The sequence below is a fragment of the Leptidea sinapis genome, chromosome 33 (genome assembly GCF_905404315.1).
Source record: "Leptidea sinapis chromosome 33, ilLepSina1.1, whole genome shotgun sequence".
Lineage (NCBI taxonomy): Eukaryota > Metazoa > Arthropoda > Insecta > Lepidoptera > Pieridae > Leptidea > Leptidea sinapis.
The window spans coordinates 10,353,636-10,425,724 of NC_066297.1; the positions used below are offsets into that span (position 1 = coordinate 10,353,636).

General features: G+C 35.2%; 1 protein-coding gene across 2 annotated transcripts; it reads left to right on the forward strand.

Annotated features, from left to right (window-relative positions):
* The first annotated feature begins 3,018 nt into the window (after positions 1–3,018).
* Positions 3,019–59,209, forward strand: LOC126974631 (venom dipeptidyl peptidase 4-like). 2 transcript variants are annotated; one of them, XM_050822139.1, is made up of 18 exons: positions 3,019–3,095; positions 25,455–25,521; positions 31,756–32,092; positions 34,608–34,702; positions 35,251–35,328; positions 38,432–38,693; positions 39,398–39,567; positions 41,390–41,481; positions 43,703–43,823; positions 45,324–45,416; positions 47,040–47,179; positions 48,061–48,271; positions 50,561–50,745; positions 52,644–52,838; positions 53,576–53,733; positions 54,334–54,419; positions 56,339–56,464; positions 58,191–59,209. In XM_050822139.1, exons 2-18 carry the CDS (start codon positions 25,477–25,479, stop codon positions 58,278–58,280), a joined length of 2,484 nt encoding a protein of 827 aa, XP_050678096.1. In that variant the 5' UTR covers positions 3,019–3,095; positions 25,455–25,476; the 3' UTR covers positions 58,281–59,209. The 2 variants fall into 2 exon arrangements, with proteins under 2 accessions (XP_050678096.1, XP_050678097.1); XM_050822140.1 differs by lacking the exons at positions 3,019–3,095; positions 25,455–25,521 and adding an exon at positions 29,186–29,337.
* The last annotated feature ends 12,880 nt before the right edge of the window (positions 59,210–72,089 follow it).

Genomic DNA, 72,089 nt, shown 5'->3' on the forward strand with positions numbered 1-72,089 from the left:
ACAGCTGTAGCTCACCTAATATATTGTGTGTTAACGAGAATAACTTGTATTTAAGACTGATTCTCTATGAACTTGTCTATGGTTTGTAAGAAAAAAATATAAACTGTCAGAAAATTTATTGAAGTAGGCGTTACTTTGCGAAAATCCATAATAATTATCCAAATGTTTTGAGTTTTCTTTAGTGTTTATTCCGCCAATATTTGTCTTCAAACCATTCGACATGTGTTTCGCCTCTACACGAGGCATCCTCAGGAGATGTAGACTCCCCAAACTCTGGCACCAGACTCATGATTCTCGCGTAATAAACAAATATTGGCGGAATTAACCCTCAAGAAAAGTTACAACATTTGGATAAGAAACTGTCAGTCTTGTCGCTACAGCTTTTGCTTTATGTCTGACTGATTGTATGTTTGACTGATTGTAATCATCATCATTTCAGCCGGAACACCTCCACTTCTGGACAAAGACGTCCCCCAAGGATATACATAACGATCGATCCTGCAGATCAAATCAAATCAAAATCAGTTTATTCACGTAGGTCACGAAAATGACACTAATGAATGTAAAAAAAAGAATCTTATTGAATCTACCGCTACTTCGTAAAGGGTTGAGCTAATGAGAAGAAGTAGCAAGAAATTCATTGCCACCCTTTTATATCAAGATTTACAGATCATTTCAATTACAATATAATATGTAAAATGTAAAATGATGCAACAAACACACTCAAACGTCAAATAGTCAATGTCTTACACGAGTAAGTCAAAAAAGTAAATGTAAATTAATACAAAAGTTATTGAGTACAGTAGCTGCATCATTCACATACACCATAAATTAATAAAGGTGTTCTGTGAGCATTTTATAAGCGATTATAAATAAATCAACATGTATATATCCATACATATATATATATGTATACACAATAACTTTTAAGAATCTGAAACCGAGTCTCCAGTAAAAGGATCATCCTGCCACCACAAGCAGCGCCCGTTCACGAGAATGACGCATGAGCCAGCCATCGCCTCCCTCAACCATATTTTAGGGAAGGGGACGACCCGTACCATGTCGCCGCCACAAGCAGTGACATTTAAGCGAGCATGATGAAGCCTGTTACGAAAACCCAGCAAACAACAATAAAATACTCCTAACTTACGTATCATGCAATACTCACCAAATACCTCTACTTACAATTTGACAATTCTGCTTAAACTTGAAATTAATATTATATTTTACTAACAGTAATCAAAAGCTCAATCCTTTAGGGTAATCAAATCAAAATCACCTCATTCAGGCAGGTCAAGAAAATGACTTTTCTTTTTATATCCACCTCCTTTGAGGGTTGAGCTTTATTAATAAGTGGCAAGAAACTCTTTGTGGCAATCACTCACAAATCATTTCAGTTACGATATATGTAAAGTTATGCAGCAATAATACTCAAACTACAAATACTCAAAAAAAAAATGTAAATTAATACGTAAAAACAAGAGCTATTGAGTACATTCACGGCCGACTACTACTGTATCAACAATAATACCAGACCATGGTACAGTAGATGTATCAATACACACACCGTAAATAAATAAAGGTATTTAGCGACCATTTTATTGGCAATTATAAAAAATATAATTTTAAATTTTAAAACTATGAGGTAGAGTTTCCGGCCACAGGATCATCCTGCCACCGCAAGCAGCGCCCGTTCACGAGCATGACGCATGGGCCAGCCATCGCCTCCCTCGACCATATTTTAGGGAAGGGAACGACCTCCCACGTCGCCGCCACAAGCAGTGACAGTTAAGCGAGCAAGATGAAAACTGTCACAAGAACTCAACCAAATAACAAAAATCAAGAAAGTTCATCTAAAATATATTCAACAACACTCACTAAACACCTCTACTTAAAATTTGACCATTTTGCTTTTAGTATAAATTATTAATTATTCAAAAATGATTCATAATTATAAATATTTAATTAAGGGTAACTAAAGCTCAAATCTTTTAGAGCAATTCATACCCATGCTTTCTTATCATCTAAATAATCCTTTAAATTGTAATACGATTTTTCCATAAGTTTATGTTTAATATAGGCTTTGAACTTGTTGAGGTACATTTCCATTATGTTCTCAGAAAGCTTATTATAAAATCTAACGCAATTACCGATGAATGACTTGTCGAGTTTACTAAGCCTAGAAATGGGCATTAACAGTTTATTTTTGTTTCTAGTATTAATATAATGTTTTCATATACCCTTTGAAATTTATTGCCATTTTTATGAACATACAATAAATTTTCATATATACATATATTGGTTAGAAACAGTCATAATTTTAAAATCTTTAAATTTAGATTTAAGTGACTCTCTTGGCCCCATACCATAAATTGCCCGAACAGCTCTTTTCTGCAGCACGAAAATAGAATAAATACCAGCAGCATTACCCCATGATAATATACCATATGACATAATGCTGTGAAAGTAACTAAAATAAACCAATCTTGCAGTTTCAATGTCTGTTAAGGAACGAATCTTTTTTACTGCGTATGCAGCAGAACTTAGTCTACTTGATAAATTTTCTATATGAGGGCCCAATTGGAGTTTGGCATCTAGCGTTATTCCAAGAAAAACAGCGGTATCAACTATATCTAATTTCTCGTTTTTAAGCTGTAGATCGATTGACACTTGCTTAACATTGCTGCGCTGCCCTCATCCAACGTATTCCGTCAATCTTGACCAGATCATCGGTCCAACTTGTGGAGGGAGGGGGGAGGGGGAAGGCTACCAACACTTCGTCTTCCGAAACATCTAAGGCAACTCCGAGCATGGCCCTCTCTATAATACTGCTCTCTAACCGACCATCACCTTCTCATAAGACCTATTACGATTAGTGCGACTATGCTAACTATGGATTGTCAAATAGTTACTAAATATAATTCATAAGCAAATGAAATAGGTACATGTCATTATCATATACTTGCAGTATTAGCCACAATTTAATTTATTATCTACAATAAAGATATTATTATCTTAATCAGTTAGATCGTGCGCAACTCAGTCCGGTGGAAATTCGGCCAAAGGCCGGTTTCGTGCTACAATTCTGTGTGGTGGTAAGTTTCCTTTCCCAATGTAATGTGTTAAAATTAGAAATTATTTTCTAATGGCTGGTGTTAATATTTATGTTTATTTATATTCTTTTTCGTCTATTGTTATTTAACAGTATACCTTATGTATAAAAATAAAATATTACGATCACGACGCATAAACTTACACAGGTTTCTGTGGCATATATTGTAATTTTATTGCACATTGGTCTTAAGTTTTCACTGTACTATTTTTTTAATATGAATAAAAAAAATATAGAAAATCAAAGTGCAGGCCTTGAACGCTCATGCTATATTGTTTTTAAAATTTAAATTACGAATAAAATCGAATCACCTGCGTTTATCTTTTAAAAAAACGAGAAGGCATGCAGTAGTGATTTTCAAAAGGAACCTTCTCTGCTTAAATCCGAAAATTGTGAAAAAAAAATATGTTGTTTCGTCAAGTCGTTCTCGACATATACCACGTACCGTACCAAGCCGTTTTTTTGAACCATAGACTTATGTACGTATGTATTAGGACGTCCACGTTAATTTTTTTTTAATTAACTTCTTTTTATATTAATACGTATTCGACAACTTAAAAAAAGTATCAGGATTATTCATTAATATCCCAGCGTTATATTGATGTGCTTTTTATAATGTGTAAGAGTAATAGAAAAAAATATGCAGTTTAAAGAGCGGAAATCGTGTGACCTTGACAGGTCGGTTATAAAGCACAACCCCGCCGTTTTGCGTTCGAGGCGTGCAATATTACACATGACTTTAAGACTTGTGGACTTGTGGACTTTTACTAGGTAAAGTCCTAAACAGTTTTTTTCCACAACATCTGAGTGAATGCCAGTGTTTTAAGTTTCTTTAGTGTTAAATGTTGGTTTATGTATCTTTAAACTATTATATGTACATATTAAATACTTACCCCCTTATTCATAATGGTCCGCTAACTTTAAACAGCTGCTAAGGAGTGTTTTTTCTCATTCTGACTAAGGTCAATAGAAGAAGACAGAGTGCGAATTAGCAATGCTTTAAGTTAGCAGACTATTATGAATAATTTAAGATATAAAAGTATATAATAAGGAGATAATAATATCATTTTAGTTATTTAGAAAAAGTTACGTTGACATGATTCTCATCAAGCCACTTTCTCACTTTGAACCTAATACTATCTATCTTGATATCATTTTTATTGTCTTTATTCAAATTCAAACATTTTTATCCAAAAAAGGTTTTAAAATCACGTATGAAACGTGAACTTCATAAACTACAACCTATTCGAAATAGTGTGGCTCAGACCTGAGAAGAACGGGCGTCATACAGCGGGCTTTCTTTTTAAATTTCGTTACAATATATGCAATATCGTACAATATAATTTATAATTAAATAGCCTGAGAGTATTCTCTTCATTTCGAGTCTGTGGTATATTAAGAAAATCGTGTATGTTATAGTAACCTTTTCCACACAAATGTTTTTTAACAATTCCTGTGAATTTCGTAATATATTTGTTTTGTACAGTTTCTAGAATCATGTTATAAAAGCATATAATAACCCGCTAAAAAAACTTACTAACACGACTTTACCGAGTAGTAGGCATAACAAATTTATATTGTGTTTAGATTATGATTGTCGCAGTTTCTACCAAATTCGTTAATGTGCTGAACAAAGAGTACATATTCAAGAGTATATTGAGAGGCAACAGTAAAAATGTATATTTCTTTAAATGTTTCTCTCAATAATTCTTTAGGATCTAGGTTATAGATGGTGCGAATATCCCCTATCTGCAGGACAAACATGATAGCAGGAAGTAGCTTCTGCTTTTGAGAATTTTTTTTCTGACATTCCAGTTTCCATCTCAAACACCCTTGTCTCCTCCACCAGTGTTGCCGAGTCACTTCTTTTGGAAAATGTTAAGGAATGTAAACAAAATTTCAAATTCAGTGTTGTTAGCCCAGCAGAAATAATTAAAACTTTCAGATCCTTAGAAATGAAAAAAACTGCTGATATATTGGGCATATCTGTAAAAATAATAAGTTCTGTTATTGACGTCATAGCACCATATCTAGCACTAGTTTTTAATAGCTGTATTGAATATGGCGTGTTTCCTGACCTTCTGAAGTATAGTAAAATTACACCAATATTTAAATCGGGACTCACTTCTGACCCGAATAACTATCGCCCTGTTTCGGTGTTGCCGACCCTTAGTAAAATTTTTGAAAAAATTATTTTAAGCCAAATGCTTACTCACTTTAACACTTATAAGTTACTTCATATAAAACAATTTGGCTTTACTAGGGGACGCTCGACTACGGATGCAAGTGTTGAACTCATCAGGAATATTTTTGAGGCCTGGGAGGAATCACAGAATGCACTTGGTATCTTCTGTGATTTATCTAAGGCTTTTGATTGTGTTCAACATTCAACGCTGGTCAGGAAGCTATGCCACTATGGTATAAGAGGATCTGCACTCGATCTTCTGATCTCATATTTAAATAATAGGATTCAGAGAATCGAGGTGAATGGCAGGAGATCTCCTGGGACTCCTCTCGGTATGGGGGTACCACAAGGGTCTATTCTTGGACCCTTCCTCTTCCTAATTTATATAAATGATCTACCTAACCTTGTAGAAAAAAAACATATGGTGGTATTGTTTGCGGATGACACTTCACTTATATTCAAAGTGAAACGAAGCCAAGTTTTATATGACGAAGTAAACAATGCTCTATCTGACATCGTGTACTGGTTTAGCGCCAATAACTTATTGTTAAATAGTCATAAAACCAAATATATTAAATGCACCGCGCCAAATGTCAAAAATATAGATGCAAATACTTTATTAAATGGAGAGGTGGTAAAACCAGTGGAATCTGCTGTATTACTCTTGATTCCAAATTGCAGTGGGGCCTCCATATTGAAGGATTGGCGAATAGGCTTAGTTCTGCAGCATATGCGGTTAAGAAAATCAGACGGTTAACTGACATAGATACGGCGAGATTAGTATACTTTAGTTATTTTCATAGTGTTATGTCCTATGGTATATTATTGTGGGGCAGTGCGGCCGATATTAATACTATCTTTGTGTTGCAGAAGAGGGCTATTCGCGCGATTTATAACCTAGGTCCTAGGGAATCATTAAGAGAAAAATTTAAAGAAATAAACATTTTGACTGTTGCTTCTCAATATATTTCTGATAATGTTTTGTATGTTCATAAGCACATTGAGGAATTTTCTAGAAACTGTGACATTCATAATGTTAACACGAGGAACAAACATAAACTTGTTATGCCTACTACTCGGTTTGGTCGAGTTAGTAAGTCTTTTGTTGGGCGATGTATATGCTTCTACAATATGATCCCAGAAAATGTACAAAATAAATGTGTTACGAAATTTAAAAGAATTGTTAAAAAACGTTTGTGTGGGAAAGGTGATTATAGCATAAACGATTTTCTTAATGACACCACGGACTGGGATTAAAGCGAGCACCCTCAGGCTCTTTAATTATAAATGTTTATTGTACGATATTACATTGTTTTCCATATTTTATATTAAAAAATAAAAAAAAAGCCCGCTGAGTTTCTTGCGCCCATTCTTCTCAGGTCTGAGGCAGTCTCTTTTGAATGGGTGGTAGATTTTGACGTTGAATAAGTGATTATAAATCCTATTTGAATTTGAATTTGAATTTGATATTGGTACGACCTTTAATTAATTGATGTATGACTTACTGTCCTGTGTGGTATATAATGATAGTAAATACAATCTTTTATATATTATACCGGATACTAATCCGGTATAATATATTCAAATAATATAACATATCTTCCTATAATGTTTTAATAGGTAATAAGTAATAATAATAGGTAATAATATAAGCAAAGTTGGTTGGCGCTTGGCATCTTATCCGGCAAAGATTAAATATTAGAGGCAAATAAAACATTCTATTTTAGTTCCACACTACATTCAAATACGCCTTAAGTCGATAATGATGGGTAGATTATATCACGTTCCATTATGAAAAAATAACGATGTTACGGTATGTGACTCAAATATCCGGATAGCATAAAAGATTCGGCCGAGTAGCGTTAATTGCTCCTAAGAATTGAAGAGTTCCATTGCTTTGACATGGATACCATTATAAGAACCTAACCAAAATCTCACGTACCTTTGAAGTATGTCCTTTCGAATAAAGAAAATCATAGAAATCGGCTGCCGCGGTATTGAGTTATTTGAAAATTTGTCGCGCACATACTTACAGCTAATTTAAGACTTTTATGGTTTTCTAATGGATGCCATTGTCAGATCTGGAATAAATTGCAATCGCACCAGCTTTAAAATAAAAAAAGGATTATCAAGGTTCACCCAGTCGAAAGTTCTGAGGTAACAAAAATATAAAAAGAACACACTGACGAATTGAGAACCTCCTCCCTTTTTGAAGTCGATTATAAATGGATTATTCAGTCGAAAAATAACAGCATTGTTTGTTATTTATGGTTGATGTAACACAATGTTATTTTTGACGTTCCGAATCCTCGCACTCCCCTTATTTTCGCGCACTTCAAACGAAATTTATCAAAGTACATCAGGATAAAGGGTAGGGCTTAATAAACCATTTATTATATTTCTATCCATCACTTTTACCGCTTTTTTAGCTTGATCGTTTATATCTTTCGAGTTTGCTAATATTTTTAATTTGACACTGTGAATATTGTTTTATAAACTAGTCAACGTTGTATTTACAGCTATTCATAAAAAAAAGTGTGTTTGTACTTATGTATGCACGCAAGAAGTTATACTTTTTTGGCGTAATAAAGCAAAAACCCATAAAATTATTTATTCCTCCTGCTATTCTACGTTTGTGGAAGAATAATATTGTCAAAATCTTGCAAAGATGGCTCTGACAATTAATTATTAAATAACGAATACGGCTGTATGGGTTTGAACCATTTGCCCGTCCTAATAATGGACCAAGAAACCAAAAAAAAAAAATAACGAATGTCGCAAACGTCAGAAAATTTTAGGAACCAGCTTCACCCTGTTACTTTTGTAATACAGTGATGCGCGCGCATCTTAAAATTTTACTCTCATCATTTTTTCATAACGCGCTTAAAGAAGTATAACTTCAAAAATCTTTTATACTTTGTGTCTTTTCTCTACAGTCTATGTATGATTTGGATACTGTAAATTTCAGTATAGAACGCCACGAATGGAAACCATAACAATTATCTAAGCGAGAAATAACGAACAATACAAAAGTTGTGCATCAATGTAACGTGCCCTTCATGTATGAACCATTCATACTGAAAAAAGTTATAAGACAGATAACAGTAGCCTGATGCATTACAATGAAGCCTGAAATAAATAACATACATACACATGTGAATCAACCACAAAATGTATGTTATAGTTTATACATCATTGTATTTGTTGGATGCAATTACTAATTATGACAGTAACTACGACCATCAAGCTCACGAAGCATCCTTACACAAACAATGAGTTCAAGCTCTAAACATCCAATATACGATAATTTATATTTATACATATAATTTTTTATTACTTTTCATGAAATAATTTATATTATTTAAACACGACTCATATATTGGAAGAAGCACCTCACAAACTATTTTTTTATGTATATTACAGCCATTGTTAAATACTCTATTTCATTGAAAAGAGCGGCCCGGCCGTTGAGTTTTTTATATTATGTTCTTCTCACGAGCTCAACTTTTTATGAATATTTAGTAAATTAACAGTTCACAGTTCCATTTATTTATTTTACACATAAATTGCAGATAATTTTAATCTAGACAAAACAAGACACTGTTACGATTAGCTCTTAAATAATGTTTAAATAAATAAATAATAAATAAATTTCGTTTATTTCAAAGATAACATAATATAAATTTTTAGTGATTGAGACTTCCCAGTAAGTTGTCTTAGGACACTTGTATAAGGAATATCTCGCAACTTCCTTAGCATTAGATATATTTAGATATATTTTATTTAATAAACAATATAGAAATATACAGAAATTATTGAAAACAAATTTTACAGTTAGTTACTAGTCTCAAAACTGTGCGTGTGTGTATGTGTGTGTGTTTTTTTTCTTTTTTTTTTCTCAGGGGCAAAATACTTTTACGTATCATAAGATCGTGGTCGTATTGATCTCGTATGTCGGGCTCGGTTTGAAGACCAATACCGACTAAAAAACCGCCTCTTCTTCTATCTCCCTAGTCCCTATGGAATCGCCGCAAGGCATTTCTTCACGGGGGGAGAATTAGCTTTTGCTACCTCCAACTAAACAAACTATAAGTTTACTGCAGCGACTTTTCTTGCCCTCTCTAACCTACGCAAATCTTTTAATATTCTTTTAATCTGCAGCGTATGCACTGGTTGCATCCCAGGCTACTACAAAAGTAAGCATTACGCTGATAAAGTTATCAGTTATTATGCTTGTACCTAGTGTCTTCTCCCATTTGTCCCGACCTGTTATGTATCGATGGCATTTAAAAAATACATGATTCGCATCTTCAGGTGCGTCTGTGCAGTTTGGGCAATCTGGGGAGTCCTCGTGCTTAAATCTGTGGAGGTACTGTCTATAATATCCGTGGCCAGAGATCATCTGGGTCAGGTAGTAGTTAACCTCCCCATCTTGCGGTTAACCCATGGTGCAATTTCGGGTATGAGCCGGTAGGTCCAACGTCCCTTACTCAAAGTACTCCAGCGATCTTGCCATCGTTGCAAATTCCTCTGTTTTTGTTTGCTTTTGAGTTCAGCTGGCAACATTGAGGTTTCCGTCTTCCTTTGATAAAACATCGCTCTACGTTCTTCAGCCAGAATGTCTGGGGGTAGGGTTCCAGCTATGACAAATGCAGCTTCACCCGAGACTGTACGGAAAGCGCTCGCTACGCGGAGAGCACTCAGCCTGTAAACTGGTGTGATTTTGAGTTGTACCTCTTGTTTTGCTTGTGCTTCTGACCAGGTGGCTATTCCGTACATCAGTATTGACGTGACAACCGATGCAAGAACCGTTCTTCTTTTTTGTTTTGGACCTCCTACATTTGGCATGAGCCTGATTAGTTTTGGCACCACGGCAGACGCTTTGTCTGCAGCATACTCCGCCAGCTTCTTAAAATTTAGGCGTGTGTCTATCATCAACCCGAGGTATCGTATGAAAGGTTGAGAGGTGATCTCGTGGTTTCCTACTTTAAACGATACTGTTTCTATCCTTTTCCTACTGGTGATGAGGACGGCTTCAGTTTTGTGCTCTGCGAGTTTAAGGCCTACTTTGTCCATCCATCTACGCACTACAGCAAAGGTTTCATCAAATCTCCAATTTATTTCTTCAATGTATTTTGATACGATGACAATCGCCAAGGCATCTGCAAAGGCAACTAGTTCTGTACCGAGTGGAAGATCCTGTTTTAATAGCCCATCGTACATGATGTTCCAAAAGAGCGGGCCCAACACTGTGATCTTATATTGGAATTGGCTAGACTCGGTCTCATATTCAAGGACCCTGTTTGAGAAATAGCTGGCCACGATTCTTTGTAGATACATCGGGACATACAATTCAGCGAGACGGTTCATGATGACCTCCCAGCGGGCTGAATTAAATGCATTTTTGATGTCTAAGGTAGTATTTCTTGGTCCCTCCTTTCCACCTTGAGCCAGAGATTGCTTGTTTTGCTGTACTAACAATCCGGTTAACAGCATCGTGGGTAGATCGACCCTTACGTAAGCCGTATTGATTGTCTGCCAGTTGTGGCTCTGCAATGACATCGATTCTTTCGAGGATGATGCGTTCGAATGTCTTGCCTATACTATCCAGCATGCACAGTGGGCGGTACGAGGAAGGATCGTCTAACGGTTTGTTGCCTTTAGGGATGAGCACAAGTTTTTGGAGCGGCCATTTTGAAGGAAAAGTGCCACTTTTGAGACAGGTGTTGAAAAGGTCGATAAATAGTGCGGGTGAAGATTTGATAGCACATTTAAGGGCTACGTTAGGAATGCCATCAGGCCCAGGAGCCTTTTTATTACCTATCTTATGGCAATCACGTAATACTTCGTCCTCTGTCACTGGTGGTATAGTTGAGTCTCCTATTTGCTTGTTGGCATACTCAAACCTGTACAGTTTCTGTTCGGGAAAAAGTGTGGTTACAATGTTGCTGAGTAACTTCGGGCATTTTGGAATAAGTGACGGCTGTCTTTTCAACTGTGACATTACAATTTTATAGGGTTTTCCCCACGGGTCCGGTTCAAGCTCCATCAGTAATTCGTCCCAAGACCTTCTCTTGGTCTCCTTGATTGCCTTATTCAATAGTCTGCGTGCCTCTTTGTAATTCGTCCTCATCTGCTGGTAATGTGGCTTCTTCCGAGCGCGTTGTGCAAGCCTTCTCGTCCTGATGCATTGCTTTCTGATTGTGGAGAGTGTGTGTGTGTTTTTGTGTGATTTTTACTTTGAAAAATATTATACTTCAAACTTACTTATAGTACACATAAACATCTTTTTGTGTGCCTCGGAAACAGTTCTAATGATTTGGATCAAATTTTGTGTTTCAATTTGTAATTCAATGCCTTCTCGGCTTTGAATGATAATGAAAAAAAAAATTAATTTTATTCGAAATGAATGACATTGCTATATTTTATTACAATTTATATTCATATTATTTATATTTTCTAATGATGATGTATAAATTATTATTGTAATTATTTGACGTGAAAATGTGTATTTTGAAGTACCTACTTCAAGAAACTGTTTTGATTTGATCTGCTTTCGATCGATATGTTTTTAAATACTATACCTAGTCTCGATTGATACTTCTGCTAAATTCGTAGCAGAAATATCAACTCTTGTTTATTTATTAAGAAAACTTACATAAATATGATGACATCTATTTGTATAACAAAAAGCCATTTTATTTTTACATTTACTAGTTTTCACATATATGATTCAAATTAGTTTAAAAATTACTAGAGAGTTAGGAGATTTTAAATTCTATTACTTTGGTTCTAATTATAGTATTCGTACTTATTTAAAGATATAATATAGGTAAACTACATTTATTGTTAGTATTTTACACGTGGTTCAAGATACAGCAATAGGTTTATATTACTTATAAAATATAATTACAGTTAATAATAAATAACACAATTTATTTTTTGATACGATACTTTCATTCTCCTTTAAGCCTTTTAGTAAGTTGTGTATAAGCTGGTGCTATGTGTATCTATTTATCTTGGGCTACTCGTCCCTTATTATCATAAAATAAGTTTCTATTCTAGAAACTTTAATTGACAAAATACTCTTTCGTGACTTCATCAAGAAAATTATATTATTATATTTATTACAAGAGATGTGATTTGACTAAATTGATTGCTAGAAAATAGTTGTTATGAATCTTGAGTCGAATTCCAAATATTGTAATTAAAGAGTTCACTTTTAATTAATAGTTTATCAATTATGAAGCTATCATCAAAAGATAAAAATATTTGAATGAGATAACTTCAACGATATCATTACACTTCAATAAGTTAGTTATCGTAACACATCGTTGTGTTAAGAAACAAAATTATATTGATTTATTTCTTATCCAATAAAAATTGTGTAGAAAAATATTTTAGAGAACTTAAAGATACGAGTATTGATGAAACAAATATTATATTGAAAAAATATAATTAATGATATCTAATAAATATACATATTTTGATAGATATATTTACATACAGCACGAATTGTATCAAATAAAGATGATTTTTTTTTTAAATTTTAAATAATATAATTATATTTACCAGTGGGAGGCTGCTTTGCACAAGATGCCGGCTAGATTATGGGTACTACAACGGCGCCTATTTCTACCGTGAAGCAGTAATGTGTAAGCATTATTGTGTTTCGGTCTAAAGGGCGTCGTAGCTAGTGAAATTACTGGGCACATGAGACTTAACATCTTATGTCTCAAGGTGACAAGCGCAGTTGTAGTGCCGCTCACAATTTTTGGATTTTGCAAGAATCCTGAGCGGCACTGCAGCGTATCAGGTACCATCAGCTGAACGTCCTGCTCATCTCGTCCCAAATTATCATAAAAAATATATTTTACGTAAAATAACAGCATAAATACAGTTTAATTTTTCGCCACAATGTCTAAGTTATAATATACAGTGTAATATAATAACGATACCAAAAATATTTATGAATTTTATTGATGTAATATTTGTATTATTACATTTGTTTATCTACAGATAAGCTTTAGATAGCCGTTGATGTTGGTTGATTAGAGATATTATTGTGGGATTCTAAATGCGTCATTATTATAATATTACTAGTATTCATGTAATAAAACCGTCTGTTAACTAAATGAGCATTATCTTGTATCACGAGTTCATTTACTTTGAATTCCATAAAGGCATGTCGTCTTTCAGGTTTTGTGATAAGAACAACTAAATTTTTCAAAGACCCTGATGTGTCAAAGATACTTTTTAACAGCTACGTGCGTAGTCTTTTATTGTATTGCAGTCCGGTGTGGAATCCTCCTTACAAAGTTCATATTTATAGGTTACAGGTACAGTCAAAATTATTCTATTTTTTTGTATTTTATTAATTATTGGGGATTGGTATGAGCCAAATTCCGAAAATTTTATACGAAGAATTGTAAATTCGAATCTGATACTTTATTGTCGTTGGATCCCTCATGAACAGACTTATAATTAATAAAAACACAATAGGTATCTTTGGTTATATTTTCATTGAGAACCTAATGATATTTAAAATAATTTACTCTTTTAATACTATAATATCATAGTGAGAACCTTACTCTTTTACGGCATTTTGAAATAAAAAGAAAATATTGTATTTTCAAATTACGTGTTTGTCTTCATTGTTTTAGTCATCAATTATTATTATTATTTAATAATTACTATAACACAAATAAAATTTTATGAACGATGCGGGACTCGAACCCACGAACTCTCGCGTTCCATGCGAGTGCTACCCCAACTGAGCTAACCGTTCGAGTGACGTATTGTTATAAAATATTGTATGCTTTGTTCAACTCTCAGGTTGTGGCTTCATCTACAGGATCTAGTTTACAGTTGATAACCTGCTCAACCCCAATATTTTCATATTAGGAAATTGAGTTGAGTTGTCGCTCTTGCTAATCTAAACAATTTGCTGTCTTAAAGTGATAATCCTAATAGGATTAATACACAAATAAAAAAAAATATTAAAACCTTTAAATACGACTACGTACGCCGTGGTCTCCCGCCTTAGCCTTATGACCAATGGGCATGTATTAATAATTAAAGCCTTAAGTGGGTATGGGCCGCGGTGATCAAAAACCATCGTATGACCCATATATGGTCGTTGGTCCCCCTCGTCTATGTCTAAACTATTAAAAGTATATAGTTTCAGTCTTAGATAATTTATACGTCTATATAGACTGTGAGAGCTGTGAAAACGTTGAAAAAAATGAGGTTTACAGTTAACCTCTATTTTATCAATTCACGCACACTACCATAAAGTGAAATACAAATCACGAGTATAAGTATACGTAGTACTATACGTAGTAGTATACGTAGCTTGTCACGCACACTGAAGTAATTAACCTGGCCTGTATAGTTAATTAATTTAAGGTTTCAGTTATAAATCTACTGTGTCAGTTTTACTTCAGCAGAAAAGGATAGCCTTTGAAAAATGAAAGCCTGTCACAACTTGACATAGATCCTTGATAAAATATTTACTTTTTATTTCAAAATGCCGTAAAAGAGTAAGGTTCTCACAATGATATTATAGTATTAAAAGAATAAATTATTTTAAATATCATTGGGTTTTCAATGAAAATATAACCAAAGATATTGGGTTTTTATTTATAAGTCTGTTCATGAGGGATCCAACGACAATAAAGTATCAGATCCGAACTTACAATGCTTCGTATAAAATTTTCTGAATTTGGCTCATACAAATCCCCAATAATAAATAAAAATACAAAAAATAGAAAAATTTTGACTGTACCTGTCCTAACCTATAAATATGAACTTTGTAAGAAGGGTTCCACACCGGACTGCATTGCATTTTTTTTTGTTACAACACGTAATTTGAAAATACAAAAAGTCTCGCTCTAGTCGTTCCCTCATGACTGAGGATGGTGGTCATCAACAAGTGGTCCACACTTGGGGCGAACTATTTGTTTCCATCGCGGCTCTGACGACGGAGCTAAACCACGGGGACCTGGAGTCTTTTATACGGTCGGTCCATCTGGCAGGAGATCGGCCTCGGGCTCGTTTGCCACTTGTGTTCCCAACTACGATCAATTTCTCCAGGCTCTCATTACCCCATCGTATTATGTGGCCAAAATATGAATATCGTGGAAAGACCGGTTTTTATCTTGAGCTGTGAGAGGATCGATACATTTGTTCGCTTGGCCGTCCAAGGTATCCTCAACATACGCCTCTAGCACCACATCTCGAAGGCATCAATCCTCTGCCACTCTCGAGCTCGTATCGTCCACGACTCCACGCCATAAAGAAAGTGGGGAATATCTACACAATATATATACATGTATACAAGAAGTACTACAACTATATTATATCATAAATTATTTTTAGAACTGCTAGCTACATTAGTATATTAGTGGTAGTAGTTATTATTCATTTAAAGAAAACAGTTATAACTAAATTTTCGGCACTCAAAGTCAATTCAGGCCTTAAAATACCAGATCACAAGAGATTACCGACCGATACAAAGCGTCGCATATACGCACATGTGAATTATAAATTTATAATGTTGTGGGCGAGGATCGAACTGGGGGCTTCGTGGTTGAGTCAACGGTTCAACCAAAAACAGTTATATACTAATATTGAAGTCAAATTCAAAGTCAAATAATCTTTATTCAATTAGGCTTAAATTAAGCGCTTTTAAATCGTCACTTTAAATATTTCTTTTAAATTACTGAATCTACTATATGTACGGGAAAAGTAGAGCTCGTGAGAAGAACATATAAGAAACTCAATTGCCACTCTTTTCAATCAAATAGAGTATTTTACTATTGTAAGAGGTTATTACCTCTTGTATGTTAACGCGCCCATTACAGGACACGGTACACAGGACACAGTTTGTGGAAGGTCCTGTCACAGGACCCGCCACAGGTGCGATCACCTTGTTCAGTTTCGAGCATATTTTGACGTTCTTATAGTTCTTACTCTTTTGCCCACATGAAAAATTGTATTAGAATGAAGTGACTCTCGCTCTCATATATAATTCACGTCTATGGTACAAAAAAGTTGAAATTTGTTGTTTTAATCTGTGACAAGTTCAATCAGCGATTGTCGCGATTTCACGATTGTTTTTGTGTTGAACTTAGTAAGTTTTAGTGATTTAAACTGGAATAATCATGGAATAGTAAGTAATATTTCATTTCATTTACTCATATTGACGTATTCTTTTTATTTTAAAGTCAAAAACAGCCATAGAACCAACATACAAGTAACTGTACAAATTTGTACGTGGATTTCGTTTTGTCATATTTGGTCGAAAAATTATTAAAACCTTAACGCATCTGTGTAGTTAGGTCGAAATTATATTGAACTTCAATATAGTTATTACAAAATACGTGTAATTTAGTCGAAAATGTGTAAATTCCGAGCTCAAAGACATGAATACACTCAAAAGTCCTGTTCTAGGACTTGCCACAGATAGGAATTTTGAATAACAAAATGGCCGCCGGTTGGATTATATGGAACAGGCTATTGAAATTCATGTTCGATTTTTTATCGATTTTCTTCTGTTATTTTAATTAAAAATTATTTGTTTTTGTTTTTTCATATAGCTATATTTTAAAAAGTTATTGGATGCTGTGTCTAAGGCAGTTATTATGACGAATTAATTTAATTTAAAAATCAATTTTGATCGATTTTTAAAATGTATTTTATTGACTTCTTTCTTGCATTTTTATTGACTTGATTGCTTTTAGTACTTCTAATTTTGTTAAATTTTTTTACACTGAAAATGTTAATTTTGCACTCACAATTTGTTTTTATTGGCTTTTTTTGCATGAAATAGTACTAACAATAACAACAATGATGAAACCCGAGGGCACCTCGCAACTACCAGGTGTGGTGATACTTTGAAGCCGACTGTCGGGCAAGACTACAACATATGTATGAGCGGAGTAGATCGCAAAGATCAGCAACTCGCAATGTATCCCATTGAAAGAAGGCGGACTAGAGTGTGGTACAAAATTTTTTTAGAAAGATGTTGAACGCTAGTGTCCTGAACTCATATATTTTACTGAACAAAAATCTGCCACTGTCACATCGTAAATTCCAGATGGCGTTAATTACTGATTTGTTAGCAGCATGCAGAACGCCTGCACCCAATGCATCCATCCGAGCAGCAGTACACACTCGTGCACAATATGATTTTATTAAGCCCGGAAAGCTAGACCGAATTAGCGCCAATGCGCCGTCTGCAAGAAGAGGACCATTACATATTGTATAGCTTGCAATGTGGCAATGTGTGTATTCACTTGCTCGAGCCATACCACATTAATTTTTAATTTAATTTTAGTCCGAAAAAAATACAGGGATATTTGGAAGGTGTTGAGGGAAGCCTGAGGCTGAATAATAATAATAATAGTCCGAAAACCTTCTACTAGCACGACCAAATTACAGTGTCCTGTAATGGGATGCGTTAACATACATATATAAGTTGTATCCATACTATATAGCCTTCATAGAGCAGATATGTTCATTTTTCACTATGTTTATTAACATGGTTTTTGATATTTCTCTTCCAAACATGTTTGTTTTTTCGTTGTATTTAAGTCCTAGTTCTATGTAAATCTTGAATAATTAATAATGATAACTTTTGTATCAACATAATTCTGCAAAATCTTAGTCTTTATGAGACAGTGTTTTTTGTACCAATTATGAGTCTCATTTTTGATACTTTCATACTCAAGATATGTTGAATATTACAACGTGTCATTATTTAAACTAGCTTGACAATAAGTTAAAATTATTGTAAACAAAAAATGTTTTGTCCCTGCCGCCAGGAAAGTATTATTAACAAACGAGATATGAGACCCACTGAAGTGACTTTGGAAGAGGTGCTTTTTTGGTCCCAAGTTTAAAAACAAGTGTACTGAAAAATAAATGTATAGAACATATGCCATTTGTTTTTTAATTTTATCATATATGTTACATTGTATAAATAAAATATAATATTATATTCAGCAATCGTTTTATTTTTTATACATGAGAGAATAAAAGTTATGTTTTAGGAGACCAATATTATTGAACCTAGAACAGTTGCAATGCAATACAAAGTTAAGTGGTAGTAGTGTAAGAAATTTCAAGAATATATCTTAATTATAAAATGATCTGTAGTTTTACAAAGTTTTAACTAGATTAAGAGAACATCTAGTTTTTTTAAACCTAGGTCTCAAAATTTTGCGCTCAAACCCAGATCTGTGGAAAGTCCTGTAATGGGATCCACAGATGGGCTTGAATTGTCATTTAGACAGTTAACATACGAGAGGATAAAAATTGGTTTCTATGGTGCTGCATCCAATATATGAATCATGCTGTATCCAATAATATCAAATATTTCATAGAAAGTAATAAATATTAAACTGTATAAGTTTCGTTTATTGGATGCAGTAACCTTTAGAACTTGAATTCATTGTTTGTGTAAGGTTGCTTTGTGAACATTTTGGTCGTGATTAACGTCATAATTAGTAATCGCATCCAACAAATATATAGCAGGTCGACCTGGCACCATAAGCAGCACCCGTACACGAGTTGACGCATGCATCAGCCATATATTTAATTCGTTTTTGCTGTTTATTAATTTTCAGGCGTTATTTTTTTTTATTTATATACGGAACAAACAGTTTCATACAACTATTTTAATAACTATGAGTGAATATAAGCCTTTAGTTTCCTGTGTTATATAAATTATACATGTAAAAAGACGTGTGGCACTCGGGGACTGCCGCGGTGAAGCTATTGCATAGCATTTTTATCAACTTATGCAATTATAATTATTTATTTATTTTATATATGCAGTATTTTTTTTAATAGAATTAGTTTTAAAAAAGGCAAACGGGAACTGAGTAAAATTTAACTTGCAAGATTTGATTACAGACAGACAACGGGACAGGTGAAACTAAATAAAAATGCTTGTCATAATAATAAAAATTAAAAAAACGTGATAAAAAAAAAATAAAGAAATTAAAAAAAAAATCAAGATTTACCCCAGGCTCGAACCTGGGACCTTCTGCACATCGCGCATATGTGATAACCGCTGTTTCACGGCAACTGTAAAAGTGTGCCGAAATATCTAGATACATCTAGTAAGTAAGTGTTAGGTTATTTTCGTTACGGAATTTCTGGATTCGGTCCCCACGCTCAAGGCCCGCGATAGAAGATATGCAATAGCTTAAAATAAAAACAAAGGTACTAAATAGTACACGTGCTTGGTTTAATGGTTTCTGTTATATACATAATGAAGAATTGAGAGATTGAGAATTGAGAATTTAAACTATATGTGTGTGTGTGTGTGTGTGTGTATATATAAAAGAGGGCTACTTTTCATATCGCTTATTTTAATATCGAAAATTTTGGTTATTTTTATAGCAGTATTATATATAAATTAACAAAACAAAAAATAATACTGCATTTGTGCTATATTTAAAACACTTTGTACACAAATTATTCGAGTACAGATATTCACTGTTGTACATAGATGATAAATACCTATATGTTGCATATCAGCATGCTTGCCTTCGCCTCTTGCTGTATGAACAGTGGAAGAGGCGGTAAGTTTAGCATTGCTTCAATGGCCGCACCAGGAGTAGACGTCATGGCCCCGGTTACCAACATACAGGCAAGTTTCTGCAGGCTATTTAGTCTGTCTGCAGTTGTTTTCTGGCTGGCTTTGTTCCACCACACAATGGAGGCGTATGTGATTGTTGGTCTCACAATTACTGTGAAATGCCATAGGAGGATATTTGGGCGCATTCCCCAATGTCTCCCTACCAGACGTCGACATACACCCAAGGTTGTTTTGGCCTTTTTTACGGCTTTGTCGATGTGAGAATTCCATGTGAGTTTCTGGTCGAATGTGACTCCCAGATACTTAACCTCAGCTGAGAATTCTAAAGTAGAGCCGTTCAAGGTTCAGTTTGTTAAGTGTTCGTTTCCTCGTGAATGGCACAATAACAGTTTTTCCTGCGTTGACTGACAGTTTGTTGGCTGTACCAAACTGCACCACTGTGAGATGGTGTTTAGCGCCTTTTGCAATATAGAGCTTAGTAGGCTTTGGCAGAAACCTCTGACGGTAATAACTAGGTCGTCTGCGTACCCTAGTCCCCCACATCAATCCTGAGTTCTGCCAGCTTACTGAGTAGTTCGTCTACTGCTAGTGTCCATAGAAGTGGCAGAAGAACGCCACCTGGTGGGCAACCTCGAGTAGTGTATAGCTCCAGTGATGTCCCATTGAGGGAGATTAGAGCTTTGCAATTTGAGAGCATTGACCTTACCCATTTGACAGTGGTGGAGTCTACGTTTTTGGTAATTAGTCCCTTTACTAGCGTGTCTATCGGGGTATTGTCAAAGGCGCCCTCAATGTCTAGAAACGCACAGAGTGCAATTTGTTTGTCTTGTAATGCCTTCTCGACTCTATCCACAAGTTGTAGAAGGGCCGTTTCTGTAGACCTGCCTCTGCAATAGGCGCGTTGAGAACTATGAATGGGCTTTAGGCTTAGAACATCCTCTCTTAGGCGTATGTCCAAGACTTTCTCAATAACCTTCAGGAGAAAGGAGGTAATGCTTATGGGTTTGAAGGAGCTTGACAGTCTTGAGTAGTCCTTTTTAGTCCATTGTTCTGGAAGATAGCCCCAGGCAAAGCTTACCCGGTATATTTTGACTAGTAGCGGTACTAGGATATCCAAGCCTTTTTGAAGAAGCGCTGGAAAAATGTTGTCTACACCGCTTGACTGATAGGGTTTCAGAGTTTTGATGGCGCACCTTATATCCCGGGGTCTGATTATCTTTGCCGCACTACGCCAGTCCTCGTCAAGAGGCCGTTGTGTAGGCGTTGCTACAGATGGTTGATGGGTAGCCCCCGGAAAGTGGTGGGCCATCAGTACTCTTACGTTTTCTACCTCGTCAGCTGTAAAAGATCCATCTGGTCTCTTAAACAGACCGATTTGGCTAGGTTTGTCCTTGGCGAGCAGTTTGTGTACTCGTGCTCCTTGGGGAGTTTTAGATAAATCCTCGCAAAACCTCTTCCAAGATGCTCGTTTGGCCTTCCTAACTTCTCTGTTGTATTCTGTCAGGGCTTCTTTGTAGGGTTCCCATTCTTGGGTCTTTTTAGCCCTGTTAAATAGCCTTCTGGATTTCTTCCTTAGTTTGTTCAAGTTTGAATTCCACCAAGGCACTTTCCTGATTGAGTGTTGTAAGGAGAGAGGGCAGCTAGCCTCGTATGCGTCAGTGATGCCATCCGTGGTTACTTTCACTGCCAACTCTAGCTCATCCAGGGTTCTGATGCGCTTAGGGATGTTCTCCAAATTACTCCTGAGTTTCTCTTTGTAGACAGTCCAGTTTGTTTTCTTTGGATCCCTTAACGTATATGTTTGTTTTTCGAGGCAAGCCAAGATATCAAATGCTATGTGTCGGTGATCCGATAGCGAAATTTCATCACTGACTCGCCAGTTTGATATTCGCCTGGCAATGTTGTCGGTAGCGCAAGTAATATCTAGAACTTCCTGCCTGTTTGAGGTAACGAAGGTTGGCTTATTACCTCTGTTTAGTACCTGTAAGCTGTTAGTGTCTAAGAAATTAAGAAGTTGCTAACCTCTATGGTTAACGTCGCTGCTTCCCCAAGTTGTGTGGTGCGCATTGACGTCGGCTCCGACAATCAGTTTGGCGTTGTTGCGTCGTGCATTCTCGACCACTCTCGCCAATTCTGTTGTCGGGTCTTTTTCTTCATATGGAAGGTACGCCGAGCAAACGATCACCTTGGTATCTTCCCAACCCTTGAAATAGATGTACGCCGCAACAAGGTCGTCGGTGCAGACCTCTGTAGCAGGTAAGAAATTAGTGTTCTTGTTGAAGACTATGCAAGCTCTGGGTTTTGATCCGCTGTTATTGTAGATTAACTTACCAGCGGCGTTCAGTCCCAGTATTTTGCCGGTGTTGACCCACGGCTCTTGTAGTAGGGCAAAAAGGATCTCTCTATTCGCGAGGCATTTCTCCATTACTGCAGTAGCAGCTTTGGCGTGGCCTGAAGTATCCTCGCCCTATCACTTCGGTGCGTCATTGGATCCCACCGGAGGTGGAAGGCTTAGGTCGGTCTGTCTTCTGGTATGGGTGTTTCCACCCGCGGCCAGAATTAGCCCGACTCTGATCCTTCCCTCCCCAGGGGACCTGAGACGTTCCTAGTCATCGGCTCTTTGCCCCGGGTCGTAGTTTTGGGGGCAACCAGCCGTTGCGGGGTCCTTGAGATCCCGGATGTTCCCAGCCGCACAGGCCCGCTGGTCTGGATGGGTTGCTGTCCACTCGCGGATGCGGAACCCTCAGAGACGCCCTTGATCTTAAAATTAATCTTTCTAAAACCAAGGGCAGCTCTGCACTCGGACTCTTTCAGAGTCTCCGCGGAGGAATCGTCCAAGAAAAAAGTGACCACTTGGCCTCCCTTGTCCTCCCTCGCGTGGAGCACCTTCCAGTATTCGGTGTTCAGTTTCGCATTTTGCGCTCGGATAAGCTTCAGTGCTTCTGTAGGTCATTCCAAGGCATTTTGGCTAACGCCTTGGCTTCCTCTACAGGCATATCCGTTTGGAGAAGCTTTCTGAATCTTTTCCGGGCTGCACCGGACAGCTTATTTGGCTTCGTCTTTGTATTTCTCAGTTTCGAGTCTGTTTCCGTAGTCGTTGTGGTTTCCTTAACCGTTGCCAACTCGCCTGGGATTAGCCTCTCGACCTGAGTTAAGTTTTCGGTTCCCTTGGGGGCGTCTAGCCGCTCACCCTCGGGTTCTGAGATAGATAGGTTTGTACCTATGTTGGTCAAAATTGAATTCAATAAATTATTGTCCTCCACTTTGTTTCCACGAGAAGCTAGGGAAATAAAGGTCACGAACCAGCAGAGCCCCGCTTACTGGCCGAAGGGCATAAAATAACACTCCGAGGTGTCCAGGTATCGGAGGTACACCGTTAAAGTCTGAGCTCTCCCCCAGACACGCAGCCGCGTCACGGTACGTCTCACAACTTGGCTTGGATTCCCTCCTCCTTTATCCGGGCTTGGGACCGGTACCATACCAACCCTTTGATATAGGGCAGGATATGGAGGCGGAGTTAGGTTTATGGTAACTGAAATAAGAAACATAAGTTTCAGACTTGATATCTTCTAAATATCTGGAAAATACCGCGTCAATGGTGGTCCCATATTTTGTTGTGGATTCTTGTGGATTCATTTTCAAATTCATTCTTTTCGAAAGAAAATTTGTCAACCGCTCTGATTTTTTATCAGCGAAGTTGATGTTGAAATCGCCAGTTAATCGCTATAGTCGTTACAATTGCGGTGGAACAGCGGTTATCACTTTTGCTTTTACTGTAACGACCATGGCGAAATATCTATATTCATCTAGTGGGGGGGTATTAGGTTATTTTCGTTACGAAATTTCTGGATTCCCTCCCCACGCTCAAGGCCCGCGATAGAAGCTATGCAATTATTATAAAAGGCATTTATTTTCTCAAAATTGATTCCTTTAGAATTCTTTTTGATGTCATTTCTTATACTACTAGATACTACCACCGCTTCGGAAACAAATGGCGCTCTGAGAGAGAAGAAGCGGCGCAAGGAACTCCCCCAGCATTCTTTTTTTTTGCGCTCTTTTCAATAAAAATATACAATGTTGTACAGTCATTTCTATCGCTATAAAATAACCACAATCTAGTCCCAGGCTGTCCGATCATTTAGATATTCAGCAGTGGAGTAATAGGATTTACGACAGAGCCATTTTTTTTATAAAACATTTAAATTTATTTATAGATAATGCCTGAACAGTGGCTGGGACTTATTGTAGAAGTGTATACATTTACCCTTAAAGCTATTATGTATCTTATGAAGCCTACTAGAATTAGTTACAAGCAATCCCTTATTTCTAGTGTTATAATAATGAAAATCACTATTAAGAGCAAAAAGGTGACGATTTTATATTCTGAAATTTATGGCGAACCGTTCAGATGGAAAGATAATGGGTATTATTTTCTGGGATAGTAAAGTCTCTCAAAGAAAAATTTAAAGAAATAAATATTATGACTGTTCATTGTCAGTACATTTATAATATACGTTCACAAAAATCGTCCCCTTTTTGTTCTTAATAGTGATTTTCATTATTATAACACTAGAAATAAGGGATTGTTTGTAACTAATTCTAGTAGGCTTCATAAGGTACATAAAAGCTTAAAGGGTAAATGTATACACTTTTACAATAAAGTCCCAGCCACTGTTCAGTCATTATCTATAAATAAATTTAAATGTTTTATAAAAAAATGGATCTGTCGTTAATCCTATTACTCCACAGCTGAATATCTAAGTGATCGGACAGCCTGGTACTAGATTATGATTATTTTATAGCGATAGAAATGACTGTACAATATTGTATTTTTTATTGAAAAGAGCGCAAAAAAAAAATGCTGGGGGAGTAGTAACTAGTATATTAGAAATGACATCAAAAATAATTCTAAAGGAATCAATTTTGAGAAAATAATTTTATGCCTTTTATTGGTGATGATTTAATATTTTGACCATGGAGTTGCTGTTACTGGCTCTTTATATGCAGAATCAATAGAAAATCTGCCTAACGAAATTCATGAGAAATGGTGAGGTAAACTAGAAAACATTGTTTTGTTCCAACAAATTAATGCCCCGGCTAACAGGTCTGCCATTACTATGGCTACGATTCGAGATGCTTGCATCGAAATACGTCCTTCTTCATCAAAAAACATCTTCCATGAAGATGAAGCCGTAGTCGCTACAGTACAGGGATTTTCAGGAAAACATTAAAAGAAGAAAAGGGATAACATGAACAAAGGAATTGTAAATTCAGAAAAAAGATATTCTAATCGAAAAATAATATAAGATTTAATGAATGTTACTGGCAACATACGCCTTCTCACTTTCAAGTTTTAATTGAACACCTTTGTAATATTATGTAATATAATGATAGAAATATACTGTAGGTATATAATTAGTTAACAACAGGAGTTTTCTTTTCTTTTTTCCCAGTAGTATTAATCTTTTAATACTTTTAATATTTCATTAAACGCTTGAAGGTGTTCGTAAACTTGATTTCTCATTTCAATATTTTTCTTCTCGCAGGTGAAATATATAAGATCACAAAATGACGCAGCAGGGCTCCAACATGGAGATGGGCACCAGTGACCAGGTAGAGTTTTATTTATATTAATTTCGCCTATGCTTATCTATACATATAAATAAAATTGGAGAGTCTGTTTGTTATATTGAAATAACTGTTTTTTATATATATTAAATATATGCAGGGTGGTCCACCCAAACCGGTCAGTATGGGGAGTTCAAAATATATAAGAGATAGAAGAATATCTTCTAAGGAACCACGATATCGATTTTAGAGAAAACAAAAACTGCATTCATAGATTTTCAAAAAATATCATACACGACTCGGTAATCGAACCCGGTCATTTTAGAAAAAAAATACATTTTTGTTTTATTGCCATATTGATAGTGTAGGTTGTAAGAAGTGATTGTTGCTATGAAACCTTGTGTTTAAAATTGAAAGAAGAGCTTTTTTAAATATTTTTTTAATTATTTTAGCAAATGTTCAAAATGGCAACCATTTTCTTGAATGCAATAGTCAACTCCCGTCATTCGTTTTCTCTTTGATTGAAATTTCGTAATCCAGAAGTACACGTTCCATTTTCAAATACCAGCAATAACATATTTTTACTGGTACGCAGGCATGAAGCATTATTTTTTTTAAATTGAAATTCGGCAATCTTAGAAGTTCACATTCCATTTTCAAATAACAGCATAATAAAATATTTTTACTGGTATACGCAGACAACATGACGATTGGTTAGTACCTACATTTTTTTAACGACTAAAACCGACAACTTACATGAAACAATATCAAATAAAGTAATTTCTTTTCATTTTAGACACAAGGTTTCATAGCAACATTCACTCCTTATAACCTACACTATCAAAATGGCAATAGAATAAAAATGTCTATTTTTTCCAAAATGACCGGGTTCGATTTCCGAGTCGTGTATGATTTTTTTTGAAAATCTATGAATGCAGTTTTTGTTTTCTCTAAAATCGATATCGTGGTTCCTTAGAAGATATTCTTCTATCTCTTATATATTCTGAAATCCCCATACTGACCGGTTTGGGTGGGCCACCCTGTATACGGTACGTACATCAAATGAACATTTTAAATTTTTGTCTGTTTGTCGGTCTGTCTGTTTGTTCCGGCTAATCTCCGAAATGGCTGGACCGATTTTGACGTGACTTTGATTGACAGGTAGCTGATGTAATTAGGAATAACTTAGACTTCGTTTATTTCATAATATTCCTTTTATTTAACAATAATAATGTAATGTTGCAATTTCCAAGAAATGGTCTAACTCTAAAAATAATTTATATGGCAAAACGACGTTTGCCGGGTCAGCTAGTCATTGTATATAACGGTATCATTCAATATGGTTTCTAACCCTTTTAAGTCATCTGAATAAATTGTAAAGCATACGTAGCAAAACAACCTATAATAATATTTTAAATACTCTTGCTCGAAAGTGAGCCTTATAACATCGTTATTAGGTCCATAAACCGAACTATAATACACATGTGCATAATAATATTACACACTAATGCGTAATAAAATTATCCCTATAAAGTTAAAGTTTGTACCTAACTGCAAATTATATGATAGTAAGCAGAGCTTTTTCAATTAATCCGGGTAATACAGTTTCTTTTGTAACAGCAAAGAGGTTTTAGGCCGCTGCAAAATCTTTCACATTTTTGGAATAAATTAATGTGTCCCTAATTAAGACAAAGACACATTTATTATTATCAAATTATTTATATTATTGTTAATTATTCATATTCACAATATTTTTTTATGAAATACTTGAATTTTATCACTAAAATAAAAATTTTGAAATAGGCTATAATATGTAATGGCCTTAAATTTGGTGCGTCCAAAAAGAAACTTGTGTGCGCCATTTACAATAATTATATATTTTGTTTGAACGATTTATATTATTTTATATTTCTTTATATGTTAGAACTTCAAAGGAGTTCCTTTCATCTTCTGCTGTCAGCAATTTTATTTGATGTCTTTTGTAATTCATTAGTATTACAACTTCAATAACATTTGATTTTCATTCCTATTTACAATTTTTGCAAGACTTTTAAACAAAAAATACAAGAGAGTTCAATTTGTGAGCCATGGATCATAGAGACAAGCTTATCTTTACAAATGCCAATAATTTAAGCCCACCTATGACCCGGTTGTATTATAATAAGTAATCATATTATATTGTGCCTCAAAGTATTCTGCTGCGTCTGTCTGTCTGAACGCGTAAACTAACATTTACCACATGTAATTTTTTTTTAATTTTTGGCAATTTTTTTTACAAAATGGATTTACTTCTAGTAAATAGAGAGATGTACGAGGGTGGTTTAAAAGCGCAAAGAAATAAGATCGCGAAAGCTCAACGTAAATAGCACTGGGTAATATTCGAAATTCCTAGTTATACTCTTATTGCTACATTGAACGTCCGAATTTATTACTTCTGTAGTTTATTTATTTGGAATAGTGGGATAAGCAGGCGTACTTGTTAGTAGATGGTGCAACATCAGAAGAATCATAGGAGCGTGGCCGGCCCACTTAGGAAGGTGTAGGTATGAACTTTTATTGAAGGAATATCGTAGCGGTCTAGAAACACCGCGCAACGGTCATTCCATAGTATCATTCCATATCATACGTGGAAGAAAGTTCTTCGAAAGCCACATTGAAGAGGTACTACACATCCAAATAGTAATGAAATAAAGTTGATATTTAAGTTTCTGGGTGTTTGATATTATAACTCGGCGGCAGGGCCAAAAGATCGTTTACAGAGAACTAGACCCCACGATTTGAGCAACTCTGCATATCATACGATCAAAAGTTTCCAGCTGACACTACAGTCGGACAACGGCAGACTCGCGCGTTGCACTTCCCCGCAACATCACCCGCTACCCGCTGACATCTTAGTACCCGTCCCCGCCACCGTCTGTTACCCCGTGGGACGGTCGCGCACGAAGTTGTCGGACTATAGGGTGCATAATTTGTAACCGGATTGTGCTGAATGTTGTTATCAGGGGCAGACTACTTTGCACAGGATGCCGGCTAGATTATGGGTACCTCAACGGGCCTTATTCTGCCGTGAAGCAGTAATGTGTAAGCATTACTGTGTTTCGGTCTTAAGGGCGCCGTACCTAGTGAAATTACTGGGCAAATGAGACTTAACATCTTATTTTCTTGACATTATTTGACATTATAGTTCACGATATATGATTGCTTTTTGCTTAAACGCTCCAAACATATCTGTTGGCTAGGAATTAGATCGGCTCCTTGCCAGTACCGACTTACGTAGTAGCTACGGACCCTCCATATTATGTCTCAAGGAGACGAGCGCAATTGTAGAGCCGCTCAGAATTTTTGAGTATTTTCAAGAATCCTGAGTGGCATTGCATTGTAATGGGCAGGGCGTATCAATTACCAGTAGCTGAACGTCCAGTTCGTCTCGTCCCTTATAGTCATAAAAAAATGTGGGCTAGCTTGAAGAATTGCCTCACTTTAAAAAACTAAAAGATCCCCCAATTACTTGGAATGCAATTTGGCTTCCAGATGACATGATTGTCAATTTTGAGTCTTAGACTTATTTATAAAATGATTACAATTATTTTTATTCGGACAAAGCAAACCGTAACGGGTAAGATAGTTTTTTTATTGTTAAGCGATAACCTAAACTTGATCTTTAAAATTATATAGCGACAGTCAGTTCAAACTAATCAGAGTAAGCATTAGACTGAATGATTTATTTAGAGTTTGATAAGCTGTCAAACGGAATTTAGTGGTGATAAACCAAGAGATATCTCAAATGACGTGAGTTTCAATACCGGGAGTGACGGTGAATAATATTGTAGTATATACGAAAATATGTGGTTGTTTTAACAGGTATGTGTATTGTATTGTAATAATAATAATAAAGAATTAATAAATCATTATCGAACTACTTAGACCTACCACTTTGTCTATATACTGTTACTGAGTAGATGATATATCAACGATAATAATTATTCCGATTGTCATTTCCGTAAACGGTCTATTTCGAAAGAGCTTCGAATACTTTTTGTAAGTTGTGTTACGAAACTGTAGTGTCGCCTCTCTTTCATAATAATAATATTGATACAAAATATATTATTCCAACGAGGCAGAGCCTGTGCAATGGTTAAGATATCGATATATTTAATACGTTACACTTATTAAAATATACATAAATACAAATAAACATACATGACTCAGAAACAAACCAGGCATATTCATAATACCTTTAGCTCAGTAGGTACTAACTATTAGGTTTTATCTTCTCTGTAAATTATATTTAATCGTGTTTAATTAATGATTTAAAAAAATACTTATGAGCAAAATGACAAATGTGTTTAAGACGTTAAGACAATTAATACAGTTAGTCAACCAGATAAGGATCAATAAAAAAGGAAAGTAATCAACAATTTTAACGCCTACAAAATTATAATAGCAATAACTACTTCGCCAAATTAATATTGAAACACTTCGTAATTATATGTCCATCCATTAAAGTTAGAAAAAAGTTCAAATCGGTTCAAAGCCAACAATTATCAAATAAAAAATATATTTGAAAATATTGTACTCCGTTCACGAAATAAGTTGAAAAATAGACACTCACACAAAAAAGGACACATAGCGAATAATAAAATGAATAGGATACTAAAGTTAATGAAAGTGTACTTTAGTATTATTAATATATTATGCATAAAGTTACCGCGAGACTAAACTTTCCCTCGCTCAGTCGTTATTAAATTATGTACGATCCGAATTTCCCGTCTAAGAGCGCTCTTATGATACGGGCGCAGTGGATAATTAACTTAATTTTAAATGAGCAATCAAAGACCTATACATACAAACTTATATTCACGCCAATTTCTCAGAGGGGAGGCAGATTACGGACTTCTATTTATTACGATCTTGCTATTTCTGCCTGGCCTCTTTCACCAGCATCAATCTGTCATTACTTCTTCATCTATCTGTCAAATAACTCCATGTTCCAACTCCATATTCATTATCCAGGCATATCATCACATAAAGCTTTAGTGTTATTTTCTTAGGGCATATAGTAAAATAAAAATATGCAAAGACTGTCACTGATGCAAAAATAAACTAAAATTAAAAGGATTAGTCGGATTTGTGTAAAGAGCTTTTACATTACCGCTTTATAATTGGCAATTTCTTAAGTATTAATGTGGATATAGTGTGTTATACTTAAGAGATACATAAAAATAAAAAAGCTTTATTTAATTCTGCAATAGTTACCTAAAAGTTACATAAAATTACTTAGTTTGATATTTAATAATTATATTACTAATTAAGTTTAATAAATCTACAACTAAAGCAATTTAATCTCCTTCTTATGTGGACCCCTTAGGGTAAGAGCCTCCTCCAAAGAATTAAATTTTTCTCTATCTTGAGCAATAGTCATCCAGCCTCTCCCTGCTTTGGATACAATCTCATCTTGCCACCGGGCGCCCGGGCGGCCTTTACTTCTCACGCCTTGCGGTCCTTTCCATTTTGTGGTGTAAACTGTCCATCGATAATCATCGTATCTCCCAACATGGCCAGCCCATCTCCTTTTGAGACTTTGAGCGAAGTGTAGAGCATCCTTTACCTTGGTTATTTTCTGAATTATAATCTTTCTGACTCTATCTCTCAGCTTTATGTTTAAACCTCCCTTCCATTGCCTTCTTAACACTTAAGAGATAGACATACATAAAATACATAATTCCACCATACATCATTTTATACAGCTGTTGAAAGCTCCCCAGACGCCTTTTTTTCCGACACCTCCACAAATATCGTTAATGTATAAAAATGTATAAAAAACATAATAAATTATATAATAAAACCTTCCTCGAGAACAAGTGTCGTTTTTCGAGAACAAGTTTATCACGACCAGACAGACAGACGCGGCAGATGACTTTGTTTTATTATATGTAGTGATGTAAGACTTTCCATGGATAGCAGTGACTGTTTTGTACAATAAATAAATTGTAACGCTCAATGTAGCAGATAAAGAGTGAGGTGAGGTGAGATGGCTTGTTTCGGCCTTAATGTTCTACGAAAAAAAAATTGTAAACCTAAAATTAAAAATAAATTACGGCAGCGAGATCACAGGCGGCTGCTCGTTAAAAGAAATTCAATATGTTTTTATAAATAAAAAGTAGTTAAATGAACCTAGAAAAGAAATAAACTTAGTTTTATGCTTACATTAAGTTTTGCTCACGAATAAATTCTGAACGCCTAACGCGATGTACTCTTACTAAAAGTTCCTTACTGCAGGTCCTGGTTGTGGACGTAAGGAAGTCAAAGAAAACCATCTACATAGTGGGATTTATCGCAATGGTGGCAGCTATTGTGACAGTTGTGACCCTTGTGGTCGTTTTATCTGGTAACGAAGGTGGCGCTGTTGATCCAGACACAACAACACTAGCTCCGACAACAGTAACAACAACAACAACTACGACAACCACAACAACAACAACGACGACAACTACTGAAGCACCACCGATAGAAACGACAGAGGTACCGCCTGAAACACCACTGAATGAAATAGATTTGGCTGATATATTAGATGGCAAATTGACAGCGAATTCTCCTAATGGAACCTGGGCTTCTGGTAAGTAAATATGATATACCTACAGCATATAGGTAAGAGTATAAAATATGTTAACATTAAAAGATATATAAAGTCAAGAATCATAATTTCAGTAAGGATTTGTAATTGCGTAAGGAAGTATTAAAATTGTATAAAGAACTTAAACAGTGTAATTCAGATTTAGAATCTTGTAGGTTTAATTATGAATATGAGATACAGCAGCTTCAATCAGAACACCTTAATATGAACAAAACTCTACAGGCATTAACTTATTAATATGTGTTAGCTCAAAAGGAGATAAGTGAACATGCTTTGGCAATAGATCAAGTCAGTACAACCTTGAAACATTTGAATTGCTAGTGGCAATAAACATCTTTAGTGAAATACCTTCTCAAGTTTGCCAACAGCCAGAGCATGGGTATACCTCAAGTGCAGGACCCATTAGACACATCAACCGTTTCGCTCCCACAGCATAAAGAATAACAAACCAATATTAAACAAAACATTATTAGTAGAGTAGAGTGATGAGATTGGAAAAAACATTAGTTTACAACTGAATCTTACCTTGGTCAAAATATATTAAATACTAGCTGCCCCGACAGACGTTGTTCTGTATATAATAAATAAAATAATGTTTTTATATGAATTTTTCAATAATATATCATAACATCAAAAATTACTTCGTAAAATATGCACCCTGCTGTCGTAATGAAATTGTTTCACAGCAGAACTGTCAAACCATGCGTCAATAAATTCTCTCATAGAAATGATGTATGGACACATCAAAGGAAAAACAAATTTGTTGTTTTTATTTAATTTAGCAGCATTTTCCTATTTATTCACCTTTTAAACCTTACCTGGACTTTCACAAATAATTCAAAACCAAAATTAGCCAAATCGGTCCAGCCGTTCTCGAGTTTTAGCAAGACTAACGAACAGCAATTCATTTTTATATATATATAGATCTGTATGCCTGGGGCCACTTATTGAGATATTTATGATTGTTATATACTTCTGGTTGCTTAACAGCTTAAATTTTTTTCAAAGTGATCACTATTCTCGCCGTAATAAAGTAACGGATAACGGAGGAGTGGGAGGCTTCTTTGCACATGATGCCGGCTAGATGATTAGTACCACAGCGGCGCCTATTTCTGCTGTGAAGCAGTAATGTGTAAGCATTACTGTGTGTAAAATTACTGGGCAAATGAGACTTGACATCTTATGTCTCAAGGTGTCAAGCGCAGTTGTAGTGCCGCTCAGAATTTTTGAGTATTTCAAAAAACCTTGAGCATTGTATCAATTACCATCAGCTGAACGACTTGCTCGTCTCGTCTCTTATTTTTATAAAAAACATACAATGTTGGTATTATTAATGAATAAGAGTCAAATAAATCACAATAGGTTACATAAAATAAGTATATTCGACAAGTTGTTGCACACGGCATGCTAGGACCAAAAACAAGTGTTAGTTTAGTATATTTAATAATATATGAGTTGGACGTCTCTATTGGCATCTAATAATTCTATGTAATACATAGTAAAACGATCATGTGCTCATTTAAAGAGTGCGGTAAATTATTTGTATGTTTTTTAATAATTTTTATTTGTTTTCATGAAAAGTGTAAGCCCGCTGTGCTTTATATTTTATGATTTGAGACTAAGCCGTTCGACTCGACAAATGGACACTTGATTGAAAGAGTTCAACTTTGTTTTATGGTCTTAAGCACAAACCGTTTTTGTTTGTTTTCGATCGCATATCACGCGAAGGGCTCAGAGGAATAGTTCAGATTAATATCAGCGGCTGAATTCACCACCGTACGTCAGGTTGAAATTCAAAATGGAACTCCATAAGAGCGTGATCACTTAATCACATGAGCGTTCTTACCTCCATCAGCTTGTGGAATCCCGGTAGCAGTATTTCCAAACCGATATTATGGTCTTTCAAGCTTATAAGCTATAGACCACTCTCGCAAAGAATTAAAACATAACTTCTATGTTTTATTTATTATTTATTTATTATAAACATACAGATTCTTCTTAAAATAATACAAAGTCCTGTAAAACTGTTTACACAGTTTGTCTACAGGATCGAGCGAGTCTCATAAAATAAATCTTAAAGCGTATTTTACAAATGTTACTGCAACAATAAATATTGATTCAATAGTTTTTTAAGTTTATTTTTGTTTGGTTCCCGTCGGATGTCCTCTGGCAAACTATTAAGCAGATATGGCATTCTTTTCTTTAAAGTTCTATCGCCAAGTTGTATTGCGTGTATCGTTCGTAAACAACCTATTAAACAGCCCCTGGCCCCCTCTTATATAAAAAAAAACATTCAATATTAGTTAGTTAAGGCCAAGCATTGCAAGCTTAATTAATACTTAATAAAACTATTATTCATGTGCCAATGTGTTGCGTGCGGCCACAAGATCAATGATACGAAGGCAATAATTATAATTCTTATCTTATCTTAAATCTTATATATCGTGTCTTAATTCTTATCTTTGTAAGAATCTAATTCTTGCTGTCTTGTTTACAGGGAATGACATTCTATTCCTGAATGCTTATGGCGATCTGATTCTATACGATGTTGAGGAAAGCAGTCCTACGATTCTGGTTTCAAATACGTCACAGGTATGTTATGAGTACTCTGAGATATATATCATGGATAAGGAAATTCTTTATGAGGAATTTATCCTGCAAGTCTTTCTCTACCAACTTGGTATATCCTCATTGACGTACAATAAACAACTAGAGTCTCAATCACGCTCAAGAAATGTCTGAAACAAATCTCTGCCTACTTGTTTATTAGACAGAGTTTTCGTGCAGGTCCGTTTCGACTGCGCTTGGAATACAACGCCACGCAATGACAAACTGTTCTGTGATAAACTGTCTAAATAACAGCATATCCAAACTTAAAAAGAATGGAGTTTCTTATTTCAGTTAAGTGCCTCTTTCAATTAACAAAATATTGTAACGAACTTGAAGTTTTTCAAAAACAACATGATCTAACCTCGTGTTCGCGTTCGTCTCTTTCGCACATTTCGCACCACAATCAATGAACTTCTTATGAGCGTATAGAATAGACTTTGAACATTACTGCTTTGAAATAAAGTGTTAATTAAAATGAATGTTTTAATGTTATCTTATAAGGTTCAATTTATCACATATTCACTTTTCAGATTTTGCAACAATCCTACCAGTTCAAACAGCTGTCTTCTGATGGCGTATACGTGGCTTTGTCCTATCTTGAGACTATGGTAAGTGTTGTAGACTATGTTTATTTTGACAGTGGTAGTACCAGTTACATAAATTAGACACAACATATTCCCTAGCCCCTAAGACTATTTTCAACTTTCTTCTTTCAACGTTTTTTTGTGCTATTCAAGATACCCGATAGCCGCGACATCTATGGTCGCATTGCGTAACACACATTCTGTAACCGAACCGAAGGGTGAACGGTTTTAATCAAAAATCCAGGAAGTACTCGTATTCCTGTTGATTGGCCGCTCTGAGATCGTAGAGATTTCCTCGTTAATCGTCCCGCGAATATATAATGTGATTTGACATCACACTCAGGAACGACCTAGGATCTTGAAGAAGAGGTGAGGGAAAAGAAGGGACAGAGATTACCTTTATTCCTATGATTCCTGTTCTGTTCACCTGAGTACCCATTTATTAAATACAGTCCACTTAAAATTACCTGGCGCAACCGGATAGGATGAAAATATATAATTATTACTTATTTACTTACATCGGCATTCCACGCGACGGACGGAAGTACCTGCTATTGGGCAGTTAGCTCTTAATATAAAACACTTTCTTCTTTCAAAAATATCTTTTACAAAATTATAGTGTCATTTTAATAGGGATAATAATAATATTATAATAATGATAATATTTCAGGTTAAGATTAATAAAGTATGAATAATGGGTATTATGTAACATTTGGAAAGTTAAATAATCTTTGTGATTCACCCGTTCTAGTCCGACCCATGCTGTCCTGCACATCTTGATCAATATAAAAAAAAATAACAGGTTGCACTCCGGGAGTGAAAACTTGAACATTAAGGTTGTGCTTTTTTTGAATATTTTGGAATGGTGAGGGAATAATTTCACACTAATTACTTTATTTATATTTTATATGCTAGTACTTTTAGCATTGATGTGATTAAAAGCGTTATCGTACACAAAAATGACAATAATTTTATATCACATTTAAAATTTAACACTTCAGAACTATTACATATATTTCGCATTAAGAAGTTTATCTCTTAAAAAAATAAATATTCATCCATAATTTCAACGTTTCTTACGAATTTTCGATCAGGCCACGTGTCTTGACGTGAGTTTAACATTTTATACCCATCCCAAGGAAAGTGCTTAAGGCCGCTAAAGAAGTTTTCACTTCAAAAATATTTCCTATTCCTTTTAAAATCAAAACCCTAATCTACTGGATTTATTATCATGGTTAATACTTACATAAATTATTATATTATGAATTTACTGTTCCATGGTTGCCTACTACTTATTGTAAAGCAGAAAATTTGACTATAATAGGATACCTTTGAAAATTAAACTAAAAATTTAAAATTCGTAACAATAATAAACTCTTCAACATTCCCCTACACTACCATTATATTTCGTTAACGAAAGATTGAATAATATAACGGAGAATGGAACATTTTGCTGGGAGAGTTATGTAAAATGGAACGTGACCATAAATAATGTAGAATTTTTCAGACGATCGCCTAATATTGTTAGTGGATTTCTATCCATTTTAATAATACCTTTACAAGGACGATGTAAAATTTTTATGCAATTATTTTCCAACAACTAGCTGAAGTAAAATAAAAGGGCTTAAGTGTAATTAATTTTAAGTAAAGTCTTAAGAAAATTAATAAACTAAACATCGAATTTTATGAGGAGGATTTTCAATGATGTTTCTAATAAGAAATAAAAAAAAACAGAAATCACTAAATCGCCGTTTGCTTACGACCAGAGAAGTGAAACTACATCAGAGTGCTTATAATACCGAAGTATAACATTTTTTAAAGTAATATTTACTGTAATCATATATTATAATAATGATTGTTTATAAGTTACTTAAGACCTTAGATGCTAAGCTGCCACAAAGCGCGTGGCGCTTTAATTTTGTTATGACTGTTCGTGCTCCCTTTATTAAATATTAATTTATTTAAAAGTATAATAATTTTTTTCTTCTTTTTTTTTACAAACCCGTTTTGTATTTTTGTGAATCGAAGAATTCGTTGCTTTAATTTGAAATACTATGTCATGTTGATTCCAATTTATTTTCGTCCAACGTTTGAGACTTTTACAAACTTTACAAACAGCCAGCCTAGCGAAACTCTCTAAGAAAAAAGCGATTCACTTGATTGTATGAAACGTGCAGTCATTGAGTCATTGATAGATTGACAGATGACGGCTATGATCTTGTAAAAAACGGAGATAGCCGAAGTCCACTACATTAAAAGCAACTTTTCGCTTTTAAACTTAGCCGGGTCATTCATCGTCGCCAATCGTCATGCTGTTATTACTACTGTTTCAAACTTATGTCAAATCACTGCAGGTTTCATACTAAACTAAACTTAGGCAGTTCCGCCTCTTACTACATAGTATCTACATCCTCTTTGCAAACAGCGACCAAGTTTCACTCTAAATGTTCTGATAGAAGCAAACGTTTGTGGCTAGTTAGGTAGAACCAATAACTCTTACCATGGTTCGATTCTCGCCCGCCAAATACCAAGTAATAATATAATGATGAGTACTTCATCATCATTCATATATATGAACACATATAGGTTTAAGGCTAATATAATTAAATTGTTAAAACTTTCGTGAGACATAATTGGACGTAATTCCAGAAAAACGTTCGAAACCACAATCATATCGAAATTGAGTTAAGCACACAAAACTGGTCACGTGATTAATATTAACGGACTGACAAAAAATGGCAGCCCTACTGTCATTCTTCAAATGACATCATGACTAAAGTAGTAGCTCGACCCACATGTATGGAATATACGAATACTTATTAAACTTTAAATACGAATTCCTTAAAATGTGATGTTTGTGGCTTGGAACGTTTTTCAGAAACTACGTCCAATTATTCTATAATTAACTTCATTTATTTACAAAGTACTTACTATTATCGGCGTAGTACCGACTAGTTTCAGACCATTCGGAGGTCGTTCATCAGGTTGGGTCTAGTGAGTTCGCGGTCCGTCTCTCACTACAGATTTGCGCTCGAATGTGCAGCTTGACAGGGTAATGGGCGCCGGGTACACCGATTAATCCGAATAAAGCAGATTTCAATAAATAAAAAGTATTTAATTGTTTCAGATTTATAGATACAGTTTTGAAGCCCGCTACTCCGCCATTGACACTCGGACAGGAGCGGTGACGAACATTGCGCCACCAGGGATCGAGGCCAATGATGCCTATCTACAAAACTTTGTATGGTCCCCCATTGGTACCGCATGTGCGTTTGTCTACGCCAACGATATATACTACCAAGCAAGTATAGACAGCGCGGCAGAGCGAGTTACCTCCACTGGATTGAGAAATGTTATCTATAATGGAATACCTGATTGGGTATACGAAGGTACATTTTACATTAATAAAGTTGAAACGTAATGGATAAAGCAGATGCCATATGAAAGAATATCTCACTAACACAATGTGTCAAAGATATCGCAAGTATTATATGTAACTTGCCACGCATACTAAAGTAATAAATCTGCCCTGTTTTCATCGGTTCTCTATCAGAAAGAGGCTCTGTCTAGACGTGTAGACTTTTTCATAAAAACGTGACAAATTAACTATTTTGTAGATTTTTTATATAAAATTTTATTTTTCTCTTCTACTTTTATCTGTTATTTATACAGCCACAATCAGTAATATAAGTACATATTTTATTGAGACTTCGAAAAAAGTCAATACTCTATGGCCTATACATGCATTGTTTACTATACTATAATGTCGCCAAAAAAGCATAGTTGTTTTGTTGCCACAGACAACTAAATATAGGTTAGGTATGATAGGTTCATAGAAATATTAGATAATACATACTATATTACATACAAAATATTTTCATGTTTAAGTCATTAGACTTTTAATGTCAACATAATAAAACAACTTGTTAATATAATTTGCCAAGATGCTGCTAGGTATATTATGTAATTTAAAAATATCCCGCGTTGGTTCTATGGATGTACTTTTGCCATTCTTAGAAGTAAAAAAGAAACCACTCATATGAGATAAGTATGTACAATACATTTTGTATTTACGGTTTTGTATTTTTTTCAGAGGAAGTATTCGCGTCGAACAATGCTTTGTGGTTCTCCAGTGACGGTAGTAAGATGTCATATGTGACGTTTGATGACACCAACGTTAGAATCATGAACATACCGACGTTTGGAGAACCTGGCTCCGTTGAAGACCAGTACACATCACATCGTGCTATAAGATATCCAAAGGTATTAAAAGGCATTTTTCAAAATTGATTCCTTTAGAATTCTTTCTGATGTCATTTCTAATATACAAGATACTACTACCGCCGAGAGAAGATTGGCGCAAGAAACTTTCCTTTCTCTATTATAGTCTTAATCACATTCATATAAAATATCATAGAAATCTAAATAAGTACCGTATAAGTATTTCCTTTCTGTATGACTGTCAGGGTTTGATCAAACTTTCTAATTTTTTTACATAAAGTCCTCAGAATCAATTTTATACAGCGTGTGCTTTAATGGCGACATTATATAAACACACGGGTACTACTAATAATAAACTGTAATCATAAAAAATATTCAAAAATAAAATATAAATTCACCCAAATTAATCAATTTACCATAATATCATTTTGGAACATCCTGTAACATGTAGTATCCGCGCTCTAGCGTAGGCACTGACACCTACTTCTTGCCGTCCTATGCGACCACATAAGGGGGACTAAAATTTTGTTTCCTTACTATATAATTTATATGTTTGAAAATTTCTATTGCTTACTTTAAATTATAGAATTATTTTTTAACGAGTATGGTTAGATACCCGTGTGTTCATTTAATGTCGCCATTAAAGCACACGCTGTATAAAATTGATTCTGAGGAGTTTGTTATTTTTAAGTGATATCCCTTACTTCTGGGATTAAATATACAACATTTCACCAAACTTGATGGACGATGTGGGACACGGGTGCCTATGCCTCTCGGGTTCCGTCTGAGCGCTCTAACCAACTGAGCAGACCGTCCGAGTGACGCATTGACCGTACATCTTGGTATGTCTTGTTCAACTTAATGGTTGTGGCTCTCTCTCTCTGTCTATCTATCCTCCTCGCGTTGTTTTCCTCATTACTAAGGGTTGTGACTCCCCCGCTGCATCAGTTTCTCCCGTACGATTCCCCTCCATCTACTGAGATCCTTAGCCTTATGAAGGGCATCATGGAAGTTGATGTTTAGAGCAGATCGTATTTGGTCCGACCATCTCGTGGGACTGCGTCCTCTGGGACGTCCGCCTACCTTGCCTGTCACCATCAGCTGTGTGAGTTTTTTTAAAAACCATTTTCTTTAAAAGCAATCATAAGATCAGTTTATAACATGTCCACAATACTAAAAATAATACAAAGAATTGACATACTGTATTTTTATTTTGACGCGTTTAGTAAAATAGTCATAATTTCTCGTACAACTCTGAAAGAGCGGCGATATTACAGCTCGAATCTATAAAAAAAATTCAGCTGTCTATCTATAGGATCTTTGTTATTTTTAAGAATAACAAACAAACTTAATTTTTTTTAACTTATATTTGTATATAAAAGTGATTTTTAAAGAAACTATTAATACTTACACTGAAATGGGGATCGCAGAAGAGAAGCTCGTAGAAGTGATGACAAATCAGGTCTATAGGTTATATAGGGTTATGGAGTCAAGATTACAACTGGATGCAGCAATTTGCAGCAATTGAATAACTCTTTGTTTTTACTCGCTTTTTATGAGCTTCACCTGTATGTATGTTTGTTTGTAACCGACTCATTTGGGTACGAATTTGACCCACTTTCAACGGCCAGATTTCATTCAAACTTCGTAGATTTATCCAAGACCGATGACATTTCATTAATTTGATAATTTTTTTTCAGTTTTCAATTTGAAAAATAAGATTTTTGTTAATTTATACAATTTTCATCTACCGTTTTTCTATTTTTTAGTTCAGTTTTCTATTAAAAACGTGTTTTTAGTTCTTTTAAGCTACTATTTATTAAGAGAGATTTCAATATTGATTAGTTTTATCATTATATTCCAGTCGGGAACGATCAATCCCACAGTGACAGTTGTACTGCGTGATATTGCGACAGGAGGTCAGAATACTTACGCCGCACCTGTGGACCTTACAGAGTAAGTTCTATGTTTTATTAGGACTTTCAAAAATTGTTACATCAAAAAAAAATGCTTAAAATCTATACTTAATTTTTTTTTTATACTATTAATCATTTACAGAAAGAATCTTAAAAGCTAACATAATCCTGCAAAACTGTTTGGACAGTTACTTTCCATATGAAACTTACCTTCCATATGCTCCAGTGTACACGGCAACGATTGCATCGTCCTATGCCACCGTGTCCCGGTAGACATGGCAAGACAGCCAATCTATAAAAAATTTCAATACTCAAAATTAAAAACAAAAAACTTAATATTAAACAAACGTAAGTAAGTTATGAATATAGGTAGAATATAGATCGGTATTTTGCATAGTTAATATGTTGTATATTTCCATAAATTAAAAGAGAAACAGACATCTATATACAAAATAATCTTTCTCATTAATCCATATAGTGTAACTATAAAAATAGTTTTACTCATTTAACTGGAACAATACACCGTTATTAACCGACTTCAAAAATAAGGATGTTATCATTTCGATCGGTATTTTTTTAATGTATGTACACCGATTAAAAATTATTTTTACAACTATTACTTATTATAAAACTTATTTTTAAGATACTTAAGTAGTTTTTAGTCACCTTAAATGCAATGTACAGTCACTGTTATTTTTATGGAATGATGTGATCTCCTATTGTTGGTAGTTGGTATTATATTATTGGTCTTCTTTAGTTTGAAGCGAAACGTTTTCCATTTGGTCCTATAAAAAATTTACATAATTTGGCCCAGTATGAAAAGTACTGTTAGTACTATTTTAAGAATATTTTACTTTACGTGGATGATATAACTGTAGTTTGTATACGGCTTGTTTTAGGAGTTTAATGTAGGTAGTTTATATATTATTATTAAGTATTAACCCGTGTCCCGATAAGTGGATCTTAGGCTACCTGTCATTCAAAGCTAACAAACATTCGTCACGATATTTCAGTGTCTCACAAGAACGTGAAATAGAGTTTTGCACAGCATTTTTCGGAGTTCAATCCTTTTTTCCGGCTGTTTTTGGAGTCTATATTGCTTAAAGCGCGCGGCACCTTTCGTTGGCGTACCCATACTTACTTTAAAAAAATCTATTCAATATAATATGACAATAAAAAACAACCAAATCTTATTGTTTACCTGATGTAATCTAGAAAAATCCCTCTGTAAATTATAGAACAACCTATTACAAACATTAGAAAGTAAAAATAAAAAAACTAAGTTTCAAAACAACCGACTTCAAAAACTGAAAAGTCAAAACTAAATAAAGATATAATTTAATACACGTCTAATGCAAACCTAATACCTTTAGTGTTTATAAAATACTACCTTTTGATAGGTGATTTTGAGCGGGATAGCTTCGTCTAGAACAAACCAACCCAAGCGGGCAGGAAACGACTTAAACCCTATCAATAGGTAGTATTTTATAAAAAAAAGAACGTGTGGCACTCGGGGACTGTCGCGGTAAAGCTATTGCATAGCATTTTTTATCAACTTATGCAATTATAGTTATTTATTTATGCAGTATATTTTCCTTTGTTTTTTTTTCTTTAATATTAATTCAAGTTACACTTTTTGAGCGTGGTAACCGATAAGAAAACAATTTTTTTTCTTTAATTAAATGAATGAGAAGTTAATATTGTTCAAAATATTTTTATTATCTTACAATACATGTAGGTTATTCAGGAATATTTATCATTGAAACTATAGGTTGATGGTTGTAAATGGTGGTTCCATATTTTGTTGTGGATTCTTGTGGATCATTATTCATTTTCAAATTCAATATTTTCGAAAGAAAAGTCAACCGCTCTGATTTTTTATCAGCGAAGTTGATGTTGAAATCGCCAGCCAAAATAAGTGGAAATTTATTACCATTTGTGCCAAGTATTTTCGACCCTTCTTCAGTGTACTCCAGTAAAGTGCGATGAATAAAATGCTCTACCTCGTCCAATTTTGGATTCGGAGAAATGTAAATAATAATAAAAATTAAAAAAAACGTGATAAAAAAATAAAGAAATTAAAAAAAGTCAAGACGTACCCAGGCTCGAACCTGGGACCTTCTGCACAAAAAGCATGCGTGGTGTTAGGTTATTTTCGTTACGGAATTTCTGGATTCGGTCTCCTCGCTCAAGGCCCGCGATAGAAGCTATGCAATAGCTTTAAATATTCAGGAGTAATTTTAGCAATTTTTGTTTTCTAGGGCTATTATAAAGAGGGTTGTCTTCGTGGACAATACCAGAGTAGCTGTGGTGTGGACGAACCGAGTACAGACCTCTCTTGTTGTGGAGATGTGTACGTTTGGTACTGCTATCTGTACACGGGTATGTTGTATTCTTATTTTTTGATTTTTGATTTTTATTTATTTATATAAGAGATTTATATTTTATTTATATAGGAGGGGGCAAATTGGCAAAAGACTCACGTGGTAGGATGTGGTGAGGTGGTCGCCCACGGTCATCCGCAGAACGAGGGGTCCAGAATTGCGTTGAATATATAATTATACTTCCTATTCATTTAAGTTTGTTTACTGTGTGTGCAGTTGGCTTTCTTGGAGTTTATTATTCGGCTCCTTTGCAGAGTATGCCGGCTAGATTATGGGTACCACAACGGCGCCTATTACAAACGTGAAGCAGTGTTAAGCCGTAATGTGTAAGAATTTGTGTGTTTCGGTCAGAAAGACGCCGTAGCTAGTGAAATTACTGAGGAAACGAGACTTAGCATCTTATATCTCCAGGAGACGAGCGCAATTGTACGTGTAGTGTCGCTCAGAATTTATGGATTTTTCAAGAATCCTGAGAGGCACTACATTGAAATGGGCAGAGCGTATCAATTACCATTAGCTGAATATACTGCTCGTCTCGTCCATTATTGTCACAAAGAAAATACCTTGAATATGCTTAAACGCATGAGCAGAAGGGTGATTTTGAATTTCTAGAACTTGAATTTTTGCAACCGAAAGCGAAAGAAAAACTGAGCTAACCGTTCGACTACCGCCTCGTTATAAAATTCTGTTTGCTTTGTTCAACTCTCAGGTTGTGGTTTCACCTACAGGATCTACTTTACAGTTGATAACCTGCTCAACCCCAATATTTGCATATTAGGTGTGCTAACAGTAATGGGACGCAATTTTTTAATCGTATTCTTCGTAAAACGAGGAGATTGCTGACCCATTGACAGTAAAGTCCTCTTATAGCAACCACGTACTGGAGGATGCAGTGTTGGTAGGCCCCCACAAGATAGACCGACGATCTGATCAAGATCGTCGGAATATGTCGGATGTGGGCAGCGCAGGTCTGATTGTCGTGGAGATCTTTGGGGGACGTGTCCAGCAGTGGACGTCTTCCAGCTGTAATTATGAATGATGATGATTATAATATACCTCCCGCGTAAACCCTGGTTCACCCTGAAGTTCGTGCGCAAATTTCTGTAGTAACTAAAAATAGGTTATCGGAGGGGTTATTGTGGAATGTACCTGCGCAAACGTACCAACTAGATATATGGCGACTTCACGAATGGTTAATCTGTACTTGGTGTATGTTAAGGGTTAATGGGTTTGGTGCTTAATGAAAAGGTTGACCCAAAATAGCCAAAGAAACAAAACTTGATGCTAAGAATGAGAGAAGGATACCTGGTAGAAGACGGACGTAAGAATGAAGACCTCGTACCCAAAGATTGGCGTAGCGTAACGTTGTAGTGTTTCATCAAAATCGTTCATGTTTGGTATTTGATTTCGAATGCTCTATAGTAAAAAATTGACTCAAAGTTTGACTCAAAATGAAGTAGTTGTATATGAGAAATTTATTTTTCCTTTATTTTTTCAGATATTCTCATATACGGAGAATGGTGGTTGGATTGACAATGAACCTTTCATATTCAACCCTCAAGGCAACGCATTTATCACTATTCTGCCATTTGTAAGTACTTGCAACAGCAAATGTTATTATACTATAAAATTTTGTTAAAATGTTAACGAGACACTGCAATGTCAACAATGTAAGACAAAATTACATTCACTCACCCCTTTTTAGGGTTCCGTTGCCAAATGGCAAAAAACGGTACTCTTATAGATTCATTTTGTCTGTCTGTTTGTCCGTCTGTATGTCACAGCCACTTTTTTCCGAAACTATAAGAACTATACTGTTGAAACTTGGTAAGTAGATGTATTCTGTGAACCGCATTAAGATTTTTACACAAAGATGGAAAAAAAAGTGTGTGTGTACTTATGTATGCAAGCAAGAAGTTATACTTCTTTGGCCTAACAAATCAAAAATCCTTAAAATTATTTATTCCTCGTGCTCGTGTTTGTAGAAAGAACAATTTTGTAAAAATCTTGCAACGATGGCCTTGACAATTAATTATTAAATAACGAATACGGCTGTACAGGTTTGAACCTTTTGCCTATCCTAATAATGGATGAAGAAACAAAAAAAAAATAACGAATGTCGCAAACGTCAGAAAATTTTAGGTACCAACTTCACTCTGTTACTTATGTGTTACAGTGATGCGCGCGCATTTTAAAATTTCACTCTCATCATTTTTTCATAACGCGCCTAAAGAAGTATTACTTCAAAAACAATAAATATTGGGGGTTCCCCCTTAGAACTGAAACTCAAAAATTTTTTTCATCAATCCCATACGTGTATCTATGGATAGGTCTTCAAAACTGATATTAAAGTTTCTAGTGTCATTTTTTTCTAAACTGAATACTTAACAACTTTGTCCCACTTCCAAAGTTGTAAAATGAGTGTCCTCTTCCCTCTGTAACTTCTAAAATAAGAGAATAATAAAACTAAAAAAAATATATGATGTACATTTACGAGCAAACTTCCACAAAAAATTGGTTTGAATGAGATCTAATAAGTTAGAGATCGCCTTTTGTCAGCATTGACATTAGACACTATAATGAGTTACACAAAACTCACTCTCGACATCTTTCGTGATTCCTCTAAATGTTTCAAACAAGAAAATATGAATTATTAAAAGAGCCTCTTTAATTAGTCAGTAATTATAAAATTAAATATTCATATGAATCAAACTATATAAGTATATTATAAGAATCAGTGTGAATTTGTCTAGTGTAATCTACCATGTATCATTGAAAAAATATTTGAATAGTTATGGCGATGACGATAAACATCCGAGTGCGCGATATTTTGGTGCGGTCCAGTGGCGGGCGAATGGGCAGTCGGCGGGAACGAAGAATATAAAATACTTTCTATTATGACTATCACAATTTTCTAGCGAGTAGTCTCTGGGTCTTCTGAACACATATATTTTTGTAAGTGTCATAGGCTATATCATGGTAGTCGGATTTATAAAGACGGAAAAAAAAAACCGTCGAACACTAAAAATAATTTATATGGCAAAACAATTTTTGCCGGATCAGCTAGTTCGTATTATAAATTTTTATGTATTAGTGCTGTGTTCGCCGTTATTGTTACACGTTCCAGAACAATACAAAAGTAGGTAAAAATACCATTGTAAAAGTGTTTCTTAAATGGCTGTACCTAATAAACAAATAATACTACTTTGTTCAGGCAGTTAACAACGTCCGGTACAAGCAAGTGGTCCAGGTGTCAGCAGGAGCGACCGCCGCTGCTCTGTGGTCTGTCGCTGGCAGAACAAACACTGCACACACAGTCACTGACATCCACACTTGGACTGCTGATAATGTGATGTAAGTTTATCAGATAGAACCTAATAATAAAACAAATCTTATAACTATATTTACAATACAATGACTACATAAAATTAAAACTATCATTACGTTGAAGCGTACCAAGAATACTGGCAGCATTTCCGCGTTGGATAGCTTGGCTGATCCTTTGACCGAAATAGATGCCAGCGCTTGGGTTTCCAGTAGCCTTATTATACCGTCAAACAATGACGTTACGTCTTTTATAAATACATTATGTACACATTTAGAAACTATACAAAACTATGCAGATATAAACTTTAAACTTATAGTCAAAGATAATGAACCAGCTTTTAAACGTAATAATAGACACTTTTATCTTAATATGTTAGCAACTTTCGGTATCATGCCTGGACATAATTTACCAACTAGGATTGATAGCTCGGACCACTTTATGATAAAATTAAATAAAAATTTCTGTCGTGCTCCAATAGCTATTTTAAATACCACAATAACCGACCATGGCATGGCAATGCTTTGCTTTTAACAAATATTAAAAGTAATAATATCGCTCCTAAGCACGCAATTAAATTTGATTTTATTAAAGCTCTATCAAGCCTGACTGAAAAGAATCTACAACTACTGTTATTATGTTATGATGAAAACCTGGTGATTGATCCCTCACCACAGTGGTTACAGAAGCTTTACATGAAAACTCCAAATTTTTACCGATCCCTAAAACAAAACGTACCATAGAACCATGGATGACTCCGGGATTATTACGCTGTATCCGAAATAGAAACAAACTCGAAATAAGATAACGATCTGATCCTGATAATGGTGTTTTAAAAATTACGTACAGCAGACTTTAGATTCAGACATTTAGATGGCAGGGACAGTACTTCAACATTTAATTATTTCAGCTGGTACACAGCCACACACGTGAACGACAGCACCGAGCAGCATCTGTATACCCTAAACCCTGACAACGTTGTGACCTGCTTCACATGCGACATAGTGCGACCGGACGGCGCCCGCTGTCTCTACAATACCGCCTTCCTCAATGCCAATGCAACTCATGTCCAAGTGGACTGTGCCGGGCCCAACGTACCACAAGTCCTCATTTATAATGCTGTGAGTATCTTTTTTTTTTTTTTTTTTTTTTTTTTTATGGAATAGGAGGACAAACGAGCGTACGGGTCACCTGGTGTTAAGTGATCACCGCCGCCCACAATCTCCTGCAACACCAGAGGAATCACAAGAGCGTTGCCGGCCTTTAATTATATCTTTACATGAAATTCTTCTAATAATACCAACTTCTAATATCATTGATATAGTAAAACCACGTCCTGGAAGACGTAGTGTTGATAGGCCCCCCACAAGATGGACCGATGATCTGGTCAAAATCACCGGAATAGGTTGGATGAGGACAGCGCAGGACCGATCGTTATGGCAATCTTTATGGGAGGTCTTACCTGCTATTACCGCGACTTCATTCGCGTGGAATTTCGTTTGTGTTAACCATTAGATGTGTTGACCAAAAAATCGTGTGGATCCTTGCTCTGAGAAATAAACAACGTACATATCTCATAGGAACCGTATTTCATGCTATATTTGGGCCTCCAGTTTCCTCACTGGGCGTAGCATACAAGTCGTTGTCGATGGTTATTGCTCTGTGAACGCTGGAGTGCCCCAAGGTGATCTCCGACACTATTTCTTCTGCATATCAATGATATGTTGGACACCTCCAACATACATTGCTATGCAGACGACAGCACTGGTGATGCCGTATATACTGGCCATGCAGGTCTCTCTCGAGAAATCGTCGACCAGAGTCGGAAGAAACTTGTCTTCTATCGAGTACTCGCTTGAGAAGGTCGCAGAATGGTGTTAAATGAAACTTGTCCATTTCAAGCCCCAGAAGACTCAAGTATGTGCATATACCACAAAAAAATCCCACTTGTCGTCCCTTAATGCGTCGCCTAGTATAAGAATACTGGGTCTCTAAATCTCGAACGATTGCCAATTCCGCGGTGATCTGGAAGGCATAGCCAATTTGGCTTCGAAGAAGCCGGACGTCATAAATAGAGCACATCATTACTTCAAACGGCCCACATGTGGAGTATTGCTGTCATCTCTGTTCTGGCGCAACCCAGTATCAGCTAGAACCACTAAACCAACGCAGAGCTGCTTGAGTTGTCAGGGACCCCCATCACTTGGCGTTGCGTAGAGACATCGCTAAATTGTGTGTCTTCTATCGCATTTATTACGGGGTGTGTTCCGAAGAGCTGTTTGACTTGATTTCTGCCACCGAATTCCGCCTTCGCAAGACACGCGACACAAATTAGGACATCATCCCTACCATCTAGATGTTTGGCGGTCCTCCACAGTATGGTTTTCAAGGAACTTTCTTCCACATACGTATTTATTTATTGAAAAATTGGCAATAAAAAAAATGTATTGTAATTGGCCTTTGGCCTTTAATCTGTCTGGCTACGAAACTTTGAATTTACGCGTGTTTCCATGGAAAATCCTTGAAATTTAGTCACTGATTATTCTAGAGATTTCTTAAGCGACTCGATGTCAGCGCCATAATAATAGGGGTTCACATCTGCACTAGATAAAGGTCAGCTCTTTAAAGTATGGAACGTTGACTTCCAGCCAACCTTGGGTGTTGGTGGTCTTGTGAACTGTTGCAGTCTTTCTGTTTAGTCAAGGTACATAAACAAGCATATTGCAAAGTGATCTAGGACAGTGTCTTATATTTTCTTACGGCCGTTTTCAATAACGTATCATAGTTACGGATATATTGCTATCACCGTTTAATGACAAGATCTTATCTATCCATAGTTATGTCCAATATAGTTATAATATTAGTTATAGTCCAATACTGTCTGTCGATAGGGGAATGCTTATCTTTGGTTTGATCAGACCGATCAGATAATTAAATATTTAATTCACTTCCATTCTTGAATGAGGCTGTATACACACGTAAATATGAATTTATAAAGATAAGATTGTTGAAAAAAATAGTCGATCAGACGTGCCGTTGAACAAACACGATGTCATGATTCCATAAAGTTTCTGAATCTGAAGTGTCTGAAGAACTTATACTTTTCTTTAAGATTATATTTAGCATGACGTCACCAAATGGCCCAACGAAAGACCAGCGTTGGTTTTCACACCAGCAAACATGCTGAGTTGGGACCATTTTTGTAATGTATAGCTTGTTTCAGATTTTGTTAGTTTAGTGTATGTCGCCTTTATAAGTTTTATTTTAAGTTATTTGTATATTTATGTGTACTATACGTTTCAAAATAAAAATTTTTCATTTCATTTCAATCAGCTTTAATTATCGTGAAAAATACATTATTCTTTATTTCACTGTAAAACTGATTTCATTATAGCTGTTCGCTTTTCCAGAATGGCACCTTGGTATCAGAATGGGATAGCAACGTGGAAGTGTCTGAGTTTGCGGACACGGTTGATATCCCAGTGACACTACGAGTGACTGTTCCTTTAGGAGATGGAATACCAAATGCTGAGGCGTTGATACAGGCGCCTCGTGATTATATGTCTAGGAGCAATGTTCCGTTACTTGTATATGTGTGAGTATTAGCATACAACGAATTTCTTCATAAGATTGATAACAATATATAATTTTTTTTATACCAAGACTCATGGGCGATGCGGGACTCGAAAATGCGTTTCTCGGGTTCCGTCCGTTGGTTCTTACCGAGACAAGTGACGCATCGACTGAAATTTTGGTGTCTAGTTCAACTCTCAGTCTGTGGCTCCATGAGCCACATGATGGAGCCACAACCTGCCATGAATTTTGGTACAAATTAAATTTGTATATTTAATCCCAGAAGTGAGGGATCTTCATCAGCCGGAAGACGTCCAGTGCTGGACAAAGGCCTTCCCCAAAGATTTCCACGGCGATCGGTCCTGCGCTGCCTTCATCCAACGTGTTTCGGCGATCTTCACCAGATCGTCGGTCCATTTTGGGGGGGCCTACCAACACTGTGTCCTACGATACGTGGTCGCCATTCGAGGACTTTACAGCTCCAATGGCATCTGTCCGTCGAACTATGTGCCCTGCCCACTGCCACTTCAGTTTCGCAATCATTAGACTATGTCGGTTACTTTGGTTCTTCTACGGATCTCCTCCTTTCTGATTCGATCTCGCAGGGAAACTCCAAGCATAGATAGCCCTCTCCATAGCCCTCTGAGCAAGTGAGGGATGCCGCTTAAAAATAACAAACTGTTTATAAGACTATGTAAAATGCAAAACTTACTATAATATGTAAGTATATGGGATGAGCCGAACAGGACGTTCAGCTGATGATACGCCATGCCCATTACAATACAGTGCCGCTCAGGATTCTTGAAAACCCTAAAAACTCTGAGCGGCACTACAAGTGCGCTAGGTGCCTTGAGACATAAGATGTTAAGTCTCATTTGCCCAGTAATTTCACTAGCTGCGGCGCCCTTCAGACCGAAACACAGTAATGCTTATACATTACTGCTTCACGGCAGAAATAGGCGCCATTGTGGACCAATAATCTAGCCGGCATCCTGTGCAAAGGTGCCTCACCTTTGCACCACTGCTGACCACTGGTAAGTAGGTACTTCCACAATATTCGAATAAAGTTAGAACCTAGCAGAAAGAGTCTTGAAACACTTATTATTATTCTAGCTGACCCGGCATACTTTGTTTTGCCATATAAATTATTTTTGGCCGTTTCTTGGACATTGCAAATTTACTTTATTTTTCTAAAATGAAAGAATTTTCCTAAAATAAACGCAAATAAGAGTCCCATCAAAATCGGTTCAGCCATTTCAGAGATTAGCTGGAACAAACAGACAGACAGACAGCCAAAAATTAAAAAAAAATATATTTTGTGTACTTATATTCATATACATGTAGTAAAAAACGCTTATTTCAATATTACAAATAGACACTCCAATTTCATTTATATGTATGTATATATTGTATTAAGACGGCTTCTGAAACACACAACGTTGTTATACATATTAACAATCTTCTTAACAAGCTTCCAAACATACTTCTTATGAATATTACATTGCTCTATGAAAATTTAATAAATAAGACGTTGTTTTGCAAAAATCCATAATTAATTAATTTTTAGTGTTATCTTGAGTGTAAATTTCGCTAATAATTGTCTTCAATCAATTCGAACAAATTCAAGACCTGTATCTAAAGATAAAGAATGTGTAAAAGTTACATTTTTATTATAGTTTTAGTTACCCCGACGTTTCGTGACCTTTCCAGATCACATTCAGTCCCTTTCACTTTCCAGCCCCCCTGAAAGCGTAAAATTTAATGTAAAAACACATTTAAAATTACATGCGTTTTAATCCTTTAAAAAGTGTTTTATTGACATACTTCTAGATTCTGTTTGCTGGTAATGAGCTGGATTATAAATATTATGTAACGGTTTGAATTTAGATCTTTCTGAAACAGCTTCATTGAATGTTCTAGTTACGGCGGTCCAGACTCAGCACAAGTGAAGAAGCAATGGACAATGGACTGGGGCTCATCCCTAGTGAGTCGTTGGGGCATTGCGGTGGCTCGTATCGATGGTAGGGGTTCTGGTCTCCGCGGTATCGATAATATGTTCGCAATCAACAGACAACTTGGTACTTATGAAATTGATGATCAAATTAATGCTACCAGGTAAGCCCTTAACAGACGTTCGAATTAATTATTAAATTAGAAATAGTTTAAGAGTCAACGTACATCCTTTAACAATACAAAAACAAATCTAAAGCTTTATAAATACATCTAAAATTGTTTTGCAAAGACATGTTTTGGAAGGTTTTTGGTGCTGGAAACTGATCTAACTGGTCTTATCTCGAAGAAAACGACTATTTCCATCAAGCAAAAGTTGATTACCAAATTCGCTGTATATCATTATGGTCATATTATGAAAGTGCTACTATGATGCTACTATGATCTATGTGTATAATAATAATAAATAAGTATATACATTATAATGATGTTACTCGTGCAAACCTAATAAGCGACTTATTTTTATGAAAATAAGGGACGTGCAGGACGTTCAGCTGACGGTAATTGATACGCCATGCCCATAACAATGCAGTGCCGCTCAGGATTCTTAAAAACCCCAAAAATTCTGAGCTGCACTATAAGAAGACTCCACTCCATAAGACATAAGATGTTAAGTCTCATTTTCCCAGTAATTTCATTAGCTAAGGCGCCCTTCACACCGAATCATATAAATGTTTACACATTACTGCTTCACGGCAGAAATAGGCGCCGTTACCCATAATCTAGCCGGCATCTTGTGCAAAGGAGCCTTCTACTGGTAAAAGTCTTTAAGTCTACTTACTAGAGAAGAAGTCTATGTTGTAATATGCCTACTGTTGACCATTCTAAATGTTTAATTGCAGATACCTGCAGCAAGAGTTACCGTGGTTGGACAGCAATCGTACCTGTATATGGGGCTGGTCGTACGGCGGGTATGCGGCTTCGCTTGCCCTCGCTCGCGGCGGCGACGTGTACCGATGTGGAATTGCCGTAGCGCCTGTTGTGGACTGGCGATTCTACGGTATGTAGACAAATACACAAATATGGGGTTGACCCTATGGCAACTATACGGAATCGCCTTGTACTGCTCACGGCAGTGCTGTGGGTCATGTGTAAATGCCGTAGACACTTGTGTCAGCTACGCGGAATTGTTCTTCTTCTACGGCTCACGGTAGTTACTTGTCTCATTTATTATTGATGTAAACGCCTGTCGCAGCTACGCGGAATTGCCTTCTACGGCTCACGGTAGTAACGTGTCGCATGTATCATTGCTGTAGACGTATGTCGCAGCAACGAAGAATCGGCTTCTGCGGTTTACGGTAGTAACACGTCTCATGTATCATATGTCGCAGCTACGCGGAATTACTTTCTACGGCTCACGGTAGTAACTTGTCTCGTGTATCATTGCTACAGACGCATGTCGCACTGACTCCTATTGTGGTCTATAGATGTCACGGGGGCGTACTAGGCAACTACTCGATATCACTGTTGAATTGATACCGATATCAATATCAGTTATTTTCTAGAAACAACAATCTTTGACAATTTTTTAATAAAGAGAAAACATAAATCTATTTGAAAACATAAATATATTTGTGTTAAAACCATTGTTTCTTCACAGACACCATCTACACAGAGAGATACATGGACACACCGCAAAACAACCCACAGGCCTATCTTCAGTCCTCGCTGCTTACGGATCCAGTTGTAAGTTGATTTCGTCTAAATACGATAGGTGGCGCTAAAAGTGCATCACAAGAATTTCACCACAATCACAACCCATGAACCCAGCCATGTTATGTCACAGAAATAAACCAAAACGCAACAGGCATTAATGAATAATACATACTTAATTATAAAAAGAATACTGTTGAGAATGGTATGGCTTGATAGTCGCCTTTTTTGAAACAACAATTACTAAATAAGGAATATCCGTAGCGAAACAAATAACTTTATTCTGCAAATTAGCACTCTGATTAACTTATAGTTATTTGAGTATTATCTATAAGTAAATATGATATCCCTTTTTCGCGTGAAGTACTTACTTAGTCGTGTCAGAAAGATAAGCCCCTTTTTTTAGTTATGTGTCAACAATTACATAAATTGGATATAATATTAAGTAACGTGTGATGTCATAATAATTTTTGTTATATTTATTATAACATATTGTTTTTTAGTTGTGTTAGAAGACTTCCATTACAGATCATAGAGTAGTAAGTAGCCTATAGTTATCGATTACTTCCTTGTCTAAATATACTCAAGATCGCGATCGAAATGCCTATTTTCCTGATCGAGCGTTGACTCTCTTTAAAACTCTCAGAGACCATAGGATCTAGGAAGGTTTTGATAAACAGATAAACTAACAACAAAGTGATTTTTTAATCCTTACAATTCGTAAGGGAGTGGCAGTCACGCAAAAGCTACTGCCATTTAAACGTTATCAATTTTCTTTTCTTATTTAGCACACACACAAACATACATACACACATTTATTTTGTATTAATATAGGGGAAGAGACTGGACCTCACTACACAGAGAATCCTATTGTGAGGCCAGAATACTTCTAAAATTAAAGTTACTTACTTTGTACCAATGCATACCTTGTAACAGATACTATGTAATAACTATGTTACTAATATGGTACCCCAATAAATTATTCTGTTCTATTTTCTGTCATCCATGAGGCTTCGGTTCAGTCCCCACCACAAACCAATGTGCAGGAAAACATCGTGCTTGACAAAACATACAAATATCTACGAAGAAATATGCAAGTTATGTGTGGAGTTGCCAAGTCGTTCTGGTCTTGTCTGATGGAAAAAAATACTACAGGCTGAATAGAGCTTAAAGTCAGGGCTGTTTTCACGTGAAATAGTGGCGGTAGACGTAAAGCCCATATTACCTATATGTCTTCTTTATGAAAGAGTAGCACAAAGGGATCGGATTAGCGTGCACAAACAATGAGTTCAAGCTGCATCCAATATACGATAATTTATACATTTTATACTTTTAATTATTTATTACTTTTAACTAAATAATTAATATTACTTAAATTCTACTCATATATTGGATGCAGCACCTTACAAGCTAATTTGATATATATATATATATATATATATTACAGCCATTGTAAAATACTCTATTTTATTGAAAAGAGTGGCCGTTGAGTTTATTTTATATTCTTCTCACGAGCATAACTTCTTACGAACATATGGTAAATTCAGTAATTTAAAAGAAATATTTGTAGTGCTGATTCAATAGCGCTTAGATTAAGCATATTTGAATAAAATTTTTTTGACTTTGACTTTGTGTGATCACTGCGGCCCATAGTTTCTTGTTACATCACTGATTGTTGCCAGCCTTTTAAGGCGTTGAATAAGCCTGCCTATATGAATTCGAAAACCTCGAACAAAAGGGTACATGACGGGCGAGGATCGAACCGGGGACTCCGTTGTGAGAGTCAACCACATACTACCTACTGCGACCTCGATACTTTTTTAAATCTATTTTCTACGTCTATATGTATCGCATTTGGCTTTTAATTGTAGGATCCTCGATGTAATAGTTAACCGATTTCCTAGAAACATATCTGGTAAGTTGACATTAAATATGCAATATTTGGTTCGCAGGTGGAGTCGTATCGCAACAAGAGTTATTACCTCGTGCACGGAACTGAAGATGACAATGTTCATTATCAGCATGCCATGTTGTTCTCTCGGCTGCTACAAACCAATGACGTCTACTTCAATCAAATGGTATTTATGACATTAATATGAGCTGCGAATAAACAAAATATCTTACGTTCAAGTATTGGCGTTCTTTGCCTGGAAAAAAATACATTCGAGTCTCCTTCAGACAAATATAATAAATATTACTACTGTTTGAAATATACAATGGATGGTGTTGTTCAGTTATTACTTCCAGGATTGTTGGTACTGTAGCGTGTGTGTCCTTTTGTTATTTACAAATAGTGGCCAAGTGGGAGTTGGACTCGCCCATGAAGGGTTCCGTATCAGCAAGTAACATAATATAAAAGTTCTTGTAGTTCGTTGTAACGATTTATGACGTATTAAAAAGAAAGTGAGTAGCACAAGACACATTTTACCACTTTGGAAGTATCTCTCGCGCAAACCATTCAGTTAAGGAAAAAAAACATTAGAAACTTCAATATCATTTTAGAAGACATATCCATTGATACCTCACACGCATTTGATGACAAAAATTTTTGAGTTTCAGTCCCAAGTATGGGGAACTCCCAAAATTTATTGTTTTTTTTTCTATTTTTGTATAATCTTAATGTGGTTCTACATCTATTTACCAAGTTTCAACAGTATAGTTCTTATCTTAGACAGACAGACAGACATGACGAATCTATAAGGGTTCGGTTTTTGCCGTTTGGCTACGGAGCCTTAAAAACAGTGTATGCTTGAGAACACACAAGATGAATTCAAATTTCATCGAGGCGAAGTAAATAATACGAGATTCAATTATTATACTATGATCCAATTATTACACTAGCTGACCCGGCTGACTTCATACTGCCTCAATCGATAAATAAAAGACCTAAACTTTTGTATGAAATAAAATTAAAACAAACAAAAGGAATCCTTTTTTATTAAATCAATAATATCATACAGTCTGTTAAAATTTAAAGCTTTCTGATATTATGCACGAACTCGTTGCATTCAAAGCCAATCTACTTCATTGTCACTCACTAAAGAACGTAATTCTGACATATCAATACGACTATTTTCTTGATCTGTCTCTATCTGGTCAACATTGCGGTGCACGTGAGTTAGCTCTATAAATAATCTGATAGATAGTAAACAACTGTAGTTAAGAGAAAGTTAGAAAGACATAAAAATTATAATTAGTTATTCATTTTAATTTTGAACTATTCTTTCAATTTGATTTCTCAACCACCCCGTGGTTGGAACACATCAAAGGAAAAACAAAATTGTTGTTTTTATTTCATTCCGAGCATTTTCAATATTTTTTCACCTTTTAAACCTTCTCTAGACTTCCATAAGTAATTCAAGACCAAAATTAGCCAAATCGGTCCAGCCGTTCTCGAGTTTTAGCGAGACTAACAAACAGCAATTCATTTATATATGTAAAGCTGACAATATTAACTTCTAGAAACTTTAGGTGCATAATTATATTTGTGAATGAATCACTCTGATAAATTTTGCTCTTTTCGATTTTCTGACTGTTCACGCGGTATTGATCGACTCGAGTCGACTTTAATCGAACCAGCGTTACACAACCGAGAGTGACAGCCCAATGTCATTTTACACTCACATTTTTTAACTTCACATTTAATATATAAAATAGTTAGAAAATAGGAACTCACCCAAATTCAAACTGTTTTTTACAGATTGGTTACCTTACGAATTCTAGGTATAAATTTTTAAAAGCTGAAATTACTTCGAATGATTGTAATTTTATGTAAAACCTCTCAACATATGGTTTCTGTTACAGAGTTACACAGACGAGGACCATTCATTGGGTAATGTTCAACTTCATCTGTACCACAGCCTCGAGAAGTTCCTACGAGAATATATGTTGTAATTAGACATATATTTATTATTCATGCGCAGAGCATTCACCGCTCTATTTATTCTGGTTAACGCATTAATGCTCTAGCAATTTTTCCTAACAAATAATGAGTAAAAATAAAATATAAAATTTGTTATTAATTGAATTCCACTTACAGTGTCTCTGCACTTGTAAATAATATCTTGACAATATAATGTCGTTAAAAGAAGCTAAAAGTAGTTCAATTAACTAGATATCCTATAAAATTATGCTCAATCATTATTGTATAAGTTTTACTTAAAAATATTTATTTTTATGTATTTATTTGTAAATTAGCTGGTATACAGCGTGACATTAAATGAATACACGGGTAAAGCTATTTAACCTTAATCATAAAAAAAATATATAATATAATACATAATTCACGTAAATTAACCATTCTATAACATTATTTTGGAACATCCTGTAAGTAATCTCGTAGCCGCGATCTAGCGTAGGCAACTGACACCTTTTTCTTCTACGCTGCGCCGTAGGCGTCTGGTAAATAGCGTCCACGTAAAGGTAATAAAAATTTTGTTTTCTAAATGTGTAATTACTTAGAAAATTTTAATATACTACCCGTGTGTTAATTTAATATCGCCACCTTGTTTACAAATATACGGATTTCAGCGTATTTTGATAAATTTCACAATTTTTGTGCCAATTTTAATAATAACTCTTAAAATTTCAATTCTTTTTTGAATTTGCCATAACATTCATAATACAATCTAATACATGTTGATTGTCGAAGTAATAAATAGGTATTAATAACTTATCAGTTCATATTACCAATAATATTTGTTATTTATTTAAGAGTAGCGTTTCTACGTCTCTCCCACCATTATATCGTATATGATTTGTAAATAAATGAACCTAATTATTAAAGGTGAAATATGTTCAATAAAACTGTTTTCATTATACAAGACATTTTCATTTTATCAAATGTACCAAATAACTCTAGATAATAATAATAACAAATTTTTACACAATAATTTGTGGGTAATGTAATCCTTAGCCCAAATTAGGCATAGCCTGTGCTATGGTTATATAATAAAAATAAACTGAACTGAAGGATGCAGTGGCTAGAATCTGGAACCAAAATAAAGTAGGTGTATGTAATTCCAATAGTCCTTTCCACCACAGGTGTTATCCCAAACCATCTGTTACATAGTCTCAAACTACTTGAATTAAAGGAAACTCTTTACATCACCTTACAAAAAGCCGCCATCTTAAATACATGCCGAATCGTTAGAAAGTTCTTACAAATTGACGAACACAACATTCCACCCGACCCATAAATTTAACACACCACACGCTGCATTTACTTGGTTTTGACCCGTAAATGCAGACAAACCAGCGAAAGGGTGAGAAAAATTTCAAAAGTACAGAAATCTTATTACTAATAACAATATTATAGACATTACAGAACCAAAATGGTGTCTAGTCAGCATTATGTTGTCAATTTTACTTCTCAACGCTCAAGGCAATGATATATTTAATACGATATACTTACTTAAACATACATAAATACATATAAACATCCATGACTCGGAAACAAACATTCATATTATTCATCATATAAATGCTTGTACCTACCGGGATGTGAACCCGGGACCTCTAGCTTACTATACTTTATACTCTAGATGATTATGCTGCCGCTGTGCTTCCTTTCTCGTCGGCTGTCCGCAGAAGCCTCTCATTGGTCTAAATATTATATAATTATGTATTATATTTTATGCTTACAAGTAGTTAAAACTATCACTGTGTACAAAGAAGTATTCCCGCGTTTGGTAGCTAGTAGTTTAAACAATTTGTATGTTTTTAAAGTGATAACCCTCACTTCTTCTTCTTAATACAGAAATAAAATTTGAAAACAAAATTTTATGAACGATGCGGGACTCGAACCCACGATCTCTCGCGTTCCGTGCAAGTGCTCTCCCAACTGAGCTAAATGTTCGAGTGACGTATCGTCACAAAATCTTGTATGCTTTGTTTAACTCTCAGTTTGCGGCTTCATCTACAGGATCTACTTTACAGTTGATAACCTAGTTTTAGTTTTTCAAATTCAAATCAAAATTGTCGTATAAAATTTAAAGTACGCAATAAGTTCTTTACGTTCGTCCTATAATTGTTGATTCGTTGTTCTGAAGAAATTATAAGTCAGTTAATATGGCAAACCAATTTGCGGATAATATATAATGTTCCTATCAAAGGTCAAATCCTCAAATCCCTGGCTATATGTACACGAATGCCCCTCAACTAATGTGTTCATAGCGTAAAGATTACAATATAACTATAAATTTATACCATATGAACTGTGATAGCTATGAAATCGTCCAAAATAATAGCGGCGATCTGTAACCCTACATTTACAGCAACGCATGCACACTAAATCAAAGTTACCAAAGTATCGCGAGTGTAAGACGTAGCTGTCATACACACTAAAGTAATAAACCTGGCCTGTTATCATGCGTAGTCTTACAACAAGAGGCTCTATCTATAAGTATAAATTTTCTTAGGTTCTACAATATTTGCTTTATAAAAGTCATTGAGTTCCATAAATAAACTATCGACAAAAGCCAAACATCCTCATAAATATGTAACATCACAATCTAAATGTCTTGCCCAAATAAAAGGCTTACATTCTAGTCACGTATCTTTTCCATTTCGTGTTCGATCAAAAAATATCATACTATGGTGCTAATAAATTAGTTCTTTGTACTTGAACGTGACAACGGGACGTCACGCACCACATAACACGCTTACACAACACTTGCTTATGAGTTCACTGCTATTTTAAGATGTGTGAGATTGAAATTACGTAAAACCAGAATATCTCCCTTCGGAAGACAAAGCCTTAAATATATTATATCGGAACTTGTTTAATATAGCCTCTATTTTCCTCGCTAAAACAAAGAGACTGATGTATCGCGAGTGTAAGACGTAGCCTGTCATGCACATTAAAGTAATAAACCCGGCCTATTATAACGCGTTGCCTTACAGCAAGACGCTTTTAATAGACGTATAAATTATATAAGTAGCTAAAATAGCAATCGATGAAGGATAATCAAGTCCACATATTATAGTATAAAGTTTTACATATACCAACAATAGCAAATAGTGGGAACAAGTAGAAATTGTTATGAGATACTAACATTATAATGTAAAAACAAGGTATTTACGGCTTTTATTTATAAAAGGCATTTATTTTTTCAACATTGATTCCTTTACAATTGTTATTTTTGATGTCATTTCTAATATACTAGATACTACTACCACTTCGGAAACAAATGGCGCTTTGAGAGAGAAGAAGCGGCGCAAGAAACTTTTTAAGAAACATTTAAATTTATTAAAATAAAAGGCGCAGAGCAAACGCTATATCAATGTCAGCAGCATGACCCCACAGTTAAATACCGTACGTCATGATGCTGTGAAAATAACTGAAGTACACTAATCTAGCGGTCGCAACATTCATGTACTCTCTAATCTACCTAACGGCACACACACATGTACACAATATGTACATGTATTAACACAGTATCACTGAAAAATGTAACGTTTGATCGAAAGCTTCTAATAAATCAAACAACAGCTGCGGCTTCCGATTACAAAGAGATGTTTCAATCACAATGCAGCGTTTTACTCCTTTAGCACAAAAGACAATTTAAATTGTAAATACTGTTAGTTCACAACGTAATCGTATCTCGGCAAGCTTCGTATTGCTGCATTTGCATTTAAATACAAACTTTTCCGAACTAGTTTATACTTCTTTTAATTTGACTTCCTAACTTCATTGACCTAAATAGTTCGTTTATGTTAGTGTTCTTGTTTTCAAAAGGGATTTATGTTTTCATATAAACAATACATACCCCCAAGTACATAGCTCGATCCAATTGACCACTTGCAACGCAGAGCTACACGAATTGTGGTGAACGGCTGGATATCTTGGCGCTGCGTAGAGACGTCGCTTCATTGTATCTTTACCACATTTACCACGGGGAGTGTTCCGAAGTGCTGTTTCACCTGGTTCCTGCCGCAGATTTCACTTTCCCACGTACCACGAAGTTATTCCACTGTGTTTTGTGTGGAAGCTCATTCCACTTTTCATTCTTCAGTGTTTCCGGGACGATAAGACATGGGTGACCTTAAAAAAAAGCCCGTACCTTAAGGGCCGGCAATAAACAAACATGCCTCTACTGGACAAAATTGTACAATAAATGACATACAAGCCAATACCAAAATATAATAAAAAATTTCTTCAACTAATCTATATTATTTGACAAGGGAAGACATCTCTTGCAATATTATACAAAATAGGCAACATTCACCAAATGTAATTGTTACTGCTAGGGATAGTCATAATATAAAGCTCATAAATATTGTTCACCAGAACATACATGGTATCTCGAGTAAGGAATTAGAAATTGAACTGTTTTTGAGCTTCTGTAATATACTTAGTCTGGCATAATGCATGGTCTGCCATAAGGCCACAATCCGAGTACAAAATATATCTAGCATATTTTATATTAATATCATGTTCTGAGCAGTCATAAAGTGCGAGATATGTTTGAACACTCGTAGAGGTATCGTAAGATTCATCATTTGTGGCACTTAACCTATAAATCTTAGAATGGCAGGGTTTACTACTTCATGGTTATTGGTTTATGAATAGCTTTCTTGTTACAGTCGTAAATCAAGAACATGTGACCTCTCTATAAGACTAGGGCTGCTAGCTTTAGGACTAAGAAAATCATGTATTTATTTATGTATATTTGAAATGATACGAACATTTTTACTAAACAAACAATATTGTGCATTAAACCGAACAGTAATAACAAATTTAGAGATAGCGTCGACGCGAACCGGAAGAAACTTGTATCTGTAATCGAGACTATACTATGCAAAGTCCCGGAATGGGGCCGGTAAAGTTTTATCCAGTGCAACACTAAGAAAACACAAGACCGTTTGTGCGTTTACCGTTAAAAAGTCTGCCTTTGCACCCTGGATTCAAAATCACTCTTTGACTACTACAGCCTGTATCGGCAAACTAGGCGTTGATATATCAATTCCGTGGTCATTTGGAAGAGAAGGCCAAACCTGCCTTTAAAAAGCTTGGTCTACTCAGTGAGGCGAGACAGTACTTTCTTCTAGCTACCTGCATCTATACATGGCACAATTTGGCTTCACATGGGGATTTGACTGCATACATCGAATAGCGGCTGGAGTCCCTCTTTTTATTATGCCTTTTGCGTTTTTCCTGAGCTAACATACAGAGAAACAGACAAAAATTCTATAAAAAATACTATTTTTTATTGTTTGTAGAATACACAGCAAGTAAGTTGAGAAAATATTCAGTGTATATTTTTGACTTTGTAACGATTTTATAATATTTATTACAAATTCAAATATTTTATTCAAAATAGGATATGATATCACTTATTGAAAGTCTAAAACTTCCACTACTTCCAAAAAGTATGCCTCAGACTTGAATAGCAATAACGCAACGAAACAAACTCAGCGGTCTACCTTTTTTTCATATAAAATATGGCTACAAAGCAATATCGTAAAATTAAATATATTATTATCTAATAGTCTGGAGGCGGTCGCTCCACTCCGAATCTATGGTATCATAAAGAAAGTCATTTAAGTTATAGTAACCTTTACCACACAAAGGTTTTTAAGCAATTATTTTTTTCCACAATTCTTTCGTTCAATATGATAAAGATTATGGATAAAAACATAAACAAAGTAGATGTAAAGTGTAAAATTGTATATTTATTAATAAACAAGATTAAGCGCTAAAAATTTCATTTCACAAAACATGTCTGTTCAATCAAGGTTTATTAAAAATTTATGTCATAAATCATATCCCAGAGACGAGATGAAAAAAGTTCTAAAATAAGTATTTATCTTTCTTCATTTTGTTGCAAAGAATGTCTTTGTAATTGATAAATTCATTATCATTCATTTTATTATATACATCGTGAATACTGTACAAAGTAAAACAATTACTTAATCATCTGAAAATGAATTGCTTCTATGTTATGATAACAAAGGTTTATGTAAGCACTTGACTCCTGCAGTACTCTATTTTAAGATTTCAACAAAAATACGCCTCATATTATTATCATTATGATAATAATATAATATTGACACATTAAAACACAAATTATCTTGCCCCAAACTAGGCATAGCCTGTACTATGGGTACAAGACAACGATATATTTAATACTTACATACTTAAATATACATTTATACAACCATGGCTCGGAAACAAACATCCATATTCATCATATAAATGTTTGCACCTACAAGGATTCAAACCCGGGACTTCTAGCGCAGTAGGAAGGGTCACTAAACACTGAGCTATATAGGTCGTCTAAAATAACGAACAAAATGTATACCTATGTGTCCCAACACAATTTTAATGTACACTAACCTGAATGGTTTGTGTTGAGCCTTATTAGCTGTACTTGTAGCTTTTTTGTAACACTAGATTAACTGCAATGGTATTGGCATTGTGAATGTACACGAATTTACCTGTTATAAAGTCCTGGACACTTTTGTAAGGCCGGTTGTGCGTAAAAATTTGGTTATATTTTCGATTATTGATCTAGTACTACTGCTACCATCATGGCAATATAACTATTTAGGCCTTGGATTTGGTCAACCAACCTTGTTATAGTGGTTCATGGTTCTTAGAGGTCCTCAACTCTGTCCAGAAAACTAAGTAAACCGTGCTTCGGCTTCGCCACCCACCAGAAATGCCCCCTAAGATCATCCTTATCAATCTGTATTCATCAATTCGGACACTATGTCCCACTCAGTCTGGCAATATTGACACTATTTCATGCTCTTCACCTGCCGTTATCCTGTTCGGTGCCAAAAATTTTTCTGAGGATTCGCTTAATTTTAAAAATCAGCTTATGGCGTGTTTTGTAATACTGAATCTTAGCGACAAGCAAAACTCAGCTATTAAGGTACCATATATATAGGAATTGTAAGGCTGAATAGGTTTGACAAGGGTTCATCATTGATTATTCGAGCCGACTGTTGACACCATATTTCCGTTTCAGAAAATGTGCGCGGTCATTCTAGTAGGTGCCTTTTCAACCTTTCTTCAAATAAATCTTTTTGCAAACAGCTGAAAGGAAAATGCGGTTTATATTTTGTATTGAATGTTTCTTCCTCAGATTTCATGAAATGCATAAAGTTGTATACAAAAGTGGATATTTCATTACCCCCACAGTCAAATGTTAATAGGCGGAACGTAGAAATATAAATTTAGAGAGGTTAATAAATAGGTTTGGCTGAATTGAACATGATATCGAAATTTCATCAGCACAAGGTCGACAGACAAGCTGCGTCCCTCTCATCTGAATGATACAAACACTGCACGGGCTGAAGTTGAAGAGCAAATCTAACAGAACTGAAAGTGGACTGTAGCACATTGAAATCCTCTATTGAACGCCAACGACACGAGGCCTCGTCACAAAATAAATAGAAGTTTCTCATAGATCCCTTTCCTAAAAAGAGAATTAATTTAAAGAGATTTTATTGATATTGACTATCCTTCGGGTCGGTCAAGTAGACAAATACTACGATGTTCTTCTTAAGAATTGTAAGCAAAAATTCAGTCATTATAAAATGTGTTAGTTGCTTCTTACGATACATGCACTTAGTTTCAACCAGACGTGTGGCGTCCACAGTAGAGTTATTTAATTACGTTCTTGCACACTTCATCAGACTATGGGATGACCTTTTTCCACTGTGTTTTTAGGTCCATTTGACAGAGGTCAATGTGACAATGGACATAGAAGACGTATATCTATAAGGCAAGTGACTCTATGTTATGCGTGCTATCTTTGAGCAGAGTCCAGAAGAGAGTGCTAAGCAGAACAATTACTGAAGCTACAATCCATGAGTCGAACAAATATACCAAAATTTACTGATAATGCGTCCTGCAGAAGGTTGGCTTGTTTGGGAAGAACGCTGCGACGTAGCCCGAGATGCGCGCGTTCGGATCGTGCATCGCCTATAAATTTTGGTACAATATATTTTGTACACTTAATCCCTGGTATCACTTAACAACACCTTTGCACAGGATGCCGTCTAGATAATGGGTACCACAACGGCGCTTATTTCTGACGTAAAGCAGTAATGTGTAAGCATTATTGTGTTTGGGTCCGAAGGGTGCCGTAGCTAGTGAAATTACTGGGCAAATTAGACTTGACATCTTATGGGTCTAGATGACGAGAGTAGTTGTAGTGCCACTCAGAATTGTTGGGTTATAATGGGCAGGGCGTATCAATTACCATCAACTGAACGTCCTGCTTGTATCGACCCTTATTTTCTTAAAAATAAAACAACAAACTGTTCGGATTGTTGGATTCGAAAGAGCGAAATCTCAATCAAGTCAATTTCCCAATATGCAAATATTCGGGTTGAGCAGGTTATCAACTGTAATGTAGATCCTGTAGGTGAAGGCACAACTCGAGAGTGGAGCAAACGTACCAAAATTTACAGATCATGCGGACGGTTGTCTTAATTGGCAAGAACGTTGGGACGTAACCCGAAACGCGAGGGTTCGAATTCTGCATCGTCCATATATTTGGTCCATTTAAAATTTTTAGAAAATCGTAATAACGATTGATTTTACTCCTCATAAGATCTCCAAGCCGTACACTTATAATTGACAAACAATTCTTTAAGAATAGTCTTCAAAACATTTTTTTTAAATAATGGTATTTATTTGATATTAGAAGATTTTTCTTATAATTCTAAAAGCAACGATAACATTGTCTCAACTTGATTTATAAACTCTGTTTTTTCTCATCACTTAATCCTGCTGACGCATTGCATTTGCTTTGACGTTGAAAGCTAAGCCAAGCTGAGCTTTATCACCAACGACGGAAGCTTAAGGGATTGAAAAATGTAACAATCTGTCTCCATCAACTCGAAGCTTAGAAAAATTATAATCTAGCTTTGTTAAATTGTGTTTGCCAAGTTAATTGATGATTTGGGTTTAAATTAATCCTTATTTGAGCAATCATTACCCAAAAAAATAAAACTTTAATTGAGTCAGAAAAATTCATATGAGTTTTTAGTAAAAATATATTTTGGTAACTTCTAAACTTTATAGAGTATTTATATCGTATTTTTTTTAAACTTAAAATATACCATAGATTAATACTACGTTGTTCAGTAACTTTTATATTAAACAGTAAAATGGAGCATGGCTTAATGAAGGTTTTGCCTACTGATCTACTGCTATAAAGAATTCCGACCAACAATTTTTACTTAAACAGTATCTCGATATTTTAGTCTTATAATGTTAACTAGTACGTGTATCTCAAATAAAGTATGCGAAAGTAAAATTCATAATTTTTAGTGTAATATTTATAATGGTTTAATAATAATATAATGATATTTCATTTCCCTAACCGTTGATCGTTAAAATACTTTATACAAGTTGGCCCGATGCTCAATTACAATTATGTTTTTCTGAATTTCTCGAAGCCAAACAGCTCTCCGTCTTTTGTGGTTTTGTAAAAGAGCAACAGATTTGAATATCTCTATTAGCTAACTCATATGCTTAATAGTCATCCAATCTCACCTTACAGTAGTCACATGTGATGTGATACATCAGACATGTTATCCTACTCTTTTGTTGACAATTTCGGTGTTATATGTTATAAGAAACGTCGTAGTGATGAACGTCAGGCCATGAAGCGAGTACGAAGATTATTGGGTATTCGTCTTAGCTCGCGTGTAAGCGGCGTGCGTGCGGTGGAAGTGCGGGCGAGAGCGAGCGCCCAGCAAGCAGTCAGGAAAGAACTATCGAGCGAGGCGGTTGTGTTGCATACCCATGCCGGTAACACCACGTTCTTATTACATTATTATAAGACTTTGTGAAATGTGTACCTTAACGATTGTAATATTAGTTGCTAATAATGATACCGTGTGAAAAGTAAGACTGTCACCCGGTTTCTGAATTGAGAAAAGTAGCATTCTGAAATCGCTTGAGAAATACTTAAGAATTATGCATTTCGCAACAAAACATTTGCTTTTCTCAAACGTCTAATAGCTAAGTTTGTACTTAAGTACACTAGGGATCGTTTATGTGTCACTTTTGCTGTCATGGTCAACGCCCACAACAATGGATACCCACGAAGGATCTGAACATGTTTTTTTTAAATAGGGACGAGATGAGCAGGACGTTCAGCTGATGGTAATTGATACGCCCTGACCATTACAGTGCCGCTCTGGATTCTTGACAAACCCAAAAATTCTGAGTGACAGTACAATTGCGCTCGTCACCTTGAGACGCAAGATATTAAGTCTCATTAGCCCAGTAATTTCACTAGCTACGGCGCCCTTCAGACCGAAACACTATAATGTTTACATCAAAGAACAATGCACATAAAATATACTATAAGGAATTAAAAAAAAATGTTTTTGATGCCATTGAACGTGAAAAAAAAAATGCTATTTCAGTACCTACGTTAATTCAAATAGGAACAACCCGCGCACTCTATGGAAGACAATTAAAAAAATATTCACATACATAGCAAAGGGGAATATGTACATCCTGTATGAACAATCATTTCCTGGATGTACCTGGAAATAAAATTGCGCCTGCTTCTGAAATTGATTATTACCTAAATCATAAGAGAGGGAATTTCACGTTCTCCATTACAACTGTGTTAGAAACTGATATTCTTAAACATCTTCGAAGTTTACATTCAAATGCATTGGGGGTGTGATGGAATTTCATAAGACATGTTGAAGTTATCTCTACCATACATAAGTAAGATTTTTACAGCTATAATCAATCTCTCCATTGCATCTTCAACTTTTCCATCTGCTTGGCGTAAATCCCTAATAACTCCACTGCCAAAAATTACAAATCCTTCTTCCTTTAAGGACCTGAGGCCAATTAGTATTTTGCCATGTATGTCGAAAGTCGTAGAAAAAGTAATCTATGAACAGCTCAGAGGATTCTTAGAAAAAAAATGACCTACTTTCACATTTACAATCTGGCTTTAGAAAACATAGGAGCACGACTACTGCATTATTAGATGTGGTTGATTATGTTCTTGAAGCCCAGGACAGAGGAGAGTGTACCATTTTGATTTTATTAGACTTTTCCCGGGCTTTCGACTCAATTAACCACGAACTACTTTTAGCGAAATTCTCTTTTTACGGTTTCGAATCTGAGACTATTTGCTGGCTTAAAACCTTTATTTGTAATTGTTCACAAGTCGTCAACATTAGGTGTGAAAATGGTCTTAGCACTTGTATCTCTCGTTGCGCCCATGTTTGTAGAGAAGTTCCTCAATGCTCAATTTTAGGGCGACTTCTGTTTATACTTTACACAACGAATATCACTAACTGTATAAAAAATTGCAAATACCATATCTATGCTGATGATATACAGTTGTACATATTTTTTAAAGTAGGAGATTTGAATTCTGCTCTTGCGAAATTACAGGAAGACCTACTTCGCATTTCTATATGGTCAAAAAATAACTGCCTTGAGTTAAACGCGAAAAAAACAAAATATATGATATTAGGAAGTAACCATCAAGTAAACACAACATCAGACCATAAACCCAATTTTTTTATAAATGGAGAACAAATAGACAGAGTCTCTGAAGCGCGCAACCTGGGAGTTGTATTTGACGAATCCTTGCGATTTCAAAATCACATTCTTGGTATCGCCAAAAATTGTTTTTATAGGTTAAAGTTACTTTATCGCATCAGAAATTCGCTAAGCGTTTGCGTTCGCAAAGAGTTATGTGAATCATTTATTCTCTCTATATTTAACTACGCTAATACAGTGATTGGGCCTAGGTTGTTGATGGCTTCAAAAAAACTTATACAAAGGGTACAAAATGCTTGCACAAGATTTTGTTATGATATTCCTTACCGTGCACACGTAACACCCTTTTTGAACACCAACAACATAATGAAGATGGAATTACGTAGGCAATTTCAGTTTGCCTCCTCAATTTTTAGCGTGGTTAAGTACATAATACCATTTTACCTATATAAAAGGCTTAGGTGGTTATCGGACTCAAATAGGTGTTATCAGACGCGTCACGGCAAGATTCTCCTTGAAGTGCCTCTACACGGTACCGCAGCATTTAGGAGTAGCTTTAAATACAGCGCCTCCAAATGCTGGATTGATTTGCCGCCACCTATTAAAGATCAAAAAAGTTTGTTCTCCTTTAAAAACAAACTGAAATCTTTTCTATTAGAGAAACAAAAGTGTTCAGAGGCATAAAATCAAAAATAAACAGCATGAATAAATAAAATAAAAAATCAAAATATGTCTTATTTAATAAAATTAAAATAAAAATATTTTTAAATTCGCTTTCCAATTCAATCTTTTAGTTTCTTTTCTTTTTCTACTATTTTTGGATGGTCACTTTTAAGACCTATAACAAAAGGAACCGTCTAAATCTACAGCTACTGTCAACAGGTCGACTTGGTAGGTACCTACTGAAAATCAGTGTTGGAAATCATTTCCAAAAATACTGAGTGGGTGTCCTTTTCATGACGCCGTATTTTTTATTTGTTAATTTAACTATGTATATATGTTTTCTGTTGTCATGAATAAACGTATACTTTACTTTACATTACTGCTTCACGGCAGAAATAGGCACCGTTGTGGTACCCATAATCTAGCCGGCATCCTTTGCAAAGGAGCCTCCCGCTGGTGATTGCTTGGTGGTTGCTTCTTCATATAAATGTTCTGCTCTGGATTAACCCATCTCTACAAATCAAAAATGACAATGCAATTCAATTTTAGCACTTTGTTGAAATATTTATTAAGGAAGGCATGAAAAGGCTCTGACTTGAATGAGCTGGCACGTTTTCTTGAAAAAGGAAATTCGGTGTCAACTAGGGTTGAGTAATCTTTAGTGAACCCATGTCAAAGCTATTCAGGGATTCGATTCGCAAAGTGTTAGGAAAACTTCGTTTATTTAAGATGAAGTTATGTTTTTGTTTTTACGTGGTATCATAACGCTTTAACAAAAAAAATAATAAATTTTAAAGTGATTGTGTGTAAAACACTTTTTTTCCATATGTTAGATAAAATAAAAGTAATTGTTGCGGCCATAATTAGTCCATTGGATCACCAATAGCACAATCAGAGTCTGCAGAAAGGTCTAGTTGTAATCATGTAAACATCGTTTTAGTCATTTTTTTTAATAAAATAATACATCAAAACATGCGAAAACTATTAAAATAATACTATATTCTATCTTACTATATTTTGTCTTACTTTACCCACTGCAATATTTGATGTTTAAATAAAATTTGTTATTCTAGAAACGTTAACAAGAAATGTATTTATTTAATCAATTAATATTATAATAACGAAATGAATACTTATTGAGTAATTGCAGAAGTGGAAAATGTGACGAATAGAATAAATTTTTAACATTTTAATTTTGTCAACCTTTTTTTTAACATTTTAATTTTTTTGTGTAGATTTAAAAATACATCAAAGTTTACATTTTGATAGAGGTAATTTCAATGCATTTTATAGTAAAAACATTATTTATTTCGCATGACAATATGTGCGTTTTTATTCCTAAAGAAGTGTTAAACTTATTGTGATACTCAGGATAATCATAAAAAAACATGGCAATATTCAAAATATACATTCAAATGATAAAATAATTTTCTTTATTTACAATTACAGATAACATACTTATTCAATAGAAATATTAAATTAGTATATTGCACATAAAACATTACCATTGAAACACCTATTTTTATGGAAAAGGA

Bases quoted from the DNA above. Each gene is read 5' to 3' on its own strand.
- LOC126974631 (XM_050822139.1), top strand. From the start codon at position 25,477: ATGACGCAGCAGGGCTCCAACATGGAGATGGGCACCAGTGACCAG. The intron at 32,093-34,607 runs GTAAGTAAATAT...TCTTGTTTACAG, and splicing joins TAATGGAACCTGGGCTTCTG to GGAATGACATTCTATTCCTG. The intron at 50,746-52,643 runs GTGAGTATTAGC...TGAATGTTCTAG, and splicing joins GTTCCGTTACTTGTATATGT to TTACGGCGGTCCAGACTCAG.